At 40.4% G+C, this 72,089-nt stretch overlaps 1 protein-coding gene and 3 non-coding genes across 5 annotated transcripts; all 4 read right to left on the bottom strand.

Annotated features, from left to right (window-relative positions):
* Window positions 1-54,195: 54,195 nt before the first annotated feature.
* On the bottom strand, window positions 54,196-54,281 carry LOC130721670 (small nucleolar RNA R38). The gene has a single exon (XR_009013590.1). It is a non-coding gene; the product is annotated as a small nucleolar RNA R38 (small nucleolar RNA).
* A 75-nt stretch (window positions 54,282-54,356) lies between these two features.
* On the bottom strand, window positions 54,357-54,441 carry LOC130721687 (small nucleolar RNA snoR20a). The gene has a single exon (XR_009013607.1). It is a non-coding gene; the product is annotated as a small nucleolar RNA snoR20a (small nucleolar RNA).
* Window positions 54,442-54,500: 59 nt separating this feature from the next.
* Window positions 54,501-54,575, bottom strand: LOC130721686 (small nucleolar RNA snoR64a). The gene has a single exon (XR_009013606.1). It is a non-coding gene; the product is annotated as a small nucleolar RNA snoR64a (small nucleolar RNA).
* A 2,235-nt stretch (window positions 54,576-56,810) lies between these two features.
* On the bottom strand, window positions 56,811-71,741 carry LOC130717615 (lysine-specific histone demethylase 1 homolog 3-like). 2 transcript variants are annotated; one of them, XR_009012371.1, is made up of 14 exons: window positions 71,587-71,741; window positions 69,618-71,428; window positions 69,076-69,217; window positions 66,693-68,966; window positions 66,448-66,541; window positions 65,576-66,069; window positions 60,262-60,975; window positions 60,031-60,105; window positions 59,532-59,899; window positions 58,861-58,953; window positions 58,668-58,750; window positions 57,564-57,698; window positions 57,130-57,479; window positions 56,811-57,057 (listed from the first exon to the last, which is right to left on the bottom strand). XR_009012371.1 is itself a non-coding variant. In XM_057567917.1 (9 exons), exons 2-9 carry the CDS (start codon window positions 71,333-71,335, stop codon window positions 59,834-59,836), a joined length of 5,577 nt encoding a protein of 1,858 aa, XP_057423900.1. In that variant the 5' UTR covers window positions 71,336-71,428; window positions 71,587-71,741; the 3' UTR covers window positions 59,247-59,833. The 2 variants fall into 2 exon arrangements, 1 of the variants encoding a protein (XP_057423900.1); XM_057567917.1 differs by lacking the exons at window positions 56,811-57,057; window positions 57,130-57,479; window positions 57,564-57,698; window positions 58,668-58,750; window positions 58,861-58,953 and having other exon boundaries at window positions 59,247-59,899.
* Window positions 71,742-72,089: the final 348 nt, after the last annotated feature.

Here is a 72,089-nt window from a genome sequence, read left to right as displayed (position 1 = left end):
AAACAAATCTAAGTTCTCCCCAAGCAGCTTTGTCAGGCGCGTCTCCTGCTCTTCTGTCAGTCTGGTCCCAATCTTCAAAGTGCAATCGCCAAACTTTAGCGCCTTCGTTTCTTCAATTGGCGTGGGCCTATTTACCCGCCCCTCGCCACGTGGGTCAAGATTTTCATCCGAAGCTTCAATTTCATAACATCTATGACCGACCAACGCACTCTTCTTGCCGTACAAGTTAAGGCAATTATTGTAGCACTCCCTCGCCATCTTCTGGTCCACCTTCAGCTTTCCGACCTTTCCACTGCTTAGCGGATACTTGACCGCCAAGTGGGCTGTTGAAATTACAGCACAAAGGCGATTCAATGTATTTCGCCCAATGATGACATTGTAAGACGCCACCACCTGGAGAACCAGATACCTTACCTTCAAAACCCTGGCACACTCGTCTTCCCCGAATATTGTGTCTAGATCAATGTATCCTCGCACCATTACTTGCTCCCCCGCGAAACCTACCAAGGTTCCCGCATATGGAGTCAGATCATTGTCGGTTAGTCCCAACTTGTCGAATGCATCACCATAGATAATATCAGCCGAACTACCCTGATCCAGGAGTACCCTTCTAACGTTGAAACTGTTCATCCTTAACTACACTACGATCGGATCATCCTTATGAGGCTTTATCCCCTCAAAGTCTGCCATCAAAATTGTTATGTCAGGGTGTACGAATCCAAAAGCGACCTCATGAACGGAATTAACCGCACGAACATGGCGTTTCCGCGCCGCATGGGTGTCGCCACCGCCGCCAAATCCTCCGGCGATGGTGTTTATGGTCCCGACGGGCGGTCCGGAGTGTTGAGCGAACGTGTCATCAGCTCCTCTTGTGGCGATAGCCGCTGATTCTTGCTTTTTCTTGCCCTTAGTGTCCACTCGCTCCTCCTCTCGCTTATGTGTTTTGTTGTGATCGTCGTTGTTGCGCCACTGGCCTTGGCGATTTCCTTGATATCCCACCCGAATCAACTTATCAATTTCCCGCTGCAAAGTCCAGCAGTCGTCTGTGCCGTGCCCGGCGGACCGATGGAATTCACACCACTTCTTGGGATTGGCGTCCCGTGATTGATACTTAGAGGCCTCTGGCTCATCCACTAGATTTGCGCCCCTCGCCCCGCGGAGCATATCCGTTAATTCAGTATTCATTACCATGTCAGCTTCCTCCCGCTGGCGATGGGACTTGGATTGCCATGGCCGGCGTTGTTCATAATCATCACGCCGTGGATACAACTGCTCCTTGGTCGGCTTCAATACCGCCTTCCCTTTATCTTGCCTTTGCTGCTTGCCATCCCCCTTATCTTCGCCATTCTTATCTTTTTTCGCGCGCTTGGGCGACGTGTCGCCCTTTTCCAACTTCGCGCGCTTTCTTTTCCACGTGGTCGTGGGTTCGATCCCCACAGACGGCGCCAAATGTTCTAGTAATGAACATTGAAGAAAGGTATAGTACCTAGAGAGTGGAGAATTGTGCTAGAGAGAGAATGAGAATGAAAGAGAGAATGCTGAATTTCATGTGTGGTTTTATTAAATGAGCAAAAGTCCCCTACAATTGGTAACTCCCCCCTATTTATAGAGTTTGGCTACTACCTATTGGGCCAATTGGGCCTCCGAAGCCAAGGCCCATCCTAAGGTTAGGGACCCGCACCGGGGCGGGCTACATGCTAGGCGTTGCCTCTCTAGGGGCTCGCCCAGTCCAGTTAGCTTCTCGAGCACATACTCATAGGTTGGGTTATGCTATTATACAAGGCTACTGGGTTAACAGTCACATTTATGCAACTACATTATACATAGGTAGTAGAGTTTATGATAGTACAAGTCAAGGGTCAAAGGTAGGGCTGAGCACGGGTCGGTTACGGTCGAATTCGGGCCAAAAAGGTCTCAACCGACTGTAACCGAACAGATAACATTTCTATCTGTTTCCGACCGTGGCATGCTTCGGGTGAGTCGGTTTCGGGTTATACGGTTGCACGGTTTCCTCGGGGGGATTGATTCGGATCCACTATCGCAAAGTGCAAATTTGAGATCCAGTGCATCTCTCTTTAAATCTGCCACCTAATGTTTAGATCTGATGTTAGCAAGTGCAAAATTGAGGCCCACAGTCCCAGATCTACCGCTTTCACGTTCACTATGCCTATGCGCCATGGAAAAATGAAGAAGAGGGAAAGAAGAAATGGTCCTCCCTTCGCGACATCAGGACAGCCGTGAGCCAGATGAGCTCGTGAGGAGGAAGAATAATGGTCGTCACAGTTTCATGGTGGCATGACTTAGGGTGATGGACAAGGCAATGAAGAAGTTGGAGTGGTGGAAGGTGAAGTTGGTGTTGTCCGAGTCTCCCAAAGATAGAGAGGAAGGAGGAAGGAGAAAATAAAAATTACAGTGGTGGAAATGTCATATGTGAGCGTCAGAGGGAGAGAAATAGAAAGGGTGTGGTGTGAGATGGTAATAAACTGATAGAGTCATAAATGCAAACACTGCATTTCAAATTAATTTAAAAATTTAAATTTTAGACACATGAACCATTGGATTAGACACATCGAGATGCATGGCTCTAGTAATTCCACATTTTTTAAAACAAATGTAAATTGAATTATGACATTTGATAAGACTATTAACAATGGACACTGTGCATAAGTCATAATGTTATACTAGTGGCACGCATAAAGCACAGTGTTAGACCCACATTTTTAGAATTAGACAAATTAATTAATTTCCGACTCACGCCTAGGGTGCTATGTAAGCGTGAGAGGAACCTGAACAAATAGTTTTTATATTCGGAGCTTCTAACAAAGTTTCCATCCGCGCTACCTCATTTCTTTCGATGTTTGTGATATCTTTACAGAAGGAAGTTTCTTCATCCGAAGTCAATTGCAAAAAGTAGTTCTGCAGCATATTTTGATGCAGACTACGTTCAAGCCATTTTCTCATTTAAAATGAACCCGGAGCAAGTATCGACCTTTTATGGAAGGATACATAGCTTAATTGCATAATATGACAACGTCATATTTGTTCTAATTATCTAACATTTATTCTTTAGCTTAATTCTTACTCATTTCCTTGTCCATGGATCATTTTAATTTGCTCAAAGTGATCCTAATTTATATATCATTATTTCATAGAGCTCCCCATAATTTTTGGTATAGTAATACACCATTTCTATATTTTTTTCTCTTAAATCTGCGAGTTAAATCCTACAGTATCTAAATCAATTGGTACCAATTTATAAAATATCTACACATGACTCACCATTCTTATCCTCCCTCGGTCACGTTCACTCACAATTCTAATCTTAATATATACTATTTCCCCAATTCTTTCTTTGATTTCTTTGTTTTATCCTCACCACTCACTACTCGACTCACTCTCCCTCTATTTCACTCACTCATTCACTTAATGCCTCATCTTCATTTCACGTTTCTCTTCAGACCCATTACCATTTTCTTCTCCTTTGTCAAATTTTCTTTCTTGTTGCAGCAACAACCTGCCACCGTTCCTTCTCATCACCAACATTTTCTTCTTATTTACTACTATCCCATTCTCTCATTCACGTCCCTACAGCACCCTCACCACTTTCTTTTCATCTCCTTCCCATCACCATTAAAACACCACCACCAACATATCTTCTTCTTCTTCTTGATTTATTTCTGCTGCACACACTCACCATCACTTTCTCCTCTTCATGGAAGCCGTGAGACCACCACCACCAAGCTGCTACTCCTTCTTCCTCTACTCCACGCAAGCACCACAACCACCGGGAGCAAGCCACCAAAGGCAGCCACCACCTCCATTCTCTTCAACCTTTTCTCACCTCAATTTTGAGCTTTTGAGTTAGAGGTTGGATTAGCTTCAAACTTGGCTTCAAATAGCTTGTATGCATGCTCTAGTGTCCGAATTGATAACTTATATGCATAGATGCTATGTTCTTTGATGATTATGTGGAAAAAGGGTAGAAATACCAATTTTTCTCAATTCTTGAGCTTTAATTATGTTAGAGTCATATTCATGCTTAGGGTCTTTGCATTAGTTGTTTATATATGCTTTAATTTGAGCTATGTAAAACCAATTTCAGAAAAGTCATAACTTTGAAATTTTAGGGTTCTAAATTGGAGATTTTTTATTCTAGCGCCTTGGGAGAGAGCATAAGCATGCGGTAATCAATTATTATGCCTTAATAATGATGCATGATGCCTAGGAATTAGCTTGTAGTAAAAGAAAACATCAATCTTGGACTATCCTTTTCTGGCCGAGAGCTAGCATGTGTATTGGGGGAGAAAAATCTTTTCTTAAAACTCTAGTAATGATGCATGATGTTTAGGGTGATTTCGGGAAAATTTTGGGTAGAGTTTTGTGGATGAATGGTTGAGCATGCCAAATGTTACTTTTCCTTTAAGTAATTAAGTACCATGTCTTATGTGAGAAGCAATGGAAATGTGGAATATGTTATGTGTTATTTCAAACATGCTAAGTGCTACTTGTTTCTTAAGTAAGTGCATTTTATAGCCTAAATGAATGCATGATGAGAAATTTAGATTCAACTATAAGCATGGTGATTTAAAAAATGAGGTGAAGCTTTATGAAAAATTATAGAGACCCGTTTAGGTTTGAAGCATGATCAAGTTGCATGAATTTTACATTAATGAGAAAGTAAATGAGACTTTGCTGTTTAATTGCTGCTGTTTCTGTTCTGTTTCAAGTGTTGTTGCTGCTGTTCTATTTTTATTGTTGTTGTCACTGTTTCTGTTTTTGCTGTAATTGTTGTTGCTGACCTACTGTAATTACTGTTATTGTTGCTGTTTTGCTGTAACTGTGGTCGCTGTTTTGCTGTTGTTACTTATTGTTGTCGTTTACCATGTTTCGGTGATGGCATGCGTAAAAATGAATCTAAAATTGTATGCTAAAAAGGGAGCTTGAGGCCGTGAGTTTAAAGTAGAAAATGAGTGGAGAAAATGTTCAAATGCACTAGGAGCATGATTAGGATAATCAATTATGGTTGTTGACAAGTTTCATGCTTTTAATTTGAAGTTAGAACATTAATTGCGTACTTGCTACTTGCTTACTTGAAACTTGAGTTTTGGGTCAATTTCACTCATTCGGGGTAATTCTCTTATTCGTGCCTAAGTGTTGCATTCCTAAAGCTTAGAAAGCTTTTCCGGTTTTGGTAGTCGTTTTAAGTCGAGTTGTTACTTAGTGATTAAGTAATCGTACTTTTGCTTAAGGTTTGAGACGTGCAAGCTTGGGACTCGAGGAAATTGGAACGCTTGAGGAAAGGCGAAGGAGAAAGAAACATTGGGTAAGGTAAGGGCAACTCTCCTAGATATTAGCTATATGCTTAGGTGTCGAAGAATCGACAATTGTTAAATGATATTGATATGTGAGGCTTATGCTTCTGTTGACTGCTAAGGCTTCGACCGTTTACTGAGATTTCAGTCTTATTTCTTTTAATGGATAGACATTTGCTATTTTTTGAATTAGGTATGTGCATAAACATGAAGTTATGCCCAAACCTTATGATTATATAGATTGTAAATGCGGAGTGTTATAAGAATTAGCAAGTAGGACCCGACGGAAGGTCTGAGCTACTGCTGACGTGATGGATCGAGGCTTTCTCAGGAAAGAGAACTTGGGGATGATATTTATCTTTTGACTTGTTAGATTTTGAAACAAATGAATGCATAAGACTTGATTTGAGAATAAATTCCATAATGAATTAACTCAAAATAGAACACTTTGAATAATAAAGATAACCCATTTTGAGGAAAACTTAGGATATGAAATGAGTTCGAAAATGGGAAGGGTCGAAGATTCGACGTTCGAGGAAAGATAATGATTCGAGTTGTGAACATCATGAAGAGGAGTCGTTATGAGTAGAACCACCATTAAGTGCAGGTGCTACTCCTTGTGTGAAGTGTGTAAGATCAAGGTTTGATCAGTGATTGCATCTCTATGTTTTGATGATTACAATTAAGGTTTGTGATGATGAACAATTGTGGTACCCTAACGTTTGTCTTTTTTAAGTTGTGACAAACAGGTTCTGAATCTGACCCAAGCCTATTCGTTCAGAAGAAGAAGAACCAAGGGTTACTAAAAGGAGAGCTCCTTAATCTACCATGTTCATCCTGAACAGTGGCAAATACTTCAGAAGTTCTGAAGATGGAGGTTCTTAAGAAGATCTGAAGAACTCAAGTCAGAAGTTCTGAAGACTAGATGTTCCAGTGGAACGGTCCAGAAGCAGAAGACTCAAGTTCTGAAGACCTGCAAGAAGTTGGTTCTGAAAACCCAAGCTATCCTAGCTCTGAAGATCAGAAGTTCTGAAGAACTTATTCAGAAGCAGAAGTTGCAAGGTCAGAAGAATCCAAGCTCCAATCTGACGATGATCAGAAGCTTCACCAACGTTTATCTGAAGCTCCTTGATCTCAAGTCAACCGGTGAAAGGACAGGTCGCTTTCACAGTACAACGTCGTACATGTCTCAGTCTGTCCGCCACCTACCCTGTACAGCCTAGCAGTCTGATATCACAGAATTGCCACTCCAACGGATAAAGCCCTAGCAACGGCTACATCACAAGTCTTGGAGTATATAAAGGCTGAAGAAAGAAGAAAGAAGCCAAGAAACTTTGCTGAAAATATTCAACACATACGAACCATTCTCTTAACATTATTTCTTCACTGTTCTTAAACTTCTGAGTTTACTATTTGCTTGTAAGAAGCACTCATTGTAAACCCGAAATCTTTTACATCATATTGTAAAGTTCATCAAGAGACCAAGGTTGGTCGGATCTTGAGAGGACTGAATCAAGGCTGATTCAGTATTTAGCTAGTCTTAAGAGGATCGGTAGATCAGCTTCTTAAGAGGATACTAGTGAGAAAATCAGTGTATTGTTAGTCACTTAGCAGGTTGCAAAGTGCAGTTGTAACACTCATTGATTTTAGTGGATTGTCTTCATTAGAAGAAGGAAGAAATCACCTTCACAGGTGGACTGGATTAGCTTGAGCTTTTATCTCAAGTGAACCAGGATAAAATACTCGTGTGCTTTACTGCCTATTTTTCAGCACTTAGTTTTATCCTTCAGTTTTGAAAAAGCTTAAAAATATACCGGAGATTCAAAAACTCTATTCAAACCCCCCCTTTCTAGTGTTTTTCGCACCTTCAATTGGCATCAGAGCTCCGGTTCTGATTTTAACACCTAACAGTGTTCAGTGATCCAAAACCTTGTGTGAAAAACAAACAATGGCCCAAGCCAATACTTCCGCTGACAACAAAAACAACAACAATCAACTCAGAGCACCTATCTTTGATGGTGAAAAGTTTGAGTACTGGAAAGATAGAATAGAATGTTATTTCCTTGGCACTGACCCAGATCTCTGGGATATGGTCATTGAAGGCTATACTGATCCAGTAGATGCTTCAGGTGTGAAGATCCCTCGTTCTGAAATGACTGACGCTCAGAAGAAGCGTTTCAAGGATCATCACAAGGCGAAGTCCATGCTATTCAGCTCAATATCATATATTGAGTATGAGAAGAACTCTAACAAATAAACTGCTAAATCCATCTTTGACTCCTTGGTCATGACGCACGAAGGAAATGAAGAGGTCAAGGAAATCAAGGCTCTTGCTCTCATACAACAATATGAGCAGTTTAAGATGGAATCTGGTGAAACCATTGAGGAGATGTACTCAGGATTTCAAACTCTGATTGCTGGAATCAGAGTGCTAAACAAGGGCTACTCTACTGGTGATCATGTCAAGAAGATTATCAGAAGTTTGCCTAAGGAGTGGAGAGCCTTTGTCACTGCCCTGAAACTCTCCAGAAATTTGAACTCCTTGAAGTTAGAAGAGCTTGTGAGTCATCTCAGAAGCCATGAGATTGAACTCAAAGGAGACAAGCCTCAGAAGAAAGACAAGTCTATTGCTCTTAAATCAAAGTCTGACAAAGCAAAAGCCTATCAGGCAGAAGAGGAAAATTCATCTGAAGAGCTATCAGATGCGTCTGATGATGAAGAGCTGTCTCTTTTCACAAAGAGGTTAAGCAAACTCTGGAAAAATAGACATAGCAAAGGCAAAGGACCAAAGAAAAGCTCAGGAAGATATGAATCTTCATCTGGTCAGAAGAAGTCATCTGGAAAGGAAGTCACTTGCTTCGAGAGCAAGGAATCTGGGCACTACAAGAGTGACTGTCCCAAGCTTAAGAAGGACAAGAGACCAAGAAAAGTCTTCAAGAAGAAAGCTCTCATAACCTTTGATGCAACTGATTCTGATGAAGCTGAGTCAGAAGAAGATGAAGCTGTGGAGGCTCTAATGGCTACCACTAGCAGAGGTGCTGAAGCTTCAGAAGATGATTCAGACTCTGAAAATGATGATGAGGTATTCTCTGACTAAGAACTGCTTTATCTGAAATAATGAAGAAACATGATATTTTGCTAAATAAGCATAAAGAGCTTAAAAAGAAATATGTTGCTAAAACCAGTTCTTCAGAAGTTCATGAGAAGTCAGTCTCTGAACTCATGGATGAAAACTATATTCTTGTTAATGACAATGTTGTTCTTCGTGCTAAAAATGATGTGCTAGAGGATCAACTTGCATCATCTGATGTTAAGTATGAAACAAAATATGAGAAAGCGTTTCAAAAGTTCCTTGCAAAGGGCATAGACAGAAGTCTTATGGCTTCAATGATCTATGGCATGAGCATAAATGGGAACAGTGGTCTTGGCTACTTTCAATCCATGAAAGATGAGTCAATTGAGTCCAAACGTGAACCCTTGCACAAACATTTCGTTCCCGCTGGCACTGTCATTCCAGAAAAGGTTACACCAAAGGGGAAGTTTAAATTTGATATGTCTAAATATTATACTCAAGTTCCTTTGCATTATCCTCCTGTTGCACCCAAAGTTCCAAGAACTTCTGGGAAAACTAACAAGAAAGGACCCAAGATGTGGGTACCTAAAGCAAAAATTATTCATGTTGCAGACATCTTATGCAGCTCAGTTCGGACACCTGTCATGGTACCTGGACAGTGGATGCTCGCGACACATGACGGGCACAAGGTCTATATTCCAAGAACTGACACCGCTTAAGTCAGGAGGAGATGTTGGCTTTGGAGGAAACCAGAAGGGAAAGATTATTGGAAAAGGTTCCATAGGAGATGGAAAAATTCCAGTCATCAACGATGTACTTCTGGTGGAAGGATTATTTCACAACTTGCTCTCCATAAGCCAAATTGCTGACAAAGGTTACGATGTGATCTTCAATCAAACCGGATGCAAAGCTGTTAGTCAAACAGATGGATCTGTTTTGTTTTCTGGGAAGAGGAAAAACGATATTTACAAAATCAGATCTTCTGAACTGCTATCTCGGAAGGTTAAGTGTCTCATGTCAGTTAATGATGAGCAGTGGATCTGGCACAGGCGCCTAGGGCATGCCAACCTCAGGAAAATCTCTCAACTTAGCAAGCTAAATCTCGTCAGAGGATTGCCTCGTCTGAAGTATTCATCAGAGGCTCTATGTGAAGCTTGTCAGAAGGTTAAATTCACCAAGAAGCCTTTTAAAGCAAAGAATGTAGTATCTACAACAAGGCCCCTTGAGCTACTTCACATTGATCTCTTTGGACCAGTGAAAACTGAATCCATTGGAGGAAAGAAGTATGGGTTAGTCATTGTAGATGATTATAGCAGGTGGACATGGGTAAAATTCCTAAGGCACAAAGATGAAACACATACTGTGTTTACCAACTTCATTACCCAAGTTCAGAAGGAGTTTCAATCTTCCGTGATTACTGTCAGAAGTGACCATGGTGGAGAATTTGAGAACAAAGCTTTTGAAGATTTATTCAACTCTCAAGGAATCTCCCATAACTTTTCTTGTCCTCGCACTCCTCAACAAAATGGAGTGGTTGAAAGGAAGAACAGAACTCTTCAGGAGATGGCTCGCACCATGATGCAAGAATCAAGTATGGCCAAGCACTTCTGGGCAGAAGCAATGAACACTGCTTGCTACATCCAGAACAGAATCTCCATTAGACCAATTCTGGAGAAAACTCCTTATGAGCTATGCAAAGGAAGACAACCTGACATCTCTTACTTCCATCCATTCGAAAGTACTTGCTTCATGCTCAACACTAAGGAGCTATTGGGTAAATTCGATTCTAAAGCTTTAAAATGTTTTTTTCTTGGTTATTCTGAAAGATCTAAAGGTTTTAGCATTTATAATATTATTCATCAAACTGTTGAGGAATCAATCCAGATTAGATTTGATGATAAGCTTGGCTTAGAAAAGTCAAAGTTGTTTGAAAGATTTGCAGATTTAAGCATTGACTGTTCAGAAGCAAATCAACCAATGAAAAGCCCAGAGGATGTTGCTCCAGAGGCAGAAGCATCTGAAGATTTTCCAACAACTTCTGATCCACTTCAGAAGAAGAAAAGAATAGTTGCTTCTCATCCAGAAGAACTGATCATTGGCAACAAAGATGCTCCCGTCAGAACCAGGTCTATGCTCAAACCTTCAGAAGAGACTCTTCTGAGTCTGAAGGGATTTGTGTCACTCATTGAGCCAAAATCAGTTGATGAAGCTCTTGAAGACAAAGGCTGGATTCAAGCAATGCAAGAAGAGCTAGATCAGTTCACCAAGAATGATGTATGGACCTTAATGCCCAAACCCAAAGGTTTCCATGTCATTGGAACCAAGTGGGTATTCAGAAACAAGCTGAATGAAAAAGGAGAAGTAACAAGAAACAAGGCAAGACTGGTAGCTCAAGGCTACAGTCAACAAGAGGGAATTGATTACACTGAGACCTTTGCTCCTGTAGCAAGGCTTGAAGCTATAAGGCTCCTGATTTCCTTCTCAGTAAATCACAACATCATTCTTCACCAGATGGACGTCAAAAGTGCCTTCCTCAATGGCTACATTTCAGAAGAAGTGTATGTCAAGCAACCTCCTGGCTTTGAAGATGACAAACACCCAGAGCATGTCTACAAGCTCAAGAAGTCACTCTATGGATTAAAGCAAGCACCCAGAGCGTGGTATGAAAGGCTTAGCTCCTTTCTTCTACAAAATGAGTTTGTAAGGGGTAAAGGTGACAATACTCTCTTCTGCAGAACCTATAAGAATGACATTCTTATAGTTCAGATTTATGTTGATGATATCATTTTTGGTTCTGCTAATCCCTCCTTGTGCAAGGAATTTTCTAAGTTAATGCAGGCTGAATTTGAAATGAGCATGATGGGAGAACTTAAATACTTCCTGGGAATTCAAATAGATCAACGACCAGGAGCCACCTATATCCATCAGAAGAAGTACACCCTGGAACTTCTGAAGAAGTTCAACATGAGTGACTGCAACATCTCAAAGACTCCAATGCATCCAACATGCATTCTTGAGAAAGAGGAAGTTTCCTCTAAGGTTTGTCAGAAGCTCTATCGTGGAATGATAGGCTCTCTTCTTTACTTAACTGCATCTAGACCTGATATACTGTTTAGTGTGCATCTCTGTGCTAGATTCCAATCAGATCCTAGAGAGACTCATTTAACTGCTGTTAAGAGGATCCTCAAATATCTGAAAGGAACTACTAACCTTGGCTTGATGTATAGAAAAACATCAGAGTATACACTTTCAGGTTTTTGTGATGCTGACTTTGCTGGAGATAGAGTGGAAAGAAAAAGCACCTCTGGAAGCTGCCAATTCCTTGGATCAAATCTTGTATCTTGGTCAAGCAAAAGACAGAACACAATTGCTCTATCAACTGCTGAAGCAGAGTATGTCTCAGCTGCCACTTGCTGTACACAAACCATATGGATGAAGAACCATCTAGAAGACTATGGATTGTCTATGAAGAAGGTTCCTATCTATTGTGACAACACAGCTGCTATCTCTCTCAGCAAGAATCCTATCCTACATTCAAGAGCAAAGCATATAGAGGTAAAGTATCATTATATTCGTGATCATGTTCAGAAGGGCACTCTATCATTAGAGTATGTTGATACTGACCATCAGTGGGCAGATATCTTTACTAAGCCCTTGGCAGAAGATAGGTTTTTATTTATTCTTGAAAACCTGAACATGGATTTTTGTCCAGAATAAGGTTTTCTTCAGAACTTCTGACCATGGTACCTCTGAAGTCATCAGATGTTACCCCTTTCAGAAGTTACTCGATCAGAAGCACTTAACCCACTGGTTAAACTTCTGTGGTAGACAACAATACACGTGTCACTTCATTTGTGACATAGTTCCTTGAGTCGCGTGGTATATCTGCTATAATGATGACGTCTACTCTCCTCTACTATGCTATTTTCAGACTATATATTTTATAACCGTTGATTTTACCTTTAATTTCTTAGAAAAACTGTCAACGGTTACCATTAAACCCACTACATGCACTGTCACACACGATCTCCCACTCACTTACACTTACGGTTTTAAAACTATTTGTGTGCATTGCATTCATTCATACTTCTCCCTCCAACATTTCCCCTTTCTCTCTGAACCCTAAAACCACATCCTCTGAAAATCATGGGCAAATCGAGGAAAACTAAGGCGAATGTTTCTGCTTCTACCACACAAACTGCCAAAGATCAAGAGAAGCAAAGATTCGACGAAGCTCAGAAGATTCTGAATGCACCAAATGTAGTCACCTGTGCAAAGAAAGTGGAAGAACTGAGTGTGTGCTGCGAAGCAAGAGTTGATTTTGATAATCTTGCTCAACATGGGTTTGATATTAGGAACCAAGTCGAGTTGCAAGGATGGTCTGGGTACTTCAACAGGCTCGTTGGTCCAATCTATCACAAATTGGTTGTCGAGTTCTGGAAGAATGCAGTTTGCAACGACTACTACGTCGTCTCCCACGTACTGGACAAGAAAATTGTGATCTCTGAAGAATCTATAGCAAAACGGCTGGGTATGGAGTTTCAGCAGGGAAAAAGGATCAAGAATGTTGAAGCAAATGTTGCTGGAATGACGACCGTGGTCAACATGGCGCTCTATGATAACTGGTCTTACGAGAAAACCAAGTACAGCTTTAAGGACTTGAAGTCTGAGATGAAGATTTGGCAAAAGATCTTCATGCACTGCATTCATCCTAGAACTGGAGGAACTGATTACCTGAATGCAACTCAGAAGGTAATCATGTACTACATTTCAACTGGTGAGCTTATATGTCTGCCATTCCTACTTTTCAATTATCTGAAGGAGTGTGTTGAGAAATCAAGGACCACAACTGGTTCTGAGAACAAGAGATTCATCTCTTACATTCCGTATAGAAGGCTGCTGTCAGACATCTTCGTCCAAAACAAGCTTGTCAAGACTCTATCAGATCTTGGACTTCACGAAGATCTGGCCACAACAGTTGGTGATAATCTCAATAGCACAAAGTTGAAGAAAATGCAGATCATTGAGAAGATTAAAGTTGCTCCCAAAGAAGACACTTCTGATGAAGTTCGTCGGAGGAATTACCCCATTGATGACTTTCCCATTTGGTCCAAGAAGGACAATCCAGCATGCATTCTGGAATAAGTAAGGATGCTCAGAAGACAAGGAGATCCTATCACCCTTACAGAATTTGTTAACACTCTTCCTGAAAGTCCTCCTAAGCTGGCTACCAGGAAATCCAGGAGAGCAACAAGCAGCAATCCCTCAGATCCTAAGGGCAAAGGGATTCTGATAGAGGAACCAGCAAAGAAGAAGGCTGCTTCCAAGACTGTGATCATCAGGGAACCATCTCCTGAGAGGCCTCTGAAGAGAACCTCAGCTCAACAACAACAAATGTCTGATTCAGAAAGCTCAGAAGACACATGGGAAGACTTCTCAAGTGAGGAAACTGAAGATGAAGACATGCCTCTGGCTAAGAGACGCAAAATTATTCTTGAGGAAGAGGAAGATGAGCAGGATGACCATGAGATCATCCAGAATGTGATTCAGGGTATAAGGGAAGATTCAGATGTTGAAGAATCCACTGATTCTGATGCTATTCTCCTAGTAAAGAGAAGGAAGCTTCCTCTGAGGGGACCACTTCAGCAGAAGGAACCAGCAGCAGAACAAGCATCTGAACCAACTTCAGAAGTACAGAGGGAAAGAAGATCTAAACGCACTTCTGATCCAGTAAGGACTGCAAGTCTCACCCGAACCTCACCCATCAGAAGCCCCAGTAAGGTAATTACTGAAAGCATTAATTCTGATTCTGCTTTAGTAGTTATACCTGAGTAACCTCTGCCTATATCTACCTCTCTACCTACCACAAACCAAACCAAACCTCTTCAACCTGAACCTCACCCTGAAACACAACCTCAAACACAAGCTGCACCTCAAGCTCCCAAATCTCCCATCCAAACAGCTACCACAGCCATCCTTTCAACTCCGATTTACACCTCTTCCACATCCATCCCAACTGAACCAATACCTCCTTTCAATTCCTTCATTCAAGGTATTGTTCAACATGAGGCCACTCTGAGAACCTTATTTCAACAGTTCTCTCCCAAGCCTGCATCCACTCCACACACCTTCCTCATAACCCAGATTGGTGAGATTCCTACTGAGAAAGAAAAGGAAGATGATGATGTCCAGATCCTTGAGCCACCCTTCAATGTGAAGCCCCTTAAACAAATTGCTTCCAATTTTGAAGATCGGATTCCAGATGCTGTTGAGACCTCTTATGTATCCTTGTCCAATTATTCAGCAGTCAACTCACAGGATCTGAGTTTCACTTCACCTGAGAAGACTGTCACCTCAAGGCAAAGGCCAGATACTATCTCTGAAGCTGAGCATATGGATGAATCAGATCACTCAGGCGTAGAGAAGGATCATGAGATTGATTCCATTGCTTCTGAGCACATGGAAGAATCAAATGCTTCGAGCTCCAATGCTGCCAGAACTCCTCAGCCTGTTCTGACCCTGGCAACCTCTTTCCTTCCTCAGAGTCTTCCTCAACTCATTCAGGAGTTTTCTTCAGAGGCCATCAGAAGGCTGAACTGGCTGTATCAGGTAACTGAGAATCAGTTTGATGCTTCTCTTGTTGATAGTCTATGGTCTGCATTTGAGAGTTGGTCAGAAGGCAAAGGTCATGAACTTTAGAAGCAGCTTAGCAGGGAGAAAAGACTAAGAGTTCATGATGCATCTGAGAGGGCCTATGAGCAGAGGCAGAGAGTGCTGCACAAGGTGTGTGAGTCCCTGAGACGAGCTATGGCTGAAAGACCATGTGTTGTCTCTGAATGTACCTCAGAGGATGTTGAGATGCCTTCAGTAGAGGAAGAAGAAGAAAGCACAGATGGTATAGTTATTCTGGAAGATGCAGATGCTGATGAAGTTCAGAAACAAGGGCCGATTCAAGTTGATACTGTTATGACTTCAGAAGCTGAAGCTGCCACTCATCCACAAGCATCAGAAGTTCCCACTTCTACTCCAGCTCCAGAAGTTGCCGTTTTAGCTGCCCGGATTGACAGGATTCAAGATGATCGGCAGCGATTGTTTCAGATGGTTGAGCAACAAGGACAAGTTCAGACTGAGCAGAGCAAGCAGATTGCAGAGTCCTCAAGAAAAATGGAGGCCATCATGAAGTATCTAATGGAAAACCTTCCCTCCTCTTCCAAGCCATGAATCCCCCACATCTATCATGCATGCATTTATTCATTATGACTGAATTTATTTCATGTTGACCGTGTTAAGTTTTTCATTCTCTGATTCAATGCACCGTCTTTTAGTAACTCACATGCGTTTATGATTGATAAGTTTTATGCATGTTTTTTCTGTTACTTTTCTTCTTTATATTCACTGCGTTCATCTTCCCCTTCACACTCAATCTCATTCTTCTCCATTCTTATCTCCTCCAAATCACCATGACTACTGTCAATTTGATATCTGAACTCAAGACTCTGGTATTCGACCAAGTCTTTCCTTGGAGCGTTAATCTTTCTTCTTCTGAGATCTCTCAAGCTATTGAGAAGATTGAGCATCTTCTGACATGTTGGCTCACTTCTCATCAGACTCTTTGTTTTCAGAATCTTCAAGAAGTTCTGAATGACCTCCTCCGTCTGACCAATCGTCGGAAGGACGTTGAAGATCAGTTCCAGAGCATTTGCATGCTTCTGGAATATGAAGCAGATAACGCTGAAGCGGATCCAGAGGCGGTCCAGGAGAATGTTGTCTTGAAGGAGGAACTGGCTACTCAGTTAGCCTCACTTGATAAGGACACTCGTCCTCTCCACCTTCAACTTCTCTCCATGAAGAATTCTCGAGCTTTCCTGTTTGTCTAGGCTTAGTCTTCTTCTTTCCTCTCGATCCTTTGTACTTCTTCTCCATTCAGTAATAATAACATATTTTCATTGCATCAATTCCTTGTTATTGTTATTGTTAACTTTTGTTTTTCACTCTTTTTGATTATGACAAAAAGGGGGAGTACATAAAATGGTTTTGATAAACTTTTATATTATATAAAACCAGTAGAGGAGAACAAGTATCAACACTTATAGCACATAGATATTGTCAAGCGTCTCAGATAAGGAATACATTTTGAACTAATCTTGCTTCTGACGCCTTATTCCAATTATATCTAGACAAGACTCTATGTAATTATGTGATATACGCTAAATTCTGAACCATCACTTCTGATGAGTATACAACCCTTCAAGCGTAAATTCTGATCACATAACCAGACTCCGAATCTAGACTATTCACCGATTCATCAAGTCATAGATTCAGGGGGAGTCAGGGGGAGACCCTAGCTCAGAATCAGGTGTTAACCCAGATTCAGAAAGAGCACTGCAAACCGTTACACAAGGATAAGTTTAATCTCTGATCCTTCTTCTCCTGTGTATTTAGTTTATTGTGTAAAAATTGTTCATCAAAATACTTGTTTTGTCATCATCAAAAAGGGGGAGATTGTAAGATCAAGGTTTGATCAGTGGTTGCATCTCTATGTTTTGATGATTACAATTAAGGTTTGTGATGATGAACAATTGTGGTACCCTAACGTTTGTCTTTTTTAAGTTGTGACAAACAGGTTCTGAATCTGACCCAAGCCTATTCGTTCAGAAGAAGAAGAACCAAGGGTTACTAAAAGGAGAGCTCCTTAATCTACCATGTTCATCCTGAACAGTGGCAAATACTTCAGAAGTTCTGAAGATGGAGGTTCTTAAGAAGATCTGAAGAACTCAAGTCAGAAGTTCTGAAGACTAGATGTTCCAGTGGAACGGTCCAGAAGCAGAAGACTCAAGTTCTGAAGACCTGCAAGAAGTTGGTTCTGAAAACCCAAGCTATCCTAGCTCTGAAGATCAGAAGTTCTGAAGAACTTATTCAGAAGCAGAAGTTGCAAGGTCAGAAGAATCCAAGCTCCAATCTGACGATGATCAGAAGCTTCACCAACGTTTATCTGAAGCTCCTTGATCTCAAGTCAACCGGTGAAAGGACAGGTCGCTTTCACAGTACAACGTCGTACATGTCTCAGTCTGTCCGCCACCTACCCTGTACAGCCTAGCAGTCTGATATCACAGAATTGCCACTCCAACGGATAAAACCCTAGCAACGGCTACATCACAAGTCTTGGAGTATATAAAGGCTGAAGAAAGAAGAAAGAAGCCAAGAAACTTTGCTGAAAATATTCAACACATACGAACCATTCTCTTAGCATTATTTCTTCACTGTTCTTAAACTTCTGAGTTTACTATTTGCTTGTAAGAAGCACTCATTGTAAACCCGAAATCTTTTACATCATATTGTAAAGTTCATCAAGAGACCAAGGTTGGTCGGATCTTGAGAGGACTGAATCAAGGCTGATTCAGTATTTAGCTAGTCTTAAGAGGATCGGTAGATCAGCTTCTTAAGAGGATACTAGTGAGAAAATCAGTGTATTGTTAGTCACTTAGCAGGTTGCAAAGTGCAGTTGTAACACTCATTGATTTTAGTGGATTGCCTTCATCAGAAGAAGGATGAAATCACCTTCACAGGTGGACTGGATTAGCTTGAGCTATTATCTCAAGTGAACCAGGATAAAATACTCGTGTGCTTTACTGCCTATTTTTCAGCACTTAGTTTTATCCTTGAGTTTTGAAAAAGCTTAAAAATATACCCGAGATTCAAAAACTCTATTCAAACCCCCCCCCCCCCCCTTTCTAGTGTTTTTCGCACCTTCAAAGTGATTGGTCAAAGGACCGACGTTTACCTTAGGGAAAAACGATAGAGACATGAACAATAGCTAGACACATATCCGGGTGAGGACGAATCGTGATTTGCTAGCTCTTGCATACCTGCATGACTTGATTAAGGGGCTTGTCCTTAATCCTATTAATTATTCTTTGATTAAGAGGTTTGTCCTTAATCATATTATTTATCCATCGATTAGAGAGGATGGACCTTAATCGTATTGTTTATCCCTGGATTAAAGTGGCTGGACCTTAATCCTATTAATTACTCTTGATTAAGGGGTATGACCTTAATCATATTATTCGTTATTGAATTAAAGAGGATGGACCTTAATCCTATTATTTGCTTATGGATTAAAGAGGATGGACCTTAATCCTATTATTTCCTCGTGGATTTAAGTGGCTGGACCTTAATCCTATTTTTGCTATTTGATTAAAGTGGTTGGACCTTAATCATATTATTTGTCCTTGGATTAAAGTGGCTGGACCTTAATCCTATTATATGTTAGTTGATTTAGAGGATTGACCTTAGTCATACTAATTGTTATTTGCTTAAGAGGTTAGACCTTAACTCTTATTACTTGGATCGATTAAGGGGCTAGTCCTTGATCCTGTTATCTGTTTGTTGATTAGAGAGTATAGAGCTCATCGTGCTAGATGATTGACCGCTGAGTCGTGTGTTTCCATTAGTGAGACTTGACGCTGCCCTGACAAGGAAATGAAGATACATCTAGGCGCAGGCGGCGAGTGATGGACTGATAACTTGACGTTCAAAGGATAGAGATCGACTTATGCTGTGTCTAATTATTATTCACACGCTACTTAACTATGCTAAATCTAGCTAGGACTTATATTACATTACTCTAGGAAGTTGACTCTTTCTGCCTTGTTTGCTTTGTTTGTGTTTGGGCAGTCGGCAAACTGCCAGGCCCTAATAGGTGTTGCTTCGAGTAGCTGTTGATTGCTGCAAGAAGGTGATTGGACTGATTGACGAGAAGATTTGCTTGGAGTGAGTGAACCAACCAAAGGCTAGAGCCTTGGGTAGAGAAGCTTACCGTCATTGGTTGAAGCTCGTAAGGAAGATTGTAATACTTGTTTTGGTCTTGGGTAGGTTCCGATGCATTACTTTCCTGCGAATCTCCAGTGAGGGGATTGTAGGAAGTATATTGGACTTAGGGTGTCATCGCATTCTGAACTTTGTTGTCGGTTAATACATTACTTCACTGTATATTTCATATGTCTTGAACATCCGTCGTCACTCACGGGTGCTTGCCTTGACAAGGCCGGATGTAAGGGTTTGGGTAAGAGTATGCATATCAAGTTTTGGAAATATTTTGGAAAGAAAGCAAACGAAAAAAAATATACCCGCTTTTATTAAATCCTTTTTGGAAAATCATTTCATTTTATTTAATAGGTTACTAATTGTGACCCCCAAAAGTCGGGGTGTTACACACAGAGTCAGAGAGATACAGAGTATATAGGTGCAGCTAGCTAATATATATTTTATAGGGTTGGTTCGGGTACCGATGGAAGTTCTTAACCACACCCGATACCGACCATATACACCCACTACAAACTGCTACAGTGTTTCGACTAAACCCGTTATCCGTTAAAATCCGCCCATTTCGTCTATTTTTGCTTCGGGTAGATCGGGTGTGGGTCGGAACGGGTTTGGTGCTCAGCCCTAGTCAAAGGTGTCTGTTGACAGATGGTGGGGAAATAGATTCGCTCACAGAAATAGGGGATGGTGTAATGGCGGCGGATCCATATAAACACCTGGTGGCATGACAAAAGAAATCATGGCAGGAAGAGTCAGCGGATAATATGGTAGCTCCATATCAGGTCTGGTGAAGTTGATTCCCTCTATTCCATAAAACAAAAATTGGCGATTTATTTCATTATAGTCCCATACCCCTTCTATGTAGTCAAAGTCTAAGTGCACTCTGATGATCGGAATGTCCATCCTTAAAAAAAACAGTGTAAGGGTGAGATAAATATACAAGAGATTAATAAGAATTTAGAAAAGAATATTTTACCTTTACACAATAAATTAAATTATTAGGTAAGTTTAAATTTTCCAAATTAAGATTTAATGATGCTATGAGATGCATGATGTGTATGCAAGAAAATTACCTCCGTCCTACTCCAGGATTCATAGTGTACAATGTGTCCCATACCACACTGTGCACTACTAATACTGGACTTCATCTCTTCCTTCTTCAACTAATGCATGCAATGCATGTGGGCCCAATCACACATATTTAGGAAGCTTAAGTCACACATCATAATATATCCAACATTAGAGAACAAATCTCGTTCCGGAATTTAACATCGGAACACATCAATTCATATCATTCCAAATATCAAATAATAATAACGTTCCGGAATTTAATATCGGAACCCACTAATATCAAATAAGCTTCCTTACCAATAGACACCTTCAATGATGCATGCTCAATTTTAGTCCTCCTTATTACTTCAAAATACGTATAAAACATGACAAAATTAACCACATGTAAATGACATTTAGTATTAATTTTTTGACCGTGCATTTTTGCGTTTTGCATTTACCAATCCATTTCACTCCAATTATGAAATGACAGTGTTTTAGGATCTCAAAGATTATTAAATTGTTAGTTCGTAACAGTGGCACTATTATAATTTCAAATACTATATAGATTAACATCACATACGGGCACAATTTTTAATATAATAGTTTGTATCCAAATTTTGACTTATCGTTATGTATATATCTAGTTCTCTTAGATTTAATAATTCTTTTTCTTTTTCTTCTAACACATTTTACTTATTGGCAGTGCTATTCTGATCATAAAAATATCCCTTTCTAAATGAAGTTTCTACTTTTCATTTTGTTATCAAATTATTAGTTCCATGACAGTGTTACTGCTATAAGTTGTTTGCATCAATTTATTATGTTTTATTTTTCCTAAAAAAAAAACTATGATCCTTCACGACAAAGGTGATAATTTAATTTTCTGTATTCAGACTTTAATTAAGTGAACAATTTAACATCAAGTATGTTAAAACTTAAATCATACAAGTTCTACCAGCAACTATAATTTCAGAACCGTTCAAATTAAATCTTCATCTCCTAAATTTTCTTAAAATTTAATATGCAATTCTATCATTCACATTCTTATTAAGTACTTGAAATCTATCCCCCCTTACCTCTCAAAAATCTTGAGCTTGACTTGAATATCTCCTTGAAGCCTCCTCTCCTTGGTATGTCACTACAAGTTAATTTGCTAATTTAGACTATCTAACTTTAATAAGAGTATGAAGGCTAGTGAAGCTGTGGGTGTTTGAGAAGGAGAGTGAAGTGAAGTGTGTGTGGTGTGGAGAAGTGAAGACGAAGGGGCTATTTATACTTGAGGCCCCTAGGAATGGATGGCTAAGATTTAGTATTCATGGGGCATACTTGGACGGCTAGGATTGCATCATGGAATGGATGGTCAAGATTAATTTCTAGAATCTTGTAGAAAAATTTGAGAATGAAGGGCCATGATTTGGCCATCAAAATGGCCACTTATATGGCCAAGATTGAGCACAAGAATCATGTGCTCAAAATAACTAAGAAACTAATAAAATATTTATATAATTTTTTTTTTGTCTTACGTGAAACTCTCTTTTTATTTTTATATTACTATTTTATTTTATATATATATACATATATTACCTATATAATTGAAAATTAATTCTACTAGTGTAAAAATCTTTTTCTAACCTAAATAGTACAATGTGGAAAGTTACAGTAACGAGCCATGCCATGGCAAACCAAGTTTTCTTTCCAACTTGAGATTTTTCCTTGAAAACTTATTTTCCACCCAAATTTGCATTTGTTAGCCTTGGGAAATCCATCATCGGGGCAAGAATTCTCAAATTTTTACATTGGAGCTCATGGGGGTACCTGGGTATAAGAAAACCATTTGGGCAACGAGGCAGGCCATGACAAACCAAGTTTCCTTCCCGCTTGAGATTTTCCCTCGAAAACTCATTTTCCACCCAAATTTGCATAGGTTAGCCTTGGGAAATCCATCCTCGGGGAAAGAATTCTCAAATTTTGATATGAGAGATCACGGGGGCACCTTGGCATTAGGAAACGAGGAATTACATGGCAAACCAAGTCTCCCTTCTAACTTGATATTTTCCTTTGAAAACTCTTTTTCCATCTAAATTTGCATAGGTTAGCCTTGGGAAATCCATCCTCGGGGCAAAAACTCTCAAATTTTGACATGGGAGTTCACGGGGGCACCTTGGCTTAGGGAAACCATTTGGCAAATGAGGCATGCCAATACAAACCAATTATCCCTTCCAACTTAAGATTTATCCTTGAAAACTCAATTTCCACCCAAATTCGTGTAGGTTAGCCTTGAGAAATCCATCACCGGGGCAAGAGTTCTCAAATTTTGACATAAGAGCTCATGGGGGTACCATGTCTTAGGGAAACGATTTGTGCAATGAAGCATGCCATGCCAAACCAACTCTCCCTTCCAACTTAAGATTTTCCCTTGAAAACTCATTTTCCACAAAAATTTGCATCGGTTAGCCTTGGGCAATCCATCACCGGGGCAAGAATTCTCAAATTTTGACATGGGAGCTCACGGGGGCACGTTGGCTTAGGGATTCCAATTGGGCAATGAGGCATGCCATGACAAACTAACTCTCCCTTCCAACTTGATATTTTCCCTTGAAAACTCATTTTCCACAAAAATTCGCATAGGTTAGCCTTGGAAAATCCATCATCGGGGCAAGAATTCTCAAATTTTGACATTGGAGCTCACGGGGGCACCTTGGCACGGGGAATCCATTTGGGCAACGAGGCATACCAATGCAAACAAAGTTTCCCTTCCAACTTTAGAATTTCTCTTGAAAACTCATTTTCCACCGAAATTCTCATAGGTTACCCTTGGGAAATCCATTCTCGAGGCAAGAATTCTCAAATTTTGATGTGGGAGCTAATGGAGGCACCTTGGGATAGGGAAACCATTTGGGTAACGAAACATGCCATGGCAAACCAAGTTTCCTTTCCAACTATATATTTTCCCTTGAAAATTCATTTTCCACCCAAATTTGCATAGGTTAGCCTTTGGAAATCCATCCTCGGGGCAAGAATTCTTAAATTTTGACATGGGAGCTCACGGGGGCACCTTGGCTTAGGGAAACCATTTGGGAAATGAGGCATGCCATGACAAACTAAATCTCCCTTCCAACCTGATATTTTCACTTCAAAACTCATTTTACACCCAACTTCGCATATGTTAGCCTTGGGAAATTCATCATCGGGGCAAGAATTCTCAAATTTTGACATTGGAGCTCACGGGGGCACCTTGGCACGGGGAATCCATTTGGGCAACGAGGCATGCCATGGCAAACAAAGTTTCCCTTCCAACTTTAGAATTTCTCTTGAAAACTTATTTTCCACCCAAATTTGCATTGGTTAGCCTTGGGAAATCCATCATCGGGGCAAGAATTATCAAATTTTTACATTGGAGCTCATGGGGGCACCTGGGCATAGAGAAACCATTTAGGCAACGAGGCAGGCCATTACAAACCAAGTTTCCTTCCAGCTTGAGATTTACCCTAGAAAACTCATTTTCCACCAAAATTTGCATAAGTTTGCCATGGGAAATCCATTAACGGGGAAAGAATTCTCAGAGCTAACCTATGCAAATTTTGATCGAAAATGAGTTTTCAAGGGAAAAAATCAAGTTGGAAGGGAGACTAGGTTTGCCATCAAATTTTGAGAATTCTTGTCTCGAGGATGGATTTCTGAATGCTAACCTATGCGAATTTGGGTGGAAAATGAGTTCTCAAGGGAATTATCAAGTTGGAAGTGAAACTTGGTTTGCCACGGCTGGCCTCGTTGCCCAAATGCTTTTCCTATGCCAAGGTGCCCCCGTCAACTCTCATGTCAAAATTTGAGAATTCTTGCCTCGATGATTTATTTCCCAAGGTTGACCTATGCAAATTTGGATGGAAAATGAGTTTTCAAGGGAAAATCTCAAGTTGGAAGGGATAGGTTGTTTGTCTTGGCATGCCTTATTTCCCAAATGTTTTCCCTAAGCCAAGGTGTCCTCGTAAACTCCCATGTTCGAATTTGAGAATTCTTGCCCCGATGATGGATTTTCCAAGGCTAACCTATGCAAATTTGGATGGAAAATGAGTTTTCAAGGGAAAATCTCAAGTTGGAAGGGACTCTTGGTTTACCACGCCTGGCCTCATTGCCCAAATGGTTTCCCTATGCCAAGGTGCCCTCGTGAGCTCCTATGTCAAAATTTGAATATTCTTGCCCCGATGATGGATTTCCCAAGGCTAATCTATGCGAATGTGGGTGGAAAATGAGTTTTCAAGGGAAAATCTCAAGTTGGAAGGGATAGTTGGTTTGTCATGGCATGCCTCATTTCCCAAATGGTTTCCCTAAGCCAAGGTGCCTCCGTGAACTCTCATGTCAAAATTTGAGAATTCTTGCCCCGAGGATGGATTTCTCAAGGCTAACCTATGCAAATTTTGGTGGAAAATGAGTTTTCAAGGGAAAATCTCAATTTTGAAGGGACTCTTGGTTTTCCATGGCTTGCCCCGTTGCCTAAATGGTTTCTCTATGCCAAGGTGCCCCTGTGAGCTCTCATGTCAAAATTTGAGAATTCTTGCCCCGATGATGGATTTCCCAAGGCTACCTATGCGAATTTTTGTGGAAAATGAGTTTTCAAGGGAAAATCTCAAGTGGGAAGGGAGAGTTGGTTTGTCATGGAATGCCTCATTTCCAAAATGGTTTCCCTAATGCTAGGTGCCCCCGTGAACTCTCATGTCAAAATTTAAGAATTCTTGCCTCGAGGATGGAATTCTCAATGCTAACCTATGCGAATTTGGGTGGAAAATGAGTTTTCAAGGGAAATATCAAGTTGGAAAGGAGACTTGGTTTGCCACGGCTAGCCTCGTTGCCCAAATGGTTTCCCTATGCCAATGTGCCCTGTGAGCTCCCATGTCAAAATTTTAGAATTCTTGCCCCGATGATGGATTTCCCAAGGCTAACCTATGCGAATTTGGGTGGAAAATGAGTTTTCAAGGGAAAATCTCAAGTTGGAAGGGATAGGTTGTTTGTCTTGGGATGCCTCATTTCCCAAATGGTTTTCCTAAGCCAAGGTGTCCCCGTGAACTCCCATATGTAAGTTCAAATTTTGATCTCGTAGTACAACTCGATGTTTTGATGATTACAAGTTAACATTTTAGTATGAACAATTATGGTACTCTAACGTGTTTTCTGAGTGTGCTCTTAACAGGCTCTGACCTTAACACAATCTCACACAAATCAGAAGCACTGCTTAAAGAGTGACCCTAGCAACGCTTTCGCAATCTCTATGTTCAATCTGAACAGTAGAAAAGCTTCAGAAGATCTGAAGTTATTCAAGCTCTGATAAGGACTCAGCTCACTTAAAGCTCTGAAGATCCAGACGTTCTGACAACCCAGACACTCTGAAGGCTCAGAAGTTCTGATGGTGTAGAAGACTCTGAAGATCCAGAAGCTGAAGAGTGAAGACTCTGAAGTCCAGAAGCAAACTGGTTCTGAAGACCAAGTACTTCTCCTCTGAGTTCAGAATCAGAAGGTACAACGGTTAGAGGATCCATGCTTCCCTCTGACTCTGATCAACAAGCTTCACAAGTTCCAACACGAAGCACTCCTCTGATCAGAAGTCAAACGAGGTTAAAGGTCAAGTCACTATCCAAAGTACAAAAGCAATTGTACTATCCTGACGACCTAACCTAACTTTCTCAGCCACAGCAGAAGCTGGAAATTCCAGATCTGCCCTCAACGGTATCATTCCCATGCAACGGTTAAACCCTAATCCTTGGAGTATATATAGAGGTTTAAGACTGAAAGATGCAGTTGGAAGAAACTCATACGCGCAAGCTATATTCAAATCTTCTAAGCATTCTTTCTTCATTGAATTCATTGTGTTTACTACAAGCTTTTTAGAAGCAATCTCTTTGTAAACAATATTTCTTAAACAGTTGTTTAGTTTACCTTTAGGAGATCAAGGTTGATCGGATCCTAGAGAAGACTAAGAGAGTGAATCTTAGTGTGAGCTAAGTCAGTGTATTGTTAGTCACTTGTAGGTTTCAAGTGCAGTTGTAACAATTATCTGACTAGTGGATTGCCTTCATTCTAAGAAGGAGGAAACCACCTTCATGGGTGGACTGGACTAGCTTGAGTGATTCATCCAGTGAACCAGGATAAAATCCTTGTGTGCTTTTCTTATCTCTTATCTTAAGCACTTTACTTGTGTCTCGAAAGATTTGTTAAAATCTTTAAGGTGGAAGTTTTATTCTGAAAACGCTATTCAAACCACCCCCCTTTCTACCGTTTTTCATACCTTCAATTGGTATTAGAGCGCAAGTTCTGATTACCACACCTAATAGTGTTCAGTGATCCGGGCCGGTGTGAAAAACAAATGGCTACCACCAGTGAAACACAGAAAGATGGATACAATGCAAAGCCTCCCATGTTCGATGGTCAAAGGTTCGAATATTGGAAAGACAGAATTGAAAGTTTCTTTCTGGGCTTCGACGCAGATCTCTGGGATATCATTGTGGATGGCTATGATCGTCCAGTTGATGCAGATGGCAAGAAGATCACCAGATCAGAGATGACTGCTGAGCAAAAGAAGCTTTACTCACAGCACCACAAAGCTAGAGCTATTCTTCTTAGTGCTATTTCCTATGAAGAGTACCAGAAGATTACAGATCGTGAGTTTGCCAAGGGCATCTTTGAATCCTTGAAGATGTCTCATGAAGGAAACAAGAAAGTGAAAGAATCAAAGGCGCTGTCTTTGATCCAGAAATATGAATCCTTCATCATGGAACCTAACGAGTCCATTGAGGATATGTTTTCCAGATTTCAGTGGCTTGTAGCTGGAATAAGACCTCTCTCTCTCTTCGATTTGCAAAATCTTAATCCCCACGATCTCTCTCTCTCTCTCTTCATTAATCCTCTCTCTTTCTACCCAAACCTTCAACCGCTTCAAAGATGGTGAAATCCAACAGAGGTGAAACTGCGGAAGGAAGAAGATTTCCTGTCATGGTAGTAGGTCTGCCTACAAGTCAATCGGGCTCTGCAGCTCAACGAAATCAACCAGAAGTTCAAGCTGCAGGGCAGATGATTCCTCTCGCACAAAGGGGTTGTGTTGTCACGTGTGTCTACCCTCCTGAAGAACTCCAGGTTCTTGCTGAATGGAGATTTGATTTAGACAACATCGCTGCAAATGGGTTTGATCTTCGTCCTGAAGTAGAAGCTCAAGGTTGGGAAGCATACTTCAACAGGCTTCGTGGTCCAGTGTACATCAAGTTGGTGAATGAATTTTGGAAACATGCCGACTATGATGACAATCAAGTGGTTTTCTACATTGCTGGCAGAAGAATCATCATCACGGAGAAATCAATTGTTGATCTTCTGGGTGAAAACACCGGTAGAGGCTACAGATTCCAACTGACGGAATCAAAGGTGAAACCCAAGACCAAAGAAGGTGTTAACAAAGCTCTCTACACAACCTGGAAGCCAGGCAAGAATGACTGCAAAGTGGTAAAACTTCATCCTAAGCTGAGGATTTGGCACAAGATTCTGCTGCACTGCATCAATCAAAGGCCAAAGGGAAGCTCTCCAGACTACATCAATTTCTGTCAGAAGTGATGTTGTTCTTCATTCAGGACCGCCAGAAGATCTGCCTTCCCTTCTTCCTGTTCTCTTATCTCAAAGAGTGCATCAGGAAATCCAGAACAACTGCTTCTCACAAGTCTGCCATCAGATACATTCTGTTTGGAAGATTGCTCTCAGACCTTTTCCTGGAAAGCAAATTGATAGAGGATCTGACCAAAGCTGGCTGCACAGAGGATCTGACGACAGTTGTTGGTGATGTCTTCAATGCCACATCCATGAAGAAGATGGGATTAATTAAGACAAAGGTGGCATCTGCTCATGAAGACACATCTGATGAAATTCGACGGAGAAGAGTCCCTCTGAATGACTACCCTCTGTGGTCTCAAGCTGATGATCCAACTGCTATCTTGCACTATCTAGCTGACTTGAAAGAACAAGGTTTTGAGATAGACGTGGACGAGTTCTTCCGAACCCTGCCACCAGCTCCAGAATTTGACTCCCTCCCAAGAATAAGAAGAAGAGAAGAATAATAATAGAGGAATCCTCTGAAGAGTCTGATCCTTCTGATGGTGTTGATCAGAAGAAGAAGGATGACAAGCTCAAGAGGAAGCATGAGGAACCATCCAAGCCAAATGCTCCATCTGATGGTGATGATGATGATGCTCCTCCACCAAAGAAGTCAAAGAAGCAAGTGAGGATTGTGGTTCAACCAACTTGTGTGGAACCAGCTGTTGAGATCACCAGAACTAAGGCTCCTGCCAGGATTACTCGGTCTGCAGTGAGATCATCAAGTAAGTCTGCTGTTACATTCATTGATGATGATTTAAGCTCATTTGATGCACTCCCAATCTCTGCACTTCTTACCCGCACTGCTACCCCTCTCTCTCCCATTCACGAGTCTCAACCAACTGAACCAAACACCTCTCCACCCACTTCACCCAGATATTCATTCTTTCAACCCTCTCATGAAGAAGCACCTCTCTGGAATATGTTTCAGACTCCTAGACCCTCTGAACCTACCTCACCCATAACCATTCAATATAACCCACAAACCTCAGAACCCATCATTTCCCCAGAGTCTCACCATGAACCTAGACCATCTAATCATCCTGTTCGCAAAACAAATGATACAGACACCATAACTCCTTGTCCCTCTGTATCCTTTCCCATCAATGTTGCTGATTCCTCACCCTCAAATAACTCTGAATCCATTCGCAAATTTGATCAAATTGCGAAAGAGAAAGAGTCCGCAATTCCTGAGTACTACCAGACTATTCCAAGCCCAAGGAAATACCCTGGACCTAGGCCAGAACGTCTAGTTGATCCAGATCATCCGATTCCAGTAGAACCTCTAAATGCAGCTTCTCCTTCATCTCTTCCTATTCAACCAGCCATTCCCCCACAACCAGAACATATCCAACCAGAAAACTCCGTCTCTAACCATTCTTCGGTTAGATCTCCAAACCCTGAGGTTGAAACCTCTCAGCCTAACCTCGAGACCAACACATCAAACGTCCAAACTCTAGATGTTGGTTCTCCTCAAGGTATTTCTAAAGCCAATAGCAGTAATCACCCCACTTCTCCTGAAACCAATCTTTCCATTGTTCCCTATACTTATCTCAGACCCAATTCCCTTCTTGAGTGCATCAGTGTGTTTAATTATGAAGCATCATTAATGGTTCACAATGTGCAAGGTCACACTGACCTTCATGAGAACCCTGACTCTGTTGCTGAAGAATGGGATCATCTGTGTGATTGGATAATTGCTCAAGTTCCTATTATGATGGGTCATCTCACAGCTGAAAGGGATTAGAGGATTGAAGCTGCTATGAAGCGTTTCAACAGAAGAGTAGCTATGCATGAACAACAACTAAGGGTTGAGTTACTTGAAGCTATTGAGGAAGCAAGAAAGAAGAAAGAACAAGCAGAAGAAGCAGCTCGTCTTGAAGCTGAACAAATTGAAAATGCTAAGTTAGAAGCTCTGAAACAAGCTGAAAGGCTACAGGCTGAAGCTGATGCTCTCAGAAGTCAAGTTCTTGCACCAGTGCCTTTCACAAGTGTTGCTTCACAGTCAACTCAAGCTCCTCACTCTGCTCAGGATGTTCCCTCCACTTCTACACAGCCAAGTTCTCCCAGACTTGAGTTTTTGGAACAACGTCTTAACTCTCATGAGACTCTCCTGTTCAGCATGAATGAAGCCATTCAAGAGCTCCTTCGCCGCACTGCAAAACCTTAGTTTTTAGGATCTCTATCGTTTTCTTCTTTATTTTGATAAACTTTTAGCTTCTTGCTTTCTTTATTTTTAGTTTTTATTTGCTTCTATATACTATGTCCATTTATTACATTATGTGATTATTCAACATGTTTCTTCTTGCATTTAACATAACATATATCTGGTAATTCTCTCTTTTTATATATATATAGCAAAAATATTACATTTGCATCTTCATACATCTAATCTAGAATGGAGGATCCTTCCTCATTCTCCTACACTCTTGGCGCTGCTCCACTCTCTCCTTCTCCAGACGATCGAGTGTATACTCTATGTTGCCGAGCCTTTTGCTCAGCTCATCCCTCTCCAAACTCTCTTCGATCGTCTCCAGATCCTTCTCCGCTGCTTCTTTTTCTTCCAGCAGATTCAGCTCCAGCTGGCACAGCTCCTAAATCTCCTCCACAAAGCAAAGAAACTCCTTCAGATCTTTCTCCAACTCTGGACTAAGATCCTCCTCTAGTAGTGTTGTAGTAAGCTCATGTATGGTTCTTGAACCATCTGGATGCCTAACATTCATGAACAAATCCTCCTCAAAGGCCTTCCTTCTGAGCTCTTCTAATACAACCTTGTATGATGCCATGTTTCTTTGGAATTGATCTTGTTGTGAAGCTTACCTTGTTCCTAATCGCTTTATATAAGCATCCTCCTCTCTCCGGAAGTTATTGCTCTTGCAGTTTCTCGAGGATAAAGTCCTTGGTAACTGAAGCTTCTTTTTACTCCCATGGCCAGTGGTAAACGTTCTACATATGCATTAATTCCTATCTTTAGTTTCGCTAATCTCTCTTTTCCTCATTTAATTTTTTTTTTTAAACTTAGACCTTCTCTAAGGGGGAGTACCTTGTACTTCAAGCTAAGTTTTCCACACCCCAAGCTTTTTGCTTATGACAAAAAGGGGAAGTACAACCCAGTTTTTGATGTGTAAGCTGTGTTAGTGTGATTTCTTTTTCTTTTGGAGAATTTAAGAGTTCCACCTTTATGACCATAGATGTGTCACTGGGCAAATACAAGGAATACATTTCACTTCTTCTGAAGTGATATTAGTTTGACTCTGATACCCTATTTGTGACTCTGAATACTTATGCGCTCTGATTAATTCATTTCATCTATGTCATGCGTTTTCACTCTGAACTCTTATATTATTTAGCTCAGAATCTAGATATCACTAATGCTTTCATTAAGTCTTAGATTCAGGGGGAGCTAAGCTCAGAATCAAGTTGTGACTTGAATTCAGAATGAGCAAAATAAACCATTCACATCAGAATAAGTCTAATTCTATCTCTCTAAACTCTGAGTGAATTCAGTTTATTGGTTAAGAATTGTTCCTCAAAATACTTGGTTTTGTCATCATCAAAAAGGGGGAGATTGTAAGATCAAGTTTTGATCTAGTAGTACAACTCTATGTTTTGATGATTACAAGTTAACATTTTAGTATGAACAATTATGGTACTCTAACGTGTTTTCTGAGTGTGCTATTAACAGGCTCTGACCTTAACACAATCTCACACAAATCAGAAGCACTGTGCTTAAAGAGTGACCCTAGCAACGCTTTCGCAACCCAGAAGAAAAGCTTCAGAAGATCTGAAGTTATTCCAGCTCTGATAAGGACTCAACTCACTTAAAGCTCTGAAGATCCAGACGTTCTGACAACCCAGACACTCTGAAGGCTCAGAAGTTCTGATGGTGTAGAAGACTCTGAAGATCCAGAAGCTGAAGAGTGAAGACTCTGAAGTCCAGAAGCAAACTGGTTCTGAAGACCAAGTACTTCTCCTCTGAGTTCAGAATCAGAAGGTACAACGGTTAGAGGATCCATGCTTCCCTCTGACTCTGATCAACAAGCTTCACAAGTTCCAACACGAAGCACTCCTCTGATCAGAAGTCAAACGAGGTTAAAGGTCAAGTCACTATCAAAAGTACAAAAGCAATTGTACTATCCTGACGACCTAACCTAACTTTCTCAGCCACAGCAGAAGCTGGAAATTCCAGATCTTCCCTCCAACGGTAGCATTCCCATGCAACGTTCAAACCCTAATCCTTGGAGTATATATAGAGGTTGAAGACTGAAAGATGCGGTTGGAAGAAACTCATACGCGCAAGCTATATTCAAATCTTCTAAGCATTCTTTCTTCATTGAATTCATTGTGTTTACTACAAGCTTTTTAGAAGCAATCTCTTTGTAAACAATATTTCTTAAACAGTTGTTTAGTTTACCTTTAGGAGATCAAGGTTGATCGGATCCAAGAGAAGACTAAGAGAGTGAATCTTAGTGTGAGCTAAGTTAGTGTATTGTTAGTCACTTGTAGGTTTCAAGTGCAGTTGTAACAATTATCTTACTAGTGGATTGCCGTCATTCTAAGAAGGAAGAAATCACCTTCATGGGTGGACTGGACTAGCTTGAGTGATTCATCAAGTGAACCAGGATAAAATCCTTGTGTGCTTTTCTTATCTCTTATCTTAAGCACTTTACTTGTGTCTCGAAAGATTTGTTAAAATCTTTAAGGTGGAAGTTTTATTCTGAAAACGCTATTCAAACCCCCCCCCCCCTTTCTACCGTTTTTCATACCTTCACCATGTCAGAATTTGAGAATTCTTGCCCCGATGATGGATTTTCTAAGGCTAACCTTTGCAAATTTAGATGGAAAATGAGTTTTCAAGGGAAAATCTCTAGTTGGAAGGGACTCTTAGTTAGCTACGGCTTGCCTCGTTGCCCAAATGGTTTCCCTATGTTAAGGTGCCCCCGTGAGCTCCCATGTCAAAATTTGAGAATTCTTGCCCCGGTGATGGATTTCCAAAGGCTAACCTATACGAAGTTAGGTGGAAAATGAGTTTTCAAGGGAAGATCTCAAGTTTGAAGGAATAGGTTGTTTGTCTTGGCATGCCTCATTTCCCAAATGGTTTACCTAAGCCAAGGTGTCCCCGTGAACTCCCATGTCAGAATTTGAGAATTCTTGCCCCGGTGATGGATTTTCCAAGGCTATCCTTTGCGAATTTTGGTAGAAAATAAGTTTTCAATGGAAAACTCAAGTTGGAAAGAAGAGTTGGTTTGTCATGGCATGTCTCATTTCCCAAATGGTTTCCCTAAGCCAAGGAGCCAACGTGAACTCCCATGTCAAAATTTGAGAATTCTTGCCCCGATGATGTATTTCCCAAGGCTAACCTATGCAAATTTGGGTGGAAAATGAGTTTTCAAGGGAAAATCTCTAGTTGGAAGGGACTCTTAGTTTTCCACGGCTTGCATCGTTTCCGAACTTGTTTCCCTATGCCAAGGTTCCCTTTTAAGCTCCCATGTCAAAATTGGAGAAATATTGTCAAGATAATGGATTTCCCACGGCTAACCTATGCTAATTTAGATGGAAATGAGTTTTCAAGGGAAAATATCAAGTTAAAAGGGAGACTTGGTTTGCCATGAAATTCAACGTTTACTTATGCCAAGGTTCCCCCGTGATCTCCCATGTCAAAATTGGAGAATTATTGTCCCGATGATGGATTTCCCAAGGCTAACCTATGCGAATTTGGGTGGAAAATGAGTTTTCAAGGGAAAATCTCAAGTTGGAAGGGATAGTTGTTTGTCTTTGCATGCCTAATTTCCCAAATGGTTTCCCTAAGCCGAGGTGCCCCCGTCAACTCCCATGTTAAAATTTGAGAATTCTTGCCCCGAGGATGGATTTCCCAAGGCTAACGTATGCAAATTTGGGTGGAAAATCAGTTTTCAAGGGAAAATCTCTAGTTGTAAGGGACTCTTAGTTTGCCACGGCTTGCCTTATTGCCGAACTTGTTTCCCTATGCCAAGGTTCCCTTTTGAGCTCCCATGTCAAAATTGGAGAATTATTGTCATGATGATAGATTTCCCAAGGCTAACCTATGCAAATTTAGATGGAAATAAGTTTTCAATGGAAAATATCAAGTTGGAAAGGAGACTTTGTTTGCCATGAAATTCAACGTTTACTTATGTCAAGGTTCCTCCGTGATCTTCCATGTCAAAATTGGAGAATTATTATCCCGATGATGGATTTCCCAAGGCTAACCAATGCGAATTTGGGTGGAAAATGAGTTTTCAAGGGAAAATCTCAAGTTGGAAGGGATATTTGGTTTGTCTTGGCATGCCTAATTTTCTAAATGGTTTCCCTAAGCCGAGGTGCCCCGTCAATTCCATGTCAAAATTTGAGAATTCTTGCCTCGAAGACGGATTTCCCAAGGCTAACCTATGCAAATTTGGATGGAAAATGAGTTTTCAAGGTAAAATCTCAAGTTGGAAGGTACTCTTGGTTTGCCACGGCTGGGCTCGTTGCCCAAATGGTTTCCCTATGCCAAGGTGCCCCCGTGAACTCCCATGTCAAAATTTGAGAATTCTTGGCTCGAGGATTTATTTCCCAAGGCGAGCCTATGCAAATTTGGTTGGAAAATGAGTTATCAAGGGAAAATCTCAAGTTGGAAGGGACTCTTGGTTTGCTACGGCTGGCCTCGTTGCCCAAATGGTTTCCCTATGCCAAGGTTCCCCTTTGAGCTCCCATGTCAAAATTTGAGAATTCTTGCCCCGATGATGTATTTCCCAAGGCTAACCTATGCGAATTTGGGTTGAAAATGAGTTTTCAAGGGATAATCTCAAGGTTGAAGGGAGAGTTGGTTTCTCATGGCATGCCTCATTTCCCAAATGGTTACCCTAAGCCAAGGTTCCACCGTGAGCTCCCATGTCAAAATTTGAGAATTCTTTCCCCGAGGGTGGATTTCCCAAGGCCAACCTATGCAAATTTTGGTGGAAAATGAGTTTTCAAGGGAAAATCTCTAGTTGGAAGGGACTCTTAGTTTGCCACGGCTTGCCTTGTTTCCCAAATGGTTTCCCTATGCCAAGGTTCCCTTGTGTTCTCCCATGTTAAAATTGGAGAATTATTGTCCCGATGATGGATTTCCCTAGGCTAACCTATGCGAATTTGGGTGGAAACTGAGATTTCAAGGGAAAATCTCAAGTTTGAAGGGACTCTTGGTTTGCCACGGCTGCCCTCGTTGCCCAAATGGTTTCCCTATGTCAAGGTGCCCCCGTGAACTCCCATGTCAAAATTTGAGAATTCTTGGCTTGAGGATTTATTTCTCAAGGCTAACCTATGCAAATTTGGTTGGAAAATGAGTTATCAAGGGAAAATCTCAAGTTGGAAGGGACTTTTGGTTTGCCACGGCTGGTCTCGTTACCCAAATGATTTCCCTATGCCAAGGTGCCGCTTTGAGCTCCCATGTCAAAATTTGAGAATTCTTGCCCCGATGATGTATTTCCCAAGGCTAACCTATGCGAATTTGGGTGGAAAATGAGTTTTCAAGGGAAAATCTCAACTTGGAAGGGATAGTTGGTTTGTCTTGGCATGCCTCATTTCCCAAATGGTTACCCTAAGCCAAGTTGCTCCCGTGAACTCCCATGTCAAAATTTGAGAATTCTTGCCCTGAGGATGGATTTCCCAAGGCTAACCTATGCGAATTTGGGTGGAAAATGAGTTTTCAAGGGAAATATCAAGTTGGAAGGGAGACTTGGTTTGCCACGACTGGCCTCGTTGCCCAAATGGTTTCCTTATGCCAAGGTGCCCCCGTGAACTCCCATGTCAAAATTTGAGAATTCTTGCCTCGATGATTTATTTCCCAAGGCTGACCTATGCAAATTTGGATGGAAAATGAATTTTCAAGGGAAAATCTCAAGTTGGATGAGACTCTTGGTTTGCCACGGCTGGCCTCGTCGCCCAAATGATTTCCCTATGCCAATGTTCCCCCTTGAGCTCCCATGTCAAAATTTGAGAATTCTTGCCCCGATGATGGATTTCCAAAGGTTAACCTATGCAAATTTAGATGGAAAATGAGTTTTCGAGGGAAACTATCAAGTTGAAAGGGAGACTTGGTTTGTCATGGAATTCCTCATTGCCTAAATGGTTTCTCTAAGCCAAGTTGCCCCCGTGAGCTCCCATGTTAAAACTTGAGAATTCATACCCCGAGGATGGATTTCCCAAGTTTAACCTTTGCAAATTTAGATGGAAAATGAGTTTTCGAGGGAAAATATCAAGTTGAAAGGGAGATTTTGTAAGACCCAAGTTTTAAGCTCATGCTAAGTGAATAAACTTCTTATTCACGATTAGGGTTGATGAAAAGTGAAAGGAAACCTGAACAAGAGTTTAATAAATGAAATAAATTTATGAAGGAGAAAGTTCAGAAAAAGTCTAAGGATTGTATCAGAATCGATAAAAGGTATAGCACGATCGACATACGCTTAAACCTAGGTCAGAAACCCTTGTATATAGCTAGTTTTCACTTATAGGCACGATGGAAGTTAATTCCAAAAATCTTCAGAGAAATGTTAGAACTTCTCTTTTTCCATATATAACAATCGTTTCAAGGCGAAACTCTAGGATCTACGAACGTCCGATTCCAATCATCGGAAGTTTGCCGAAACCGAAACCCTGGTACTTCAAAACCCTAGAATCACCCGACAATGAAGACTTTTTCTATTCGGAACATCAAATGAAGATTCTACACGCGTACACCCATTTCTCTTGATGATTTCAATCTTTCTTCCGAAGGAAATTTTCTATTCCGACATTCGATGCAAAAAGAAACTTATCGGGTAAAATAGTTTTACACCGACTTTGCATTAGTTATCAAAAATACAAGGAAACCTCTTTTTAGTTTTGGAATTCTTTCGCCAAAACATATCTTAGAATTCACGGAGAATGACGCCGGAAAAATCAGATTCGCGAAACTTTCATTTTGCCGCGTTTTGCCAACCTCTATATATAGCCAAGAAATGAGAAAATATCACAAATCTTACCCATTTTCTTCACCAAGGCCGCGAGTTTTCTAGAGGAGGGAGAAGAGAAGATTTTGTTCATTTCTTGCTTGATCGTTGATCCAACAGTTGCTACTTCAAGGTACCGAGGTATAGTCGCTAATCCTTACCTCTGATCGCTTTTTCCATAGCTTTTCTCTAGACTTTTCTGAGCTGATAGTTTTGAGGTTTTTGCAAAACTATCCTGAATATTTCATTTTTGATTCTAAACATCTTCCTTACGTGCCCAAGATCACTTCTGTCGGATTAGTTTTTCCGTTATGTCGCCGAAATTCCGCCGCAATCAATTTTAGCCTCAAATACCCATTTTGGGGCAAAGCTTCGTCCTTTGGGCTGAAAACTATCGCCTTAGCTTAGTGCTAGTAGGATTAGTTGTCATAAACGTCGTTGGTGACGTCCCCATCCAATTTGTTTTTCGAAATTTTAGTTTTGAAATTCTGAGCTAAGAATCATGACCAAAATACCCCTGCGACAGTTTTTGATCCGATAATTTTTCCGAGTTTAGGATACCCTTAGTTACGGCTAATGAAAGCATAGGAACCAAGTTTGATCGAAGAAAAATCGAGCCCCACAATTACCAAAAGTGGCCGAGCCCTATAGGGGGGGAGGAGGAAAATTTCCTTTTCCGAAAACTTGTCCTTTCGCGCTAGATTATCGTACCTCGGAGTATGTACTACTTCGTGTAACCTTAGTGATGTATTGATAGCTTAGTTTCCGATAGATTCTGATAGTATTTCTGTGGTTTTGCTCTAAAGGTGATTTTGAGGAATTCCCAGAGGAGCAAGGCTTTGATTGTGAAGAAGTGTTAGAAGATCATCCTGGAGAATCTTCAGGTGAGGGCTACTCACTGAATCTCTAGTTAATGCTTAGGGTCGATGCTTTCGACATTGTTTACTGTTTATGCACTTGTTTGTGTTTGATTGGAAAAATGTTTTCTGAGGCTTCGGCTGACAATGTAGATGATTCATCTACTGAATGCTTTTGAGATTGAAATTCATGCTAAGTGCTAAGTGGGTAATTTAGGATGTGTGATGCATGCCTTATATGCTAAGTGCTACGTGATTATTGCATAATATGTTGATATATGACATGTTGGTTGATTGTGCTGAGTTAATTATGCTTTTGTAATGAAATCTGAGATTCTGAGTAGTGAGAATAGCGGGCAGGTCATGCCGATTTTATTTTGAGAGTTTTGAGAAAGTTTGATAGGACGAATGAGATTTGGGCCTTGTTATGGTGTTTATGGATCGAGACATTCTCTGGGGTCATTTGGGGATTAGGAGATCCCGGGAACTTATAAGATTCGCGATAAGATTAAAAGGATATTATTTTGTAAAGAAAACTCATAAGACATTAAACAACCTCTAAAATCTTCAAATAAGGATAATAAACTCGAAAGGAAGCTTTGGATGCGAACCGTAGTTTTGGAAAGCGAGAAGTGTCGTCGAATCCAAGTGTTGAGAAAAGTTGTAAGATTCCGAGTATGTTGATACTCTTCGCTCTTGGAGCAGTTTGTTTAGCTATCCAAGGGATGAGCCGAGAAGCTTCACTGAGGCGTGAGACCTTGTGAATGCGTGATACTCCACTGAGGCGTGAGACCTTGTGGAAAGCATGGATCTTCACTGAGGCGTGAGACCTCGTGAATAGCATGAAACTTCACTGAAGTGTGAGACTTCGTGCAAGTGTGTAAATTCACTGGGGCGTGAGACCCCGTGAAAGCATAAAACTTCACCGAAGCGTGAGACTTGTGAAGGAGTGAGACTCCACTGAAGCGTGAGACTTCGTGAGAGCATTGATGACTCGAAGAGTTATCGTGAGTGGTTGCACTCATTTTATGATTATTGTATTTTGTCGCAGAATCGACATTTACCTTAGGGTATGCTTTTTAGAGACAATAAGTTAGCTAGAACACGTGGCGACGTGTCGAGTGAGGTCGGAGACGTTGTTTGGCTAATCACATTGCATTCATGCATACAAAGGAGGTTAATACACGGCGTGATTACCGGACCTTCGTCGGTTTCCAAAATGGTCATAAGACCCGGAATGCCGTGTAAGAGCGTTTGTAGACGACTCTTGTAGCAGACCGAAATGGCAGACCTTCGGGTTTACTGCTGATCTGGCTACCTTTGTTTGGTGTAAGAGGCACGCGGGCAGAAATGGTCCCACCGTTGCTGGTGCTAGGATTGATCCGTTTGATGTCCATCCCTTTCCGGAATGCATTTGGTTAACTGGGTTAACCGCCATATCATTTCATGCAACATGCACACTGACTTAGTTGTTGAGTGTGTTTGATAAGTGATAATCCTATTTGATGCATGCTATTTATTATTATTGTTGTTTATAATCATTGTGGAATATGCAACCCTAGGATGTTATCCCTAGCTATAAGCCTAAGTGGCTATTCTAATATCTGTATCTATCCGTGCTATTATTTACATAATTCTTTGGAGTTGACCCTCGCGTCTTCTGTGTGTGCTTTGGCGGACAAACGCCCATTGTCAGATGTCCACGGCGGACCGGTTCATGATGGTTCACCCTTCAGGGGAAACTAGGGTTGAGATGGTGGAACAAGAGCGCATCGCGGTTGCGAGAGGAGGACGGATGGTGTACATAGACTAGGTCGTTCTGGATTTCGAATTCGGACGACGATCATGCTAGCATGTAGGATTGAGTGTTAGTGTGAGCTCCTCGAGATGGGATTAGTGCAGGAGTAGAGTCTTAGCTTTGATCGTTATGTTTTCCTTTGGGAACCGGGTAGTTTCCCGCCGATAGCTTTTTGTGTGGTTTATTTACGGGGATCACAGAGAGTTGGTTGGACTTAGGAGGTCCTGTTTTAGGCCATCTGGGCTGACTTGTTCTCATTTTGAGGTTTTGTGTTGCGAACACTTCACCTTTACTTGAGTCTGTATATTTTGCCTACGGGCGTTACACTTTTCTTCTTTCCGTCACTGGAGGTTACTCGTGACGAGGTTGCTACTTACAGCGGGGGCTGTAATATATATATTGTGCATTAGTTCTGCTGTCTTTCGCATTTGCATCTTATTTAGTTCAGTCTTACCTATGTTTATTATCAAAAAAAAAAATATTCACGTTTTTCCGCATTAAGTTTTTTTTGGTTACTAAAGTGACGCCACCGAAATCGGGGTGTTACAGACTTGGTTTGCCATGTAATTCCTTGTTTCTTATGCCAAGGAGCCCCCATGATCTCCCATATCAAAATTCGAGAATTCTTGCCCCGATGATGGATTTCCCAATGCTATCCTTAGCGAATTTTGGTAGAAAATAAGTTTTCAATGGAAAACTCAAGTTGGAAGGGAGAGTTGGTTTGTCATGACATGCCTCATTTCCCAAATGGTTTCCCTAAGCCAAGGGGCCCCCGTGAACTCCCATGTCAAAATATGAGAATTCTTGCACCGATGGTAGATTTCCCAAGGATAACCTATGCAAATTTAGATGGAAAATGAGTTTTCCAGGGAAAATTTCAGGTTGGAAGGGAGACTTGGTTTGCCATGAAATACCTCGTTTCCTTATTCCAAGGTGACCCCGTGATCTCCCATATCAAAATTTGAGAACTCTTGCCCCGATAAAGGATTTCCCAAGGCTAACCTATGCAAATTTAGGTGGAAAATGTGTTTTCAAGGAAAAATCTCAAGTTGGAAGGAAACTTGATTTGTCATGGCCTGCCTCGTTGCCCAAATGGTTTCCCTATGCTCAGGTGTGCCCCTGAGCTCAAATGTAAAAATTTGAGAATTCTTGCCCCGATGATGGATTTCTCAAGGCTAAACTATGCAAATTTGGGTGGAAAATAAGTTTTCAATGAAAAATCTCAAGTTGGAAAGGAAACTTGGTTTGCCATGGCATGCCTCGTTACCCAAATGGTTTCCCTATGCCAAGGTGCCCCCATTAGCTCCCATGTCAAAATTTGAGAATTCTTGCCTCGAGGATGGATTTCGAAAGGCTAACTTATGCGAATTTTGGTGGAAAATGAGTTTTCAAGGTAAAATCTCAAGTTGGAAGGGATAGTTGGTTTGTCTTGGCATGCCTCATTTCCAAAATGGTTTCCCTACGCCAAGGTGCCCCCGTGAACTCCCATGTCAAAATTTGAGAATTCTTGCCCCGAGAATGGATTTCTTAAGGCTAACCTATGCAAATTTAGATGGAAAATGAGTTTTTAAGGGAAAATATCAAGTTGGAAGGGAAACTTGATTTGCCATATAATTCCTCGTTTCCTTATGCCAAGGTGCCCCCGTGATCTCCCATATCAAAATTTGAGAATTCTTGCCCCCATGATGGCTTTCCCAAGGCTAACCTATGCAAATTTGGCTGGAAAATGAGTTTTCAAGGGAAAATCTCAAGTTGAAAGGAAACTTGGTTTGCCATGGCATGCCTCGTTGCCGAAATGGTTTCCCTATGCCCAAGTGCCCCCAAGAGCTCCAACGTAAAAATTTGAGAATTTTTTCCCTAATGATGGATTTCCCGAGGCTAACTTATGCAAACTTTGGTGGAAAATGAGTTTTCAAGGGAAAATCTCAAGTTGGAAGGGATAGTTGGTTTGTCTTGGCATGCCTCATTTCAAAATTGGTTTCCCTACGCCAAGGTGCCCCTGTGAACTCCCATGTCAAAATTTAAGAATTCTTGCCCCGAGAATGGATTTCTCAAGGCAAACCTATGCAAATTTAGATGGAAAATGAGTTTTTAAGGGAAAATATCAAGTTGGAAGGGAGACTTGATTTGCCATATAATTCCTCGTTTCTTTATGCCAAGGTGCCCCCGTGATCTCCCATATCAAAATTTGAGAATTCTTGCCCCGATGATGGATTTCCCAAGGCTAACCTATGCAAATTTGGGTGGAAAATGAGTTTTCAAGGGAAAATAAGATCTCAAGTTGGAAGGAAACTTGGTTTGTCTTGGCCTGCCTCGTTGCCCAAATGGTTTCCCTATGCCCAGGTGCCCCCATTAGCTCAAATGTAAAAATTTGAGAATTCTTGCCCCGATGATGGATTTCCCAAGGCTAAACTATGCAAATTTGGGTGGAAAATAAGTTTTCAATGAAAAATCCCAAGTTGGAAAGGAAACTTGGTTTGCCATGGCATTCCTCGTTACCCAAATGGTTTCCCTATGCCAAGGTGCCCCCATTAGCTCCCATGTCAAAATTTGAGAATTCTTACCTCGAGGATGGATTTCCCAAGACTAACCTATGCGAATTTGGGTGGAAAATGAGTTTTCAAGGTAAAATCTCAAGTTGGAAGGGATAGTTGGTTTGTCTTGGCAAGCCTCATTTCCAAAATGGTTTCCCTACGCCAAGTTGCCCCCGTGAACTCCCATGTCAAAATTTGAGAATTCTTGCCCCGAGAATGGATTTCTTAAGGCTAACCTATGCAAATTTAGATGGAAAATGAGTTTTTAAGGGAAAATATCAAGTTGGAAGGGAGACTTGATTTGCCATATAATTCCTCGTTTCCTTATGCCAAGGTGCTCCTGTGATCTCCCATATCAAAATTTGAGAATTCTTGCCCCGATGATGGCTTTCCCAAGGCTAACCTATGCAAATTTGGCTGGAAAATGAGTTTTCAAGGGAAAATCTCAAGTTGAAAGGATACTTGGTTTGCCATGGCATGACTCGTTGCCCAAATGGTTTCCCTATGCCCAGGTGCCCCCAAGAGCACCAACGTAAAAATTTGAGAATTATTTCCCTAATGATGGATTTCCCAAGGCTAACCTATGCAAATTTTGGTAGAAAATGAGTTTTCAAGGGAAAATCTCAAGTTGGAAGGGATAGTTGGTTTGTCTTGACATGCGTCATTTCCAAAATGGTTTCCCTACGCCAAGGTGCCCCAGTGAACTCCCATTTCAAAATTTGAGAATTCTTGCCCCGAGAATGGATTTCTTAAGGCTAACATAGTCAAATTTAGCCGGAAAATGAGTTTTTAAGGGAAAATATCAAGTTGGAAGGGAGACTTGATTTGCCATATAATTCCTCATTTCTTAATGCCAAGGTTCCCCCGTGATCTCCCATATCAAAATTTGAGAATTCTTGCCCCGTTGATGGCTTTCCCAAGGCTAACCTATGCAAATATGGCTGGAAAATGAGTTTTCAAGGGAAAATCACAAGTTGAAAGGAAACTTGGTTTGCCATGGCATGCCTCGTTGCCCAAATGGTTTCACTTTTCTCAGGTGTTCCCAAGAGATCCAACGTAAAAATTTGAGAATTCTTTCCCTAATGATGGATTTCCCAAGGCTAACCTAAGCAAATTTTGGTGGAAAATGAGTTTTCAAGGGAAAATCTCAAGTTGGAAGGGATAGTTGGTTTGTCTTGGCATGCCTCATTTCCAAAATGGTTTCCCTACACCAAGGTGCCCCCGTGAATTCACATGTCAAAATTTAAGAATACTTACCCCGAGAATGGATTTCTCAAGGCTAACCTATGAAAATTTAGATGGAAAATGAGTTTTCAATGGAAAATATCAAGTTGGAAGGGAGACTTGATTTGCCATATAATTCCTCGTTTCCTTATGCCAAGGTGCCCCCGTGATCTCTCATATCAAAATTTGAGAATTCTTGCCCCGATGATGGGTTTCCCAAGGCTAACCTATGCAAATTTTGGTAGAAAATGAGTTTTCAAGGGAAAATCTCAAGTTGGAAGGAAACTTGGTTTGCCATGGCCTGCCTCGGTGACCAAATGGTTTCGCTATGTCCAGGTGCCCCCATTAGCTCCAATGTAAAAATTTGAGAATTCTTGCCACGAGGATGGATTTTCCAATGCTAACCTATGCAAATTTGGGTGGAAAATACGTTTTTAAGGAAAAATCTCAAGTTGGGAAGGAAATTTGGTTTGCCATGGTATGCCTCCTTACCCAAATGGTTTCCTTATGGCATGGTGCCCCCGTAATCTCCCATATAAAAATTTGAGAATACTTTCCCCGAGTATGGATTTCCCAAGGCTAACCTATGCAAATTTTGGTGGAAAATGTGATCTAAGGGAAAATCTCAAGTTGGAAAGGAAACTTGATTGGTCTTGACATGCCTCATTTCCCAAATGGTTTCCCTAAGGCATGGTTCCCCCGTGAACTCCCATGTCAAAATTTGAGAGTTCTTGCCCCGAGGATGGGTTTCCTAAGGCTAACATATGCAAATTTGGATGGAAATGAGTTTTCAAGGGAAAATATCAAGTCGGAAGGGAGACTTGTTTTGCCATGAAATTCAATGTTTACTTATGCCAAGGTTCCCCCGTGATCTCCCATGTCAAAATTGGAGAATTATTGTCCCGATGATGGATTTCCCAAGGCTAACCCTATGCGAATTTGGGTGGAAAATGAGTTTTCAAGGGAAAATCTCAAGTTGGAAGGGATAGTTGGTTTGTCTTGGCATGCCTAATTTCCCAAATGGTTTCCCTAAGCCGAGGTACCCCCGTCAACTCCCATGTTAAAATTTGAGAGTTCTTGCCTCGAGGATGGATTTCCCAAGGCTAACCTGTGCAAATTTAGGTGGAAAATGAGTTTTTAAGGGAAAATCTCTGGTTGGACGGTGTAACACCCCGATTTCGGTGGCGTCACTTTAGTAACCAAAAAGAAACTTAAGCGGAAAAACGTGAATATTTTTTTTGATAATAATATAAACAAGACTGAAATAAATATAATGCAAATGCGAAAGACAACAGAACTAATATACAATATATATTACAGCCCCCGCTGTAAGTAACAACCTCGTCACGAGTAACCTCCAGTGACGGAAAAAAAAGAAAAGTGTAGCGCCCGTAGGCAAAAGGCATAATCCAAAAGAAAGGTCAAGTGTCTGCAACACTGTCCCTCAAAATAAGAATAAGTCAGCCCAAACGGCCTAAAACAAGACCTCCTAGTCCAACCAACTCTCTGTGATTCCCGTAGAGAAACCACACAAAAAGCTATAAGTGGGAAACTACCCTGTCCCCAAAGAAACAAATGATGTTCAGAGCTAAGACTCTACTCCTACACTGATCTCATCTCGAGGAGCTCACACCAGCACTAAAACCTACATGCTAGCATGATCGTCGTCCGAATCTAAATCCAGAACGACCTAGTCTATGTACACCATCCGTCCTCCTCTTGCTACCGCGATGCGCTCCTGTTCCAGCATCCCAACCCTAGTTCCCCCCGAAGGGTGAACCATCATGAACTAGTCCGCCAAAGACATCTGGCAATGGGCGTTTGTCCGCCAAAACACAAACAGAAGACGCGAGGGTCAACTCCAAAGAATTATGTAAATAATAGCACGAATAGATACAGATAATAGAATAGCCACTTAGGCTTATAGCTAGGGATAACATCCTAGGGTTGCATATTCCACAAGTAATATAAACGACAGTAAATCACAGTTAACATGCCTCAAGTAGAACTAACAAGTATCAAACACACTCAACAACTAAGTCAGTATGCATGTTGCATGAGATGATATGCAGGTTAACCCAGTCAACCAAATGCATTCCGGAAACGGATGGACATCAAACGGATCAGCCCTAACACCAGCCACGGTGGGACCATTTCGGCCCGCGTGCCTCTTACACCACACAAAGGTAGCCAGATCAGCAGTAAACCCGAAGGTCTGCCATTTCGGTCTGCTACAAGGGTCATCTACAAACGCTCTTACACGGCATTCCGGGTCTTATGACCATTTTGGAAACCGACGAGGTCCAGAGTACGTCCTGTGTTAATACCTCATTAATGTTGCATGAATGCAGGATGATTAGTCAAACAACGTCTCTGAATCTCACTCGACACGTCGTCACGTGTTCTAGCTAAATTAATGTCTCTAAAAGCTTACCCTAAGGTAATAGTCGATTCTGCGACAAAAGACAACACTTCTCAACAAACACATAACTCATGATGATCTACAAATCATCCGACTCATCTCAATCCGATGGTCATAACTGCTCAACGAGAAAAGAGTATCACATACTCGGAAACTATCAATTTCCCGGACTTATCCCCAGGATAGCCCAACAACACACAGCTGCTCCAACAGCACAACAACAACAGCTGCTCCAACAGCACAATAACAACAGCTGCTCCAACAGCACAACAACATCTACATACTCAAAACCTCTCAACTTTCTCCACACTGGGATCCGACGACACTTCTCGTTTTCCAAACTAAGATTTGACTTCCAATGCCTTCTTTCGGGATTGTTATCATTACTTAAAGATTTAAAGGTTATTTAATGTCTTATGAGTTTTCCTTATAAAATAGATCCCATTTTGTCTTATCGCAAATCTTATACATTTTCAGGATCTCCCAATCCCAAATCACTTCCAGAGAATGTCTCGATCCACTAAACAAAAACAAGGCCCGAACCTCGTTCGTCCTATCAAACCTTCTCAAAACTCTCAAAATAAAATCGGCATGACCTGCCCGCAATTCTCACTATACAGAATCTCAGATTTCCTTGCAAAAGCATAATTAACTCAGCACAATCAACCAACATGTCATATATCAACATATTATGCAATAACCACGTAGCACTTAGCATATAAAGCATGCACCACACATCCTAGATTACCCACATAGCACATAGCATGTAAGTCAATCTCAAAAACATTCAGTAGATGAATCATCTACATTGTCAGCCGAAGCCTCAGAAAACATTTTACCATTCAAACACAAACAAGTGCATAAACAGTAAATCAATGTCGAAAGTATCGACCCTAAGCATTAACTAGAGATTCAGTGAGTAGCCCTCACCTGAAGATTCTCAAGGATTCTCTTCGGATGCTCCTATACAATCAACTCCTTGCTCTTCAGGAAATTCCTCAAAATCACCTTTAGAACAAAGCCACATAAATCAATCACAATGAGTCAGAAACTCATCAAACAATAGATACTAGGGTTACTCGAAGTAGCATATACTCCGAGGTACGATAATCTAGCGCGAAAGAACAAGTTTTTGAAAAAGGAATTTTCCTTCCTCCCCCCTAGAGTGCTCGGCCACTTTGGTTAATTGTGGGGTTCGATTTTTCTTCGATCAAACTTGGTTCCTATGCTAACATTAGCCGTAACTAAGGGTATTCTAAACTCGGAAAAATTATCGGATCAAAAACTGTCGCAGGGGTATTTTGGTCACTATTTTTAACTTAGAATTTCAAAACTGAAATCCCAAAAACCAAATTGGATGGGGACGTCACCAACGACGTTTATGACAACTAATCCTACTAGCACTAAGCTAAGGCAATAGTTTTCAGTCCAAATGACGAAGCTTTACCCCAAAATGGGTATTTTAAGCAGAAATTGATTCCGGCGGAATTCCGGCGACATTACGGAAAATCTAATCCGACAAAAGTGCTCTTGGGCACGTAGGGAAGATGTTTAGACAGAGAAATCAAGCTATTTGGATAATTTTCCAAAAACCTCAAAACTTTGAACTCAGAAAAGTCTAGAGAAAAGCTATGGAAAAAGCGATCAGAGGTAAGAATTAGCGACTATACCTCGGTACCTTGAAGTAGCAACTGTCGAATCAACGATCAAGCAAGAAATGAACAAAAGCTCTTCTTCCTTCTTCCTCTTAGCAAATTCGCAGGTTTTGGAGAGAAATGGTGGAAATTTGTGATATTTTCTCATTTCTTGGCTATAGAGGTTGGAAAAATGCGGGAAAATGAAAGTTTCGCGAATCTGATTTTTCCGGCTTCATTCTCCGTGAATTCTAAGATAGGTTTTGGCGACATAAATCCAAAACTCAAAAGAGGTCTCCTTGTATTTTAGGTGACTAATGCAAAGTCGGTGTAAAACTATTTTACCCGATAAGTTACTTTTTGCATCGAATGTCAGAATGGAAAACTTCCTTCTGAAGAAAGATTGAAATCATCAAGAGAAATGGTTGTACGCGTGTAGAATCTTCATTTGAAGCTCTGAATAGAAAAAGTCTTCATTGTCGGTTTATTCTAGGGTTTTGAACTATCAGTGATTCGGTTTCGGCAAACTTCCGATGATTGGAATCGGACGTTCGTACATCCTAGAGTTTCGCCTTGAAACGATGGTTATAAAAAAGAATAAGAGAAAGTTTTATATCCCTCTTGAAGATTTTGGAATTTTTCCCATAGTGTTCCAAGGGTAGAACACTGTTTTATTTCCTAAGGTTCTTGTCCTAGGTTTTAAAGCGAAAATTAGTCGTGCTATAACTTAAATCGACTTCGATACAATCCTTTGACTTTTCCAGAACTTCCTCCTTCATAAAATTATTTCCTTTAGTAAACTCTTGTTCAGGTTTCCTTTCACGATACATCAACCCTAATCGTGAATAAGGAGTTTATTCACTTAGCATAAACTAAAAAAAACTTGGGTTTTACAGACAGGACTCTTAGTTTGCCACGGCTTGCATCGTTGCCGAACTTGTTTCCCTATGCCAAGGTTCCCTTTTGAGCTCCCATGTCAAAATTGGAAAATTATTGTCATGATGATGGATTTCCCAAGACTAACCTATGCAAATTTAGATGGAAATGAGTTTTCAAGAAAAAATATCAAGTTGGAAGGGAGATTTGGTTTGCCATGAAATTCAACGTTTACTTATGCCAAGGTTCCCCCGTGATTTCCCATGTCAAAGTTGGAGAATTATTGTCCCGATTATGGATTTCCCAAGGCTAACCAATGCGAATATGGGTAGAAAATGAGTTTTCAAGGGAAAATCTCTTGTTGGAAGGGATAGTTGGTTTGTTGGAAGGGACTATTGGTTTGCCACGGCTGGCCTCGTTGCCCAAATGGTTTCCCTATGCCAAGGTGCCCACGTGAACTCCCATGTCAAAATTTGAGAATTCTTGGCTCGAGGATTTATTTCTCAAGGCTAACCTATGCAAATTTGGTTGGAAAATGAGTTATCAAGGGAAAATCTCAAGTTGGAAGGGACTTTTGGTTTGCCACGGATGGCCTCGTTGCCCAAATGATTTCCCTATGCCAAGGTTCCCCTCTGAGCTCCCATGTCAAAATTTGAGAATTCTTGCCCCGATGATGTATTTCCCAAGGCTAACCTATGCGAATTTGGGTGGAAAATGAGTTTTCAAGGGATAATCTCAAGTTGGAAGGGATAGTTGGTGAGTCTTGGCATGCCTCATTTCCCAAATGGTTTCCCTAAGCCACGATTCACCCGTGAACTCCCATGTTAAAATTTGATAATTCTTGCCCCGAGGATGGGTTTCCCAAGGCCACTATCCAAATTTGGGTGGAAAATATGTTTTTAAGGAAAAATCTCAAGTTGGAAAGGAAACTCGGTTTGTCATGGTATGCCTCGTTACCCAAATGGTTTCCTTATGCCAAGGTGCCGCTGTGATCTCCTATATAAAAATTTGAGAATTCTTGCCCCGAGGATGGATTTCCCAAGGCTAACCTGTGCAAATTTGGGTGAAAATGAGATCTCAAGGGAAAATCTCAAGTTGGAAAGGAAACTTGGTTTGTCTTGGCATGTCTCATTTCCCAAATGGTTTCCCTTTGCCAAGGTTCCCTTGTGAGCTCTCATGTCAAAATTGGAGAATTATTGTCCCGATGATGGATTTCCCAAGGATAATCTATGCGAATTTGGGTGGCAAATGAGTTTTCAAGGGTAAAATCTCAAGTTGGAAGGGACTCTTGGTTTGCCACGGCTTGCTTCGTTGCCTCAATGGTTTCTCTATGCCAAGGTGACCCCGTGAACTCCCATGTCAAAATTTGAGAATTCTTGCCCCGATGATGGATTTTCCAAGGCTAACCTATGCGAATTTTTGTGGAAAATGATTTTTCAAGGGAAAATCTCAAGTTGGTTTGTCATGGCATGCCTCATTTCCAAAAAAAATTCCCTAAGTCAAGGTGCCTCCATTGAACTCCCACGTCAAAATTTGAGAATTCTTGCCTCGATGATGGATTTCTCAATGCTAACCTATGCGAATTTGGGTGGAAAATGAGTTTTCAAGGGAAATATCAAGTTGGAAGGGAGACTTGGTTTGCCACGACTGGCCTCGTTGCTCAAATGGTTTCCCTATGCCAAGGTGCCCCCCTGAACTCCCATGTCAAAATTTGAGAATTCTTGCCTCGATGATTTATTTCCCACTGCTGACCTGTGCAAATTTGGACGGAAAATGAATTTTCAAGGGAAAATCTCAAGTTGGAAGAGACTCTTGGTTTGCCACGGCTGGCCTCGTTGCATAATTGATTTCCCTATGTCAATGTGCCCCCTTGAGCTCTCATGTCAAAATTTGAGAATTCTTGCCCCGATGATAGATTTCCAAAGGTTAACCTATGCAAATTTAGATGGAAAATGAGTTTTCGAGGGAAAATATCAAGTTGAAAGGGAGATTTGGTTTGTCATGGCATTCCTCATTGCCTAAATGGTTTCTCTAAGCCAAGTTGTCCCCGTGAGCTCCCATGTTAAAACTTGAGAATTCATGCCCCGAGGATGGATTTCCCAAGGTTAACCTATGCAAATTTAGATGGAAAATGAGTTTTCGAGGGAAATATCTAGTTGAAAGGGAGACTTAGTTTGCCATGAAATTCCTTGTTTCTTATGCCAAGGAGCCCCCATGATCTCCCATATCAAAATTTGAGAATTCTTGCCCCGATGATGGATTTCTCAAAGCTATCCTTAGCGAATTTTGGTAGAAAATAAGTTTTCAATGGAAAACTCAAGTTGGAAGGGAGAGTTGGTTTGTCATGACATGCCTCATTTCCCAAATAGTTTCCCTAAGCCAAGGTGCTCCCGTGAACTCCCATGTCAAAATTTGAGAATTCTTGCACCGATTGTAGATTTCCCAAGGCTAACCTATGCAAATTTAGATGGAAAATGAGTTTTTCAAGGAAAATATCAAGTTGGAAGGGAGACTTGGTTTGCCATGAAATACCTCGTTTCCTTATGCCAAGGTGACCCCGTGATCTCCCATATCAAAATTTGAGAACTCTTGCCCCGATGAAGGATTTCCCAAGGCTAACCTATGCAAATTTGGGTGGAAAATGAGTTTTCAAGGAAAAATCTCAAGTTAGAAGGAATCTTGGTTTGTCATGGTCTGCCTCGTTGCCCAAATGGTTTCCCTTAGCCCAGGTGCCCTCATGAGCTCCAATGTAAAAATTTGAGAATTCTTACCCCGAGGATGGATTTCCCAAGGCCTATGCAAATTTTGGTGGAAAATAAGTTTTCAACGAAAAATCTCAAGTTGGAAAGGAAACTTGGTTTTTCATGGCATGCCTCGTTAATCAAATGGTTTCCCTATGCCAAGGTGCCTCTATTAGCTCCCATGTCAAAATTTGAGAATTCTTTCCTCGAGGATGGATTTCCCAAGGCTAACCTATGCGAATTTGGGTGGAAAATAAGTTTTCAACGAAAAATCTCAAGTTGGAAAGGAAACTTGGTTTTTCATGGCATGCCTCGTTAATCAAATGGTTTCCCTATGCCAAGGTGCCTCTATTAGCTCCCATGTCAAAATTTGAGAATTCTTTCCTCGAGGAAGGATTTCCCAAGGCTAGCCTATGCGAATTTGGGTGGAAAATGAGTTTTCAAGGGAAAATCTCAAGTTGGAAGGGATAGTTGGTTTGTCTTGGCATGTCTCATTTCCAAAATGGTTTCCCTACAACAAGGTGCCCACGTGAACTCTAATGTCAAAATTTGAGAATTCTTGCTCCGAGAATGGATTTCTTAAGGCTAACCTATGCAAATTTAGATGGAAAATGAGTTTTTAAGGGAAAATATCAAGTTGGAAGGGAGACTTGACTTGCCAAATAATTCCTCGTTTCCTTATGCCAAGGTGACCCCGTGATCGTCAAAATTTGAGAATTTTTGCCCCGATGATGGATTTCCCAATGCTAACCTATGCAAATTTGGCTAGAAAACGAGTTTTTAAGGGTAAATCTCAAAGTTGAAAGGAAACTTGGTTTGTCATGGCATGCCTCGTTGCCCAAATGGTTTCTCTATACCCAGGTGCCCCCAAGAGCTCCAACGTAAAAATTTGAGAATTCCTTCCCTGATGAAGGATTTCCCAAGGCTAACCTATGCAAATTTGGGTGGAAAATGAGTTTTCAAGGGAAAATCTCAAGTTGGAAGGGATAGTTGGTTTGTCTTGGCATGCCTCATTTCCAAAATGGTTTCCCTACGCCAAGGGCCCCCGTGAACTCCCATGTCAAATTTGAGAATTTTTTCCCCGAGAATGGATTTCTCAAGGCTAACCTATGCAAATTTAGATGGAAAATGAGTTTTCAATGAAATATATCAAGTTGGGAGAGAGACTTGATTTGCCATATAATTCCTTGTTTTCTTATGTTACGGTGCCCCCATGATCTCTCATATCAAAATTTGAGAATTTTTGCCCCGCTGATGGGTTTCTCAAGGCTAACCTATGCAAATTTGAATGGAAAATGAGTTTTTCATGGGAAAATCTCAAGTTGGAAGAAAACTTGGTTTGCCATGGCCTTGCTCGGTGACCCAAATGGTTTCGCTATGTCCAGGTGCCCCCATGAGCTCCAATGTAAAAATTTGAGAATTCTTGCCCCGAGGTTGAATTTTTCAAGGCTAACCTATGCAAATTTGGGTGGAAAATACGTTTTTAAGGAAAAATCTCAAGTTGGGAAGGAAATTTGGTTTGTCATGGTATGCCTCCTTACCCAAATGGTTTCCTTATGGCATGGTGCCTTCGTAATCTACCATATAAAATTTTGAGAATATTTTTTCCGATGATGGATTTTCCAAAGCTAACCTATGCTAATTTTGGTGGAAAATATGATCTCAAGGGAAAATTTTAAGTTGGAAATTTGGTTTGTCATGGTATGCCTCCTTACCCAAATGGTTTCCTTATGGCATGGTGCCTTCGTAATCTACCATATAAAATTTTGAGAATATTTTTTCCGATGATGGATTTTCCAAAGCTAACCTATGCTAATTTTGGCATGCCTCATGGTTTCCCTAAGGCATGGTGCCCCCGTGAACTCACATGTCAAAATTTGAGAATTCTTGCTCCAATAATGGATTTCCTAAGACTAACCTATTCAAATTAGGGTGGAAAAAGAGTTTTTAAGGAAAAATCTTCAGTTAGAAGAGAAACTTGGTTTGTCATGTCCTGCATTGTTGCCAAAATAGTTTCCTGTGCCCAATTGCCCCCTTGAGCACCAATGTAAGAATTTGAGAATTCTTACCCCGAGAATGTATTTCCCAACGCTAACCTATGCAAATTTAGATGAAAAATGAGTTTTCAAGGGAAAAATCAGAAAATATTACTTAACTACTAAAGTTGTATGTAAAAAGTAGTACAATGCTTCAATTTCAAGTTTCAATCTTGTAATTGACATTAATCATTAATTACAATTTCCTCAGCAAACCCTTATTATTCTTCACATAATAACAATTTAACAATTCTTCTCCGACTTCTAGAAAATTGCAAGAAAGGAAGATCCTAGAGTCGTAGAGAAAATATTAAATGAGGATAAAGTAAAAATAACCGATGGCTCAAAGAGTAGGATAAAATGAACAATACCAATTTCAAGACTGAAAAAAAAAGGTTAATTCAACTTTTCATATCAAATCTCTATCCCTAAAGTAAGGAAAGTTAAATTTCATTTGTAATTTAACGATTAAAAAGCCTGTGAAACATTGAAATTAGTTTTTTTTTCTAATTGGGAGGGCAAAAGCCCAGAAACAATGAAAAAAAATTTAAAAGGAGATTTGTTTGTGTAGGACACTTGACACCCGCATTATAGACTAATTATTTTTTGTTAAATATTAATATGAATTAATTAACAAACCGATTCTAAAATTTGTAAAACACCGAATTACCCTTGCTGATCTAAATATCGAAGATTACTTTGTGCCATATCAGTAAACCTTTGCTGCACAAAAGAAACCGCGCCAATTGATTGTAAACCCACGGTTATATTTATGGGTACCCCGGTTGCTGGTGCACCCTCCGGTTGATTGTAAACCCATAGTTAAATTTTAAAGTTCAAGTCGCGGTCAATGGACACACCAACGTAACAAAAGCAAAATAAGAAATGCAAAAATTTACAAATAGTAAACACCAAAGTTTACAGTTATGACTCACAAGATCCACAAAATTTTCACATGGAATAAGATAAATGCGTATTTAGATTATTTAATTTGCACTAATTTACATTAGTAAGAGACCTAAAAATTACATTCAACTTAACACTATCTGCAAGCAGAAATCAAAAATAAATAAAAAAAGCTCATTGACGGTTAATTAAGCAACATGGAGGAAAATGGTTAAGAACAGAAAGCCTATAGACACAGTAAACAACAAATTCAAAGCAGCAAAAGGAGAAATTAGATGGTAAAGCAAATATGACCGATTGTTTAAATGGAACAATCCAGTGTGTCAGATATTACAAATTCTCATCACCTGTAACATCAGCCAGGGATAACTGTTAATTTGTTGTTCATCATCATTCACAACACTGTTATTTCACCAAATTGAAAAACTCATAATGGACAAGAAAAAATATATCAATGTTCTAAATCAAATTTGAGTAGCCTCAGACCGTCCTAGTTCAAAAAATTTCATCAGATAAATACAAGATATTGCATTTCAGGTGATACCATAAAATCATCACAGGCTACAGTATTAATCAACAAAGATAAAAAATCAATAGAATTAAACAAAATCGGTTAATGAAGCATCAGATCTTCCTATTCAATGAAAGGATTCATAGCACTCAAATCAACGTTTGAGTTCTCACCATTGAAAGGTTCATCATTTGACACATTGAAGTTAAAAAATATGACAAAAGCAAATGATTGAATGAATAATTGAAGGAACGGGGGAGCGAGAGAAGAAGATGAAGAACGGCAATTGAGAAGTAGGGTTTGACAGAGAAGAAGCTCCTCCTGCGAATTTATAGGGCTGGTTGTAAGCAAGCTCGCTTGGGTGTGGACCGGTCAAACTGTGTTACCCGGTCCAGCCCAACCCAACCCATCAATTTTCTATAACAATAGTTATTTGGGCAATGCTTTAACAGACCCTAAAATTATTCACCACATAAGCCAGCAGTTACTTTCCTTTTCCTTTTAATTTAATTAAAAAATTTATTTTCCGATGCGGCAAAAATTAATTCGATGTCTACATAACAAAAGTTTACAATTTATTTTGGTGCAATGCATTAAAAAAAAGTAAATAACCTGAGTTAAGAACTCACAAAGGAGACACCTTTTTTTTTTTTATTCATTACGGGGCTAACGCCCAAAACTAAGGAAGACCCCCCTAATATGAAGGGTATTACAAGAGTCAAAAAGCAAAGGAATAGAGATAAAGTCAGGGACAAAATCATAAATCCTAATAGGCAACAATAACCCCATGTCATTCTTTGCAAACGCATCTGCTATCGAGTTTGCCTCTTTGAAAACATGCTTTAGATGGACTTGCTGGAAACAATTGAAGACCATCTTGATATCTTTAACTAAGGGTGCAGCTGGCTTGGAAGCAGGGCATCCTTGGTTAATAATGTTGACAACGAAACTAGAGTCTGATTCTACAATAATCTTAGTGAACCCCCTAGATAGAGCAATCTGTGCTCCATGGAAAATCCCCCAAAGCTCTGCCTGATTAATCGAGCAGCATCCCAGCAAAGCGGAGAAACCAGCAACAAACAAACCTTCATGGTCTCTTAAGACTCCTCCACACGCAGCACGGTTGGGTGAGGAAGAGAAGGACCCATCGGTATTAATTTTGATCCATCCTTGTGGGGGTGTTTTCCACTTGATGAAAGCTGTTCCAGAGGCCCTCTGTTCAAGAGACTCTCCTGACATATCAGCAAGAGAAGAAAGAGTGTCCTGGATCAATCTCGAAATTCTTCTACACACCACCGATGTAGAGAGCCCAACTTCCTCAAAGATTAATTCATTCCTGGCCTGCCACAACAGTTGGATAACGATGCCAAACGTAATGTTCTAAGGAAGGTCGCTGTCACTTTGCTTCGAGTCCAGGAGGTTGCTTGCCAACCAATCTTCTCGCGGCAAGGAAAAGAAAGTACTTCTGGCAGTAGGAGGAAGGAATCGATTCCAGATTTCAGTAGCAAATTGGCAGTCCCTAACCACATGTGTGTTGGACTCCGCCGTTGAGGGACATCTAGGAAAATCATCATTCTCGGCAATATGCCTCCTGACCCACAAAGGAGACACCTATTGCTTTAGCAAGAAGCAAAGGACTCATTCCCACAAGTGAGGTTGAAATCGAGACCAAAGGCTCATCTTGGCATGGACCATGTATAGCTAGAAAGTCGGCACAAGCATTTCTCTCTCTCAACAAGCCCGACCGATCAAGTACTTGATTTTCCAAATAAGAGAATCATAGTCATGTTTTAAGGGCAACACGTCATTCACCAAGGTGAAAGCCTCTAACAAATCCTAAAAAATATTACAATGATTATGCATAGAAGTTAAATCCAATAAAAAGTACTATTAGTTACTTATTTTACTTACAACTTTACATTTACTCATCTGGGATCCTCAAAATTAAAATTCCTTTTTTTTTAAGTTGAAATTTGAAAAGTAAAAAATAACTTCGAGAACTGTAAGTTTTATAATACAGTAAACTTTTAGAATTTTTAACTAACAAAATAAAAATAATTACACTTCCAAAAGTTGTAATTTCAAAAGTAAATAAATCTTGAAGTGAATTAAACTTTCGAAACTTGACCTTTCGGGATTAAAACATTTTACACTTCTAGGAGTTGAAATTCCATATATAAGTACAAAAATTTCGCCTCTTGAAATTTGCATTTCTAAAGCATAAACTTTAACACTTCCCGAGGATGAAATTTCGAAAGTAAAAAATAGATTATAAAATTGTAATTCATGAATTACGTAAACAAAAAATTACACTTTCAGAAGTTGAATTGAAATTCTAGAAGTAAAAGAATAGCTTATGGAAATTGAATTTTTGGAAGTGTAAATTTTGCTTTTGTGAATTACATTTATAAAATTAGAACTTACAAAAGCAATTTTTTTATTTTTTTATAGGTTGAATTTTTAGAAATCTAAAAAGTTTACACTTTTAGAAGTTGAAATTTTAGAAGTAAAAAAATAATCCAAAACTTGAATTTCCCATATTTTCTGATAGGACCAATCCGGTCAAATCACCCATATTTTCTGATGTGATGGTTCTTGGAAGACAGATTAGTGGGTCTTCGATTTTGTGGTAGCTACTCCGTTGTTTGGGTGCATCTAGGCTGGAACCTGCAAGAACACTCTGACGCTCAAGTCAAAACGTGAGTGAAAAGCAGTAGAGAAGATATGTAGTGTATTTACCTTTTGTTCTTCAACGACTTTCTTTTAATAGATATTGAGCTAACATGGTCTAAAGTTGTCATAAGTGTCTGGTATAGTCTTCGACCTGGGCTGCCATATCTAATGATTTCAGGTTTGATGATGCAGTGGGGGACAAATTAGCGTGCCGCTTATAGGGTTCTTAATCTCTACACGTTCACCTTGGTTATTGAGCCATAGTCACTTGATTCGAAGTGGTGAGAGGAAAGCCTTGGGTTTGGGGATTTGGATACTAGTAAGGAAATTGGAACATCGTCAGTTCTCAGTTCCTGGTTCCTTGACGGGGGATGTGGAATGTCGTGGACTCTTTAAGAGCGCATGTCCGAATCCGACTACAAGAACATTTTAATAGTTGGAAGTTAAAGCTGGTAATTGATCTAGAAAGAATGCAACTTAAGCAAGAGTTAATAGTGTACTTGTTTCTACGCTCGTTGTTTCGTTTGCTAACTCAGAAACCCAAATCTCACATCCCGAAACATACAACAGGGAATAAGCTTCTTGGCTCCGTTGATGTTCAGCTGAAGTGAACGTAAATACAAACTCGCCTTAAACTACATGGGTCAAAGAACCATTCAAAATGTTAAAAATCTATCACGAGTGTAGTAAATGTTGTATATAAAAGGTTTAAAATCCAACATGGGTGTGGTAAATATGGCATGAACGCTTTTTTCTTTGAAATAAAAAATATAACATGAAAGCTGAAGAATTAGAACAAGTGGATTATTGTAAGGACAAACTCATTTAATTTACTGTATGAAAATGAAACAATAATACATTCTATTTTCATACTTAACAAAAACTTCATACTGTAAACCAAAGAGACTCATAGTTTTAAATAAAAACTTATTATTATTAATTATGAACTTAAATACAAATCAACCATTCAATTTTTAACTATTTTATTCAATGACTTTTAAAGAGCTTGCTCGGCATAAAAAGCTTCTTCACCTTAGCTTTCAGCCATAGCAAAAACCTAAACCCAGTCACACAGTATATTGGGTATTTCAGTTATCACCGGATGCACAAAATAATGAAAAGATTAATACTGCCACAGGATAATATTTCAACACAAGGCGATTCCAAAGAAATTAGATCATGCCATTTGAGCATACTCGCTGGTTGGGGGGGAGGGGGGGGAGGGGGGTTGGTGATGTTACCAAATGAGAATACAAAACACAACATTATTCCCCAGCAACATAAAATTCAGAATAAACATGACATGATTATGCGAGAAAACAACTGAATACAAATCATGCAACCTGTCAAAATGCAGTTTTGAACTGGTATAAAGCATATGCCAGAAATGCATCCAAATTAAAAACACGACAATTTACCAACAGCTTCACTAAAAATTAGTGTGATTGGTGATTACCCTAGTGAATCAAAAATTTGAAAACATCATAGATATTCTCAGCGACTAAATTTACAATATGTGCAACCATTAAGAAGGGAAGTTGATATGCTTGATTGATTGAAAAGGAGAAAAAACAAGATGGCTGCGATGATAAAAATGTACTCACCCCAAGACACAGCCAATGGAATTTATTTCCCTGGCAGTGATATTTTTCAATCCAATATTACACACTGCTGCCATGAAGACGGTCTGCAGCAGAAGGAAAAGCAATACAATCATAACAGTGTCATCAACCTCAACAGTCAACACCAAGAGGGGCATTGATTGACGGGGCATAAAATTAAGAAAACAGAAGGCACCTTGAAAATCAGCTGCGAAGAGTTGCAAAATACACCAAAATCAATGGGAAGCAAGTATTACCGCCCATCTCTGGTGACATAATCTTTATTAGCCTAGAAACCACAGAAAGAGGTATAAGCAATGATTAGCACATGAGAAGGGCTAAGTTAGAACAGTGACCTATGGATTATACAAAACAATTTGAAAGACCAAGGTTGTTGGGCATCTCATGGTACAATCCTCTGCTTATGATGTGAGGATTCTATTTATTTTTGAGGAGTTGAATTTGGAACTTGCACCTAGTTGACAGGGTACTCACACTTCCATCACGAACAGGAAACGAGGAAGACAGATGAAGGAGAAAATTATTAAAATAACCAAGCACCTTAAACAAAAGCTGGCAGACTTATTTCCTCACTTTTGAGGATGAAAAGAAAAGTTAATAATTGGTGTAAAATTTAAATAAGAAAAAAACTAAAAGAGCATAGGACATGGATATGTATGCTTGTCATCACTAGAAAATCCTAAGCTGTACAAATAGAAGAAATGGATAAGGTCAATTTATGTCTTGCCCATTAGAAACCCCTTCAATAAAAATGGGGTCTAAGTTTTCAACCCTCAGGTATTAACCTTGATGAAAGATGAAATATAAAAAAGGACCGATGAATGCTATCTGTTGTCATCTTTGGACCTGCTTATGCCGGTCACCAAGAAGATCTAACTTGTATTTGCAGAGTCTGTTTACAGAGGTAGTAAAGCCTGTTTACCGGTAACCACCACTAGTATCTAGTACCATAGAGCTCACTTGATTTTGATCCATCAAGTCCTATCTGTTTCTGTAATTGCAGCTTCTAAATCATTTATATAGGCAGATTGAGATGCTCATATGAGAAAATGCCCACTGCCACAAAAACGGTGAGAACTGTAGGAAGAACTAGATTTGGGCAACCCTTACAGAGAGGTACAAAAAACAGTCAATTCCATAGAAAGAAATTAAGACTTCTTGTCTGGTCTCGAAGCCATATGTCTCTCAATTAATAGATCCACAAAGGAGCGAATCTGCATGTTCAGACATTCAACCAAAGTCAGTGAGGAAGACAACAGTCAGTAAAATGTCAGAAGCATCTTCGAGAAGGGTCATAGGATTGACAAGCAAATAGACTTGTGACATGAAAATAACATAATGGTACCTTATTTTTTCGCTTGAAATCTAGAAACTCAAAAACGGTCATCGATTTTTCTGAATCTGTTGCTTGCTCCATGACCTGAAACAACTCAGGAACTTAAGAAATAGAAGAAAACCATATGTGGCTTGAGGTGATATCCTAGAAATCAGTTATTTCCCAATCCCATAACCTCCTAACTACCAAATCACAGTAATACTTTCTCACTTTAGCAAAGACATGAAGAATAAAAATTACCTTTGTTGCACTTTTCTTCATGATAGCCTTGTATCCATCCTTGTCTAGTTTCCTTGCCTTATAAAGGGGCATAAGAAGCGATGCAACATAGTCGACAACAGCCTGTTTAATATGATCTGCCCCTCGAGAATGACCTTTTAAGGCCTCCTTATTTACAGTAACCTGTGAAATAGAGCTCTCATTTGCCATACCATCAGGCCAGCTAGTTAACCTTGAATAGGTATTTGAATCCTCTTCATCCTTCAAGTGAATGGTTGGATTCGAAAAATAAGAATCAGCTGCTGCTGCTTGAGACTGCCATCTCTCAATGGCATGATGGTCTTTTATTCCCTCGCCACCATCTGTGTCAATCCAAGCTTTTGTATATATATTGCTGTCGACAGCAGCACTTTCTCCTGAGTGCTCTCTGAAATTCAAATGGCTGGCAATCTCATTTGAATGACTCCTCAGTGAAAGGTTATCAACAGGCATTCTGGTATTATCAAGGTTAACACAAGCAGCAGAGAAATCAACAGACCAGTCCCTAACTCTGCAATTCCTAGAATCAATCTCTGAAAAACAATCTTGCCTTCCAGAAACACCACCAGACCACTTCTGTCTACTATCACACTCATCATTTGGTGGATATTGCTCCCGTCTAGCAAATTTGTGGAATGAAGGTATCTTTGGAAGCTGCAACAGCTTATTGCACCTGGCTTCTGCAGAGGCATATGCCTGCAAAGAACAAGAACCATTGAATCTTTTAAGGAACTTGGAAACCAAACACGGAATGGAAGGTTAAACGCTCTGTTTCCCAAGAAAAATGCATAAATAAATAGACAAATAATAGAAAATTAAGATAATAATGAAAAACCATTGTTCCCCAATAGAGATCAAAAGACCTCCCCCCCCCCCCCCTCCTTACTTTCTACTATGCTCCATTTCCTCTAGTTCCCAACCATCCTTTGAGACTGCAATGACACTATAAAGCTCTACCGATCCTATTTTCTATTCTGAGATAAGTTTGTGGAAATTTTCTGGATTTAGGGATGATGCTATGTTAGTGAATACCCACTCCATGAAGGTCAACATATTTGTGCTCCTTTAGGTAAACAAACCCAGAATCCAAAAGTTCGTATTTAAAATACTGTTTCCTTTAGGTAAACAAACCCAGTTTAATCAATTATATTTGGGAAACAGTATTTTAAATTTATTTTAATCATTATTAAATTTTTCTGAAGTTATGGATTTTATTTAACTGAATTTGGTTGCAACTGTGAACAAAAAATGAGCAATCTTCTAGTCTTTGAATTGGCTTAGATGCAAAAAATAATTTGAGATTTGTATTTTTGGGGGATCTATGTCAGAATCCCATAGCCATTAACAAGAGTAGGGGTCTAGGTGCACCATCTATATTTGTTTTAGTTTTTTTAAAATGATATATTAATCTGCAGTCAGAATTTGGAGGAGCATATGGGCCATTTAAGTGTCGCGAATACTAAAGGAGAACAATCTGAAAGTGAACAAGAAGAAGAGGTGTTTTGGGCAGAACATCTTAAGAGTGCTTGGGACACATCATTTCATCCCAGGGTGTATCAGTAAACCCCAATAAAACGGACGTAATGTGAACACCGCCAGTTCCTAAATATATTAATAGCTTTAGGATATTTTTGCGATTGAGTGGCAATCATAGGGTATTTTTCAAGAGGGTATGGTAAGATCACTAAGCCACAGACTGAATTGCTAAAAAAAAGATGGTTTCCAATGGGGAAATTAACCACAAGCAGCCTTTGAAGAGGTAAAGCAAGCCACTACTAAACTGCCTATCTTAGAAGTACCTGACCTCTACAAACCTTTAATTTTGAAGACTGGTGCTTCTAGCAAGGGGTTTCGACCTGTTTTGTTGCAAGAAGGAATGCCCCTAGCTTTGCTTTGTTAGAAAAAGCTCAAAGATCAGTGTATTACAGAGAGTTAATGGCTGTGATACAAGTTGTGCCAAAGTGGAGACACTGCCTTAAGAGCTAAGAGGCGTTTTATTATAATGACTGACTAGAGGAGTCTGAAATTTCTCACTGAACAATGTGAAGTCTAGTTTAAATAGGCTGCGGATTTTTTTGGATATGCTTTTGAAATTCAGTACAGGCCAGCATAAGAGAACTCAGTAGCTTATGCGCTTTCTATAAGAATGATATTTAAAGCTTTGACAAATAGCCAACTAACTGTTAGAACCAGATGTTTTATTGATGATAAACCCTAATTCCCAAACTGAGAATCAGGGCAGAGTACAAGAGAAAGAGTCCACACTCAATCTCAAGAGAGTCCACACCCTCTTCCTAGGCCCCAAAACCCAAAATGAACTAAAAGATACCCCTAACTCTCTAATGTCTGTTATTTATAGGCTACATACCTCAATAACATTCTAACTAACTAACTAACTAACCCCTAACCTTGAGTTCCTATCAATACTCCCCCCCTGAAAATTCACCTTGTCCTCAAGGTGAGGAACAAAAAGCAAACTAAAACATTGAACAAGGATGCCTACTATGCAAAAGTGACAATAATCACAGCTTCCACCTGGATCCCACTGCATGTAACATAACATCCAAGTTGTGCATGAACCATTAAGCAGCTCCTCTGTCCTCCAAGTCAGAATATGGAACTCAGCACCTAGGAAGCCCCAATTTTGAAATTCAGCATCTAATTCAACAAAAGCATGAGGTTGAAATGGCGCAGCACTTAGCTGCCAGTGAAGCAAAAATGCTGGAACTGAATACCACTCTATCCTATAGCTTTGGTCCCTTTGGAAAAGTAAAGGCTTGTGTGGTTTGGTGGTCCAAACCCCAGAATCACTGAAATAGATGCTGCCGTTGTCAATTGACCTTTGAAGTAGCAAGCCAGGAAATTCTTCAAAACCTAGCAATTCCAAGCTAATATTCCTCACCCTATGTTCATACACAGAACTAGCTTCAACCTGAAAAGCATGAAGACACTCAAGGAGTTCAACCACTGTCATTACCATGGCTATGTCATGAATCCAAATAGCGTTATTCACCCCAATTGCATGTCCAGAACCAATTTCATGCCTAATCTGAACCAATTTCCACCTCAGCCAATTGATCTCAGTACCTATGAAATCCCAGATACCGAATCTCAGTGCATGAGGAACAACAACTGAATACTTTGTAAAGTCTGGAACTTGGTACAATTCCAAGCTATTAGCAACAAGCAGTAATTGGGAAAACAATTCCTGGGTTGAATGAGACCCTCCACTAATTTGGGCCCAATCATCAGTATGGCCCAATTTCTCCAATCTGAGATTTGGGCTTGGCCCCTTTGCCTTGCAAGTCCAAACCTTGATCTCTGCCCTCTCCGTCCTTGCACTGTGCCCGCGAGTGCCGATCCCCTCACAGCTTGACAGATACAGCGGCGCCACGTTACAGCCGCCATCACGCCACAACTCCGGCGGTTTCGCCGGTGGTGGAAGTGGTTGCGCCACCCTCCTACAACTCCAAAGGGGACACAACTCTGCCTCTTCCAGTTTTGCAATATCCAGCGCACAACCAGGTGGATTCGGTGGTTTCGCCGGCGGACGAATCGACCTCTCCGACATCAAGAGATTCAAGACTAATGTCTTGGCCTCCGGAGAACCTCGCTCTTCCTTCAATATCGTTGGTTCACCCTCTGTTTCCAGATCGAATCTCTGAATTGCCACCGCCGCTACTCGCTCTTCCTCCGCCACCATCTCCGATTCATCCTCTGTTTCAAGATTTAGGTTCTGAATCGACTCCGCCACTGCTGAATTTGTCGCCGTCGCGGTTTCCAAATTCGCTGGCGATACCTCCGCCAACACTCGCTCCTCCTCCGCCGCTTCAGGATTCTCCGGCGACGCCTCTGCTTCAAAGGTTCGTTTTTCCTCTGGTGCTGAATCCACCTTCGATCCTGTCCCTTCTTGTGCGACAAGAATGGTTTTCTGAATAATCTCAGAAAGAGAATGAAATTCACAAAGTTGTACCTCTATCCGGATTTCTTCCTTCAATCCCTTCAAGAAAGTGCCTATCACAAATTCTGGATCAATTTCTCTGAGAGCACCCACGTACCTCTCAAAATCTTTCACATAATCGTCCACCGTATCATCTTGCTTTAGAGAAAGAAGCAACTCAAATGGATTCTGAATCTTTGAGGGCTGAAACCTCCTCACCACTGCAATCTTGAACCCTTCCCATGACGGATTCGGATTACAACGTTTCCACCATTGAAACCAAGTAAGAACTCTTCCTTCTAAAGCCTCCATTGAAGCCTGCAACTTCTCTTCTTCTGAAACTCCTCGCAGCACAACCTCCAAACGCTGTATCCATTCCAGAGCTTCATCTCCACCAAAAATTGGAATTTCCTCTGAAATTCTCAGCTTGCTCTTTGTCTCTTCCATGCGCAGATTTGTGGTTCAGGCACCAAGATCGGTGCTCTGATACCAGTGTTAGAACCAGATGTTTTATTGATGATAAACCCTAATTCCCAAACTGAGAATCAGGGAAGAGTACAAGAGAAAGAGTCCACACTCAATCTCAAGAGAGTCCACACCCTCTTCCTAGGCCCCAAAACCCAAAATGAACTAAAAGATACCCCTAACTCTCTAATGTCTGTTATTTATAGGCTACATGCCTCAATAACATTCTAACTAACTAACTAACTAACCCCTAACCTTGAGTTCCTATCACTAACTATATGGCAGATCTAATTCTGTTAACTGACACAATTATGTCCTATTACAATTAACCCTTGGCTTTCGCCTCCCCCTCCTATGGTAAACTTTAGTTATAGACTTATAGGTATTAGGGAGCTCAACCTATCATAGGAATGGACCTGCAATTAGAAGAGTCTATAAGAGGAGGTGCGGGCATGTTGTTGGGGATCAAAACCCCTGATAGAGACAGCTACCAACCCATGTGGGAGTTTGTTACTGAAAATAACACTTAGCTAATTGTAGGGATTAGGAGTATTAAAAGAGTAGGAACCCAATTGTAAGGGTAGTCAGTTTTGTTCATTGGAAACTACAAGACGGTTGGCTATCTTGTAAACCCAGCATTGCTTGTAATTCTTTCATCCTAATTTCTACGTTCTGGACCACATTGGGACACAGCTCGAATTAAGAACTTATCAATAAGATTCAGCTTTTCTTGGTTTTCTTTGACTAGTTTCTATCACACAATCGCATTATTACCATTCTAGGGCAACATGATTTAAGGGACAGTGGTCAAGAATAACCACCAATTGACCCTCAAAAGCACCATGAAAATATTTTGATGACATTAAAAGAAAGGTTCCAGGAGAAACAAACCTCTGCAGCAGCAAGTGCTTTAGCACGGGCAGCTTCTGCAGCAGCAACAGCAGCCTTTTCTTCTTCAGAAATAACATAGTGGTTATCTTCCTTCTCAGAAACAACTTTGTCTATTGAACCTAGAGACCTGGAAGAACTGACCTCGTGCCTTGAGTCATATGCTGCTGGTTGTTTTGCTTGTTTGCTTTGTAACTTCTTCATGTGTGTGGTGGAAGGTGAATTACTTCCAGCAGACACAGGATTTAGCAAGCTTCCTTTATTCTCAACGATACCCTGATGTGTGCCCATGGGAGGCTTTCCTGAGGCTGAATCTTTTATAGATTTTCTCTTTGATAAATCTACAGTACATGCTTGCCTCGACAACTTTAACCCCCCATTAGAACCTTTTCCCTTGCGGAAAACTTCAAGCCATACATTGACCAACTGGCTTGCTATAGCACGAATGTCACGGCTAGTATGTACACAAACTTTTTCCTTCACGGTTTTCCCCATTCCTACACCAAATAAAAGAAAGCATAACCACAAATACAAGGGAAACTGTGGACAACAAACATATTTCCACACGACTCAATTTGTATATAATCAAGAAGAATATAAATTTTAATATATCTCCCCCTTGATAATTCATAGTTTCATAAGGCCGATAATCATAAGTAAAAACAAACTGGGTTTGACATTAATCTAAAACTACATCCTAAAAAATGGTACTGGGAAAACTATTCTCGTTTCACCCAACAAAGATACCATCCAGTTAACCAATTATTTTTCTTTCAATATTCATAAGATCCAGAAAAAATAAATTATAATAAATTAAACCTCACATAAATTCATGCATAGACTAATGTGAAGTCATATATTGAAAAAATAAGTACCTGATAAGCGAACAGCAACTAGATCCGTTGACACGCGCACAAGAATTCGCAAACAGTGTCTCAAGAGTTGGGTAGCATCCTTCCCCAATGAGTCCTATGTTGAGATATGAACAATGATTAATCTAAAATTTTATAACCATGAGACTAAGATGCTAAGCTTTTTAATAGTAAAGGTAGCATGTAGTATCTATCAAAATCGATAGAAAATGTTTCTGGAAATAACGCATCAAGTGAGATAATCATACCAGTATCCATGAGTTCAGAATGGTTAGCCCCTCTTTACTTCCAGCAAAGGACTTCAAGTTTCCAATAGGAAGACTTAGCAATTGTTTGGCCACATGCAAGCGCCCGGCATTGGTTTTCACATTGAGGAACATTTCCCTTAATAAAGCTTCCCGCGTTAGGATTTGAGCACCATCTAAAGAGTTCTTGTACATTATGTTAGAAAGCTCAACTGCATTAAGTCTCTTTATTATGTCCCTAACTTCATCCCTTTCAGGGTCTAACTGTTCCCGTGCAGCTTCCAGTGCCTCCACCTCGGCAGTAAAATCATTTCCAGTGTTCAATATGTCAATTATGCGAACAGCCTCCCGCAGTCCACTCATCATCGCACCACCAACAGTATCAGGGTGCTCCTTGCAGGTTGCTTCACCAGCAAAAAACAAGCTGTTATCCACTGGCCTTCCTATTATATCATAGTCTTCTCCTGATGCTCCAACAGCAACATAAGAGTAAGCACCAAAGCTATAAGGATCCCTACCCCAATCAGTCACAACATATGCAACAGGATCAGGAACTGAACCCTCCCCAAAAAGTTTACGGAGAACCTTCAATGCATGGTTGACGTGATCAGAAGAGCTTAAACTATGACTATCTCTGGCTGCCTTACCAACCACTAATGCTATAAGGACAGGAGCCCCAGCAGTTTTCCTGACATTCCAGAACATAAAACAGTGACCTCTTCTGCTTCTCTCCTCAGCTGTTGCTCCAAAGTAGTCTACAGCATCATCCCAAAACACAGTAGGAAATTCCAAAACCACTTTATTGAGAACTCCAAAACCAAGACGCTGAATAGAAGAACATTTCCACGGTGGTAAAGGGGGGGAGAATTGTATAGTTTCAGCCTTCATACAACCAAGTGGAACAGTAATGAGGACAGCATCTCCAAAAAATTCATTGCCATTTGATGTAGAAACTTTCACTTTATTATTATGGCCAGGTTCCTTGATACCATATGACACATTAGTTACAACATGGTTCAAGTGAATAGCAAGCCCTTCTCCTAGAGACTCAACTACAGTACTGTAACCTCCTTTAATCATACAATGAGCTCCCCCAAATCCTCCATACACATCATCTTGATTCCAGTAGGGAAGAGAAACTTCCTCAAGCAAAGCAGCACAACCATACTCTAAATGAGCATAGTGCCAATCCATAACCCTCCTCTCCTGAGGACTCAAAATCTCCTCATCGAATTTTTGTTCCATGGCATCCTTCTTTTTGGAATCAAATGGACTATCTGCTGAAACATTTTGTTTAGTTTCTTCACTACTTTCAGAGTGTCCTGTACGGCGAATCTTAAGGACATATTCTAAACCATCTTCAAGAGACATTCTCATTGCTTGCTCACCTTTCTGAGCTACAACAAGTACCATGTCATCAAGAAGACTATTGTATTCAGCTTCCAATGCTTCATCCATATCTGCGGGAACTTTTTGTCCTGTCACTATGTCATGAAGAGGGCAGTCACTGTTTAATACTGTCAACTCAAGGCCCAGCTGAGCACAAACCAATGAGGAAGGATCTGGTCTTCTCTCAGTGGCCACATCAGCCTCAACACCAGTGATAATGCTAGCACCAAGATCCACAGGGACAGAAAGAGATGAGCGATCGGTAAATACACGACCCCCTATCCTATTCCTAGCCTCAAGTACAGTTACAGGAAATCCCTGACGTTGTAAGTGGCGAGCAGCAGTTAGCCCAGCTGGGCCAGCTCCAATCACAATCACTCTCTTTCTAACATCTATTTCAGACTGCAGACGATCACCTATCTGATCACCTAAGTAAGATTTAACACAGGTAGATTCATTGCTTTGCTCTGTAGCCGCAAGAGAAGCCAATCTGCAATCAGGAAACTTGGATGGAGAAACAGAACTGTTAATATTGACATGTACAGTTCCACTAACTCCGTCTGGAATCCCAACATTTTCTTGGTAATCAATTTTTTTTCTTTCATCATGGTGCGTCACATTTGATAAATCCATCATTGCTTCACAAACATGCTTTGTGCCTTCTGTCGCTTCAATTGTCAGGTCTTCATAAGCCTTTGTAAGACCATCATTAATCTCCACAATAGTCTCTGACATTTTAGTTTGACCAACAATAAAGGAAACTCCATCTTCCGAGTCAGCCAATGAAGCTGTGGAACTTTCTTCAAAACCTTTTTCTTTTAGAAGTTTATACCTTGCACTATTTCCAACGTTCTCCTTATGAGAGGCAATTCCAACATTTATATAACCCTGCCAAAGTAATCGTATCATTTCTACATGCATGTCTATATACATTCCTGTAGTAAAAAAATCAAATAAAATAAATTTAATGGCTGAACAACATGATGAATACACTTACATATTGATCGAGAAAGGCATAGACCTCTCTAATAAGAGAAGATCGAGGACTTTCATCCTCAGAACGAATATCACAAACTCCACAGTCAGCAAGAGGCAAAATACGCGTGACATCTCTGCTCCATAGACTTAAGATCTGATTCCTGTGAAGCGTTGAATTTAATGAGGTAGAACTTATTAAAACAGTCTTCCAAGATTGTAAGGTTTAACTAAGTTATCGGGTTTAGGCCAAAGTCTGTTTTGAAAGAAACAGAAGCCTGATATTCGGCATATCCCAGTTTAAGAAATAAGTACTGCAGCATCTAAGAAGCTGCTGCAGTATGCTCATTGAAGTTTTTGAGACTGTTCTATAGATTTTTAACGAGAACAGGAAGCATAAAAACAGTTAAAAACAAAATCCCAGAAGCAAAAGAATAGATAGCAGCTGATAAAGCAAAAATAGAGTGATGATGATAGTATGAGACAGTATAACAAGTAATGTTACTATAACTTCTGAATAAAAAAATACAGTACTTAAGGAAAGCAGCTTATGCATCACAGTACCTGCAATCCAAATATTCCTTGAGACCACCTTTGCGTTTCAAGATCTCCTTAAATTTTATTTTCTCAATTGGACTGATTGCACGGGCTTTCAATCCAGCAGATACTGCTACTGCTGCAACATTTTCAGAGTCTTCAACAGCATTCAAAGAGGAATTATGCTTCAATCTAGTTCTAAGAGTGTGTTCACCATCGCCAACAACTTGGCTTTCATTTTGAGCTCTATCATTCATTAGAATCTCCCAATCAGCATCCCCCTCATAAGTCATGTCTTCATGCTTACGAACTTTGGCCTTTCTCATCACACGAGGAATGCCTGATGTCTTACCATCATCATCAGCGAAATCAGACACAGGGGCGTGAAATTCTGCAGTTTTTCCATTTTCATCTGGGATTGAAGATTGAATCGAGGATCCATCAGATTGAATTGGATCTAAGACTGAGCTGCATTTTGGAATTGAAGCGGTAGAGTATTTTGGAATATTGCACGTTACTAAAGGTTCCTCTGGGTTATTTGACTGGACAGCCATTTCAGATTCATTGGCTTCATTAGGCACCACTGAAGATAGATTACGACTGGCAGTTGCTTCATGTTTTTGCAATTCAGCATTTGCATCCAAACTACTAGGTACAAACTCAGTTTCCGGTTTTTCAGTTGCTTCAATCAAGGGCTCATTGTGACGAGTTACGAAATCTTCTTTCACGGTAGAAGTACAAACAGCACCACATTCTGAAGCACCATTATACACTTCTGCTATTTCATCAGTCAACCTATTCTCAAGCTCTCCAGCCTCAGTAAATCCACATGCCCCTTCCGCCACTTTAGATGGAGATGCAGTACCAATTACTTCAAGATCCTCTACCACAGCAGAACAATGATTCAAACCATCATTACAAACTCTTTCTTGCAATGCAGCCTTTTGGTCAGAAGCGCAACAAATATCTTCAACTTGTATACCAGACACTTGTTGCCTATCTCCATCACAGACATTGATAGACTGAGAGTGATCAACTAATGGTACATCTGGAATGTCTGAATTGCATGTTCTCTGGGCAGATTCCTCTTGAAAACAGTCATCAACACCCTTTTGATCATCCACCGCAGGTACTGAAGAAAACGGAGCAGACTTCACATTCCTCTTACCTAATTTCAAGGCAGAAGAAGATCTAGATCTACTTTCAACCACAGAATCCACAGTTTCTGTAAAACCTTCCGAGCACGTGCTCAACCCACTATCCACATTCTGAACCCCTCTTTTCTGCTTTGTAGAACCTGACGAAACACGGGTTTTCCTAATCGAATTAGATTGTCCCGCCTTATGGAAAATCTCAGACAAGGAACCTTCCTTATCCTGATCAGAAGAATGCTGCAGCTGCTTGCCATCCCTGGATCCCCCAGAAACCAAACCCTCATCATCATGACCCTCGCGAGAAACATTCAAAGCAGATGCGGGTGCGGGTGTGGGTGTGGGTTCAGATCCCTGATCTCTCTTAGGACCCTTCAACCTCTTCCTGAAACTAGCCAAGGTATCATCCATACACCCTAAATCTTCACCTTCCTTAACAGAATCAGCACCTCCACATGCCAAACTAACCTTCTTCCTGGACCTCTTGAGCTTGAACAAGGACCCAATCGGCTCATCGTCATCGGAATCAAAACCAATTTCAAGAGGCTTGGATCTCTTCTTCTTGGTCCCAGACCTAATCTCTTCCCCCTCCATTTTGGCAGCCCTAACAGAATTTAGGGAAATTGAAACGGTTCCTTTATGCCCTCGATTCGTTCTTCCACTTCCCCATCATCTCAATTCTCAATCCTAATTGAAGAAGAACAATGAGTAGTGTTGAATTACAGAGAGTGAGGAACACAAAGTTGAAGGTGAAATCGAAAAACCTACACACTCTTGCAAGGAACAAAGATACATACATACATGTATATAGATTATAGAGAGAGAAAGAAGAGAGAGAAAGGTACCTGTGTTGTGTTTGAGAGAGAAGAAGAGCGCACGGTAGCGAGTAACGGCTTCTCACGGCAAGGTTAACGTTCTCTCTATATCCCCTGAAGCGTGACGACCAGTGAGTAGAGCCAGGAGGGAGAATAATAGTAAAAAATATATGAGGAATTATATATTTAATATTTTTTCTAGATATAATTTTTTTTTACATGAGAAACATTTAAGGATTGATCCCTGGATTTTCCAAGAGGTAATTTAATTATATATAGAACATGTACATTTTCATTTAAGTCTTTTTCTTTTCTCTTCACTCTCGCTCTTCTAAGCATTGATGTTGTGATGATTTTAGTTCTGTCTTGCTTCTCTTCATCTTCACTTCGGCTCCTTCAGTTAAGGTCTTTTAAATGTGAGACATGCATAAACAGAGCCTCTGCTTCAGAGAGCTGATTCCTATTGCTACATGTCTCATGTGTCGATGAACTATTCCAGCGTATGAAAACTCATGTAGGTGATACACTATGTG

This window comes from Lotus japonicus, chromosome 5 (genome assembly GCF_012489685.1).
Source record: "Lotus japonicus ecotype B-129 chromosome 5, LjGifu_v1.2".
Classification (NCBI taxonomy): domain Eukaryota; kingdom Viridiplantae; phylum Streptophyta; class Magnoliopsida; order Fabales; family Fabaceae; genus Lotus; species Lotus japonicus.
This window is presented reverse-complemented; position numbering and strand designations above follow the sequence as displayed.

Excerpts from the sequence above, each read along its gene's own strand:
- LOC130717615 (XM_057567917.1), bottom strand. The coding sequence starts at position 71,335 with ATGGAGGGGGAAGAGATTAGGTCTGGGACCAAGAAGAAGAGATCCAAG. Across the intron at positions 60,976-65,575 it reads AAGCACTTGCTGCTGCAGAG|GCATATGCCTCTGCAGAAGC; the intron begins GTTTGTTTCTCC and ends TGTTCTTTGCAG. Across the intron at positions 60,106-60,261 it reads TGAAGAAAAGTGCAACAAAG|GTCATGGAGCAAGCAACAGA; the intron begins GTAATTTTTATT and ends GAGTTGTTTCAG.